Genomic DNA, 72,089 nt, shown 5'->3' with positions numbered 1-72,089 from the left:
AATTGTGTCAACCCCTAACTCCCAACATTTGTCCCTTAGACTCTCCACGATTGACCTCTCCAGGTTCCTAAGAGGCCAGTAAGGGGCGTACATAAGTGCACTGGTGTGCCTTTTGTCCCCTGTCCAATTGTCTTTCCTTTATCTCTGGAGTCTCTGGAGAGGGGCGGCATACAAATCCAATAAATAAATAAATAAATAAATAAATAAATAAATAAATAAATAAATAAATAAATAAATAAATAAATAAATAAATAAATAAATAAATAAATAAATAAATAAATAAATAAATAAATAAATAAATAAATAAATAAATAAATAAATAAATAAATAAATAAATAAATAAATAAATAAATAAATAAATAAATAAATAAATAAATAAATAAATAAATAAATAAATAAATAAATAAATAAATAAATAAATAAATAAATAAATAAATAAATAAATATCATATATATTCTCTTCCTTTCATATATCCTCTCCTCTAAGTTCACTTTTACCCTTATATATATTACCACATATCTATTTTTCTCCCTATGTATTTGTGTATTGGATGGATAAATAAATAAATAAATAAATAAATAAATAAATAAATAAAATTTCAAAAAATCCTTTCTTAGTGAGCATCTAGAAGCCAAAAAGAACATACATGCCAAGTTTCAAGTTTGTAGGCTTTACAGTTCTTGAGATATCGTGATGATGCATGAGTGGCATTTCACATTTATATATAAATAGACTTTATGGCTTGTAATATCACCGTTTCATTTGCTCCCTTATGTTTTATTAAGCATTTGACTTGTTTGTAAGAAAGACAAAGTATGAACTTGGAAAACCCGAAGACAGGAAATTCCATCTCTAAAGCATAGTGTTGAATTCTAGAACTGCTACTTGTGTATATATTTGTTACACTAAACTGTAGCTTCTGGACAAGGCAGAGCCCCAAGAGAATGAGCAAGTATCCTTGTACTATTGTGCATTTGTGGTCTGACATAAACACTCTGGATATTTTTACAGTTTCATTGCGGAGAATAGAGAGTCACAGAGGCATTATTCATAGACTGGTTTTTTTATATATATATAACTAGTATTTCTGTAAACTTTCAGAAAGCTAGTTACACTAAATTAATACTGTGTTTCACATGGGAGAGAACAAAACTGTCCATGAATCCTTTGTAAGAATCATAATTCACTATTGCATCTAATTAACAATTGCTTGGTTTTGCTTATTTGCAGATATACTGTACGAATATTAACTAATATTAGTGTGTTATAAATTTATACAACTGTGGCAAATTTTTGAGGTGTGCAGGTTTTACTTATTCATTATCATACTCATTGCTCTGAACACAGGCTTGGGACATTAAAAATTATCATATTGACAAGTTCTGAACATAATGAGGAGTTGAAGATGCATTTACATGAATGTAAAACATAGCAAAAATCTGTATTTCACTTTAGACAGAGGGGTGGATAGGCAGTGAGGCCCAATCACATTTTAAAAGAAAACAAATGTTTACACAATTAGACTTTAGGGCACTTTTTGAGAGGATAATTTGCGTTTTTCCAACTCTGATGGACAGTTCTGTTGGGTGGATCTGGCATCAGGTATCCTTGACCTTTTGCAAATTGTCAGAGCTGGCTGTGTTGCAATCTAACAAATAAACAAAATACATATGACCTTCATGTCACTCAAATTCACTTCAAGACTGTAGTCATACCAGTTCTTCAACATTTTGTTCTATCCAAAAAAGAAGAAAAACAAACATCCATCCAACCAACCCAAAATGAGTTAGCTCCAGACTTTGAACAAAACAAGACCATAGTTGTACTGCTTCAGCTAAACTGTTAGAAAGTTACTCCAGATATTTTAAAAAACCCTTCAGGTACTTACAGTATATCTCAATTTGATCACTGGATGTGATTTCTTTTAAATATTTTTAAATAGTAATTTAGATTTGTTGTAAATTGTTTTCACTTTGTTGTGAGCCACCCCGAGTCTGCGGAGAGGGGCGACATACAAATCTAAATAATAAATAAATAAAATAAATTTCTGCTCTTCCCAAGTTTTTCAGCTTAATGAATATGAATATCATACAATGGTACCAGACATGTGTTCAGCTTCCTTGGCTCAGAAACCTGACTGCCGCACAAAATTTTTGAAATATACTTTGACCTGACAGACAGGTCCTAGATTGTTCTCTTGCCAGTGAAATTTCAACCCTGACTATTTTAGGCTTGTACAAGAGGAATTATATTCATGACATGGACACTGATGGAAAAAAACCCCATGAAGTTACTACAGGAAATTGCTTCTAAGGAATCTCTCTGTCCCTACCTGTAACTATATTTTTGTTCAGATTTATCTCACATCCATAGGAAGATAAAATATGATATGAAGTGAACGTGTAGATGGTCTATCCAAAGTTTGATTGGATTACCCCTTGAATGAATACTGTACAAGCATCCTGATTTTTTTTTGACCATCTTAGAATAGTTTCAATTTTTGACCACTTAAAAAAGGCTCATTTGAGTCTTTCTCTCCATCAGTTGCTGAAGTCACTCAACAGGAGTGGCAGAATTGGGCAATCAGTTCTTGACTTTAACTCCACACATTATAAGCAGTTCCTTATGCAGTCAGAGACCTTTTGGAAATATCTGAAGTCAAGTCTCCTTGCTTTCATAGGGTACAATACTGAGTTGGACTTGTAGGTATAACACCAGAAAATTTCTGATCTTTTTATGAGCTACAGTAAAAGTAGTTCTTCCAGGACGCTGGCTCTTTATATCATAGAAGCGTAGCCTCTGGGGTCTAGGACAACACTGTGGCCAATTCACCATAGTCAATTCGCTGTAGAACAATTAATCAAGGACAACTCTATGCTGTCTTAATCTTTTCATTCAGTTACTTTTAAAATTAACAATTAAGTTTTCATTGAAATTATTGTAACTCTTTTATTTCTGGATTTTCTTCCTTTCTTTTATTTTTATTGATCACGGTTCTATTGAAATCAATCTAATTTTTCTATTTGTTGAACTGTCTTCCAGCAAGTTGTTGTGTAGCAAGTTGGCCAGGATGGCCAGGATGAATTGTCCCATTGTGAAGCCATTGGTCTCCTAACATTTCTTCCCACTCAGTTGGGTTTCATAGACAGAAGAACCAGCCAACTAAGCCTTTTCAGGCGCTTCACATCAGACAAAGGCACAGTATATTCTTTGAACAGGTCTGTGTCTCCAGGACAACAGTAACTTTCAGAATACAAGGAGCATACTGACCTGCTCCAGAGAGAAATATTTATCAAGCAGCTATTGATTAATACTGCCTACTTCCTTCTTTTCCTTCTAAGAATTTCTAAAGTCTCTGCCTATCACCTATCACCAATCTTGAGAACAAGGCCTATGCAACAGACAGGTCATCAGTCTTTAATTCCGCACAGTATATCAGCTGGCTTCCCAACTTCCTTTATATCATCTAGATCAGTGTTTCCCAACCTTGGCAACTTGAAGATATATACTGGCTGGGGAATTCTGGGAGTTGAAGTCCAAAAATCTTCAAGTTGCCAAGGTTGGGAAACACTGATCTAGATAGACCCATCAAAAGACCCTCACTTGACACATCTTAACCTGACCCATTACAAGACCTACTGACCTTATAAACAGAGGAATACTGACACTGACATCTCCTAAACCAGCGATGGAGAACCTTTTTTCCCTCAGGTGCCGAAACAGCATGCGTGTGTGCTATTGTACATGCATGAGTATCCACACCCCATAATGCCTGGGGAGGGTGAAAAGAGCTTCCCCCATCCCCTGGAGATCCTCTGGAGGACTGGAAATGGCTTGTTTCCCAATACCTGGTGGACCCAGTAGGCTCGTGTTTCACCTCCCCGGGCTCCAAAGGCTTCCCTGGAGCCAGAGGTGGGTAAAAACACACTCCCCCATCCCTCCAGAGGCTCTCTGGAAGCCAAAAATGCTCTCCCAGAGCCTCTGTGTAGCCAAAAATCAGCTGGCCAGCACATACATGCCTGCTGGAGCTAAACTGGGGCAACGGCTCACATGCCAGCAGATATGGCTCTGCGTGCCATCTGTGGCACCTGTGCCAGTGGTTGGCCATCACTGCCCTAAACTCTACTGAAGATGTTACCTAGCCTGGTAACATTCGGAAAACAACCACAAGATCAGATAATGAACCTTCTCTGCCTGTCTTCCTTTTCCTTCCTTGTCCCACTGAATTCCTTATTCCCAAAGTGAAGGCACACGTGCTAGTAGCAAAGCCCCTCCCTAGTCCCAAACTCATTTTTTATCATGAAGAGTGGTATTTGTGCAGTATATATACTAGATTTACTTTCTTCTTTGAAACTGCAGTATATATGTTGTTCCGTCAGAAGCCTCCAGGGATTTCTCCCTTCAGTAGCTTGAATGGTATTTCCCCACTGAATGCTAGTTCTCAATGATTGCTATTTTCCCTTTCATTACATTTCCCATTAACTGTTACCTCTACCCTTGAATGTTTTATGAATGTTTTTCATCTTTTCATTGGTATTCCCACAGCACAGCTGAATGAATATGTTTTTGGTTTGATGAATCCTGACCCTGAAAATCAAGGCGGAACCCCAAGGATGTACAAAACTTCACATTCTACAATACCTGGTCAGCTTACTTTTTCACAAATCTATCTTGGTTTATCTTATCTGTGATGCATTTTGGAAAGATACAATGCACAGTTTATTTTATGGGATCTCATGAGACATTCATATGACGTTCATTGTTATCCAGCAATTTTTTTTTGCCAGACACAATTACATTCAAAATTAAAAAAAGTAGGAAAGACTCATAGATCTAAAAATCCTGACCTCTGGAACTACCTAGAGCATCAAATCTATTCCATTTCCCCCCAAATCATCTTTGCCTGGTAACTGCAAATCAATTACTGTTTGCTGAAAGAATATGATGAATACTGTATTTTTCAGCATATAAGATGCACCTTAGTTTTTTGGGACGGAAATAGGGAAAAGAATCTGCTTACCAGGTATTCATCTGGCTAGCATCCTTAGTCTGGTCAGCTTCAGCACATTATTTTATGCCCTGGTTACTTTTAGGCTTAATTTTTTTTATTCTGAGAGAGTAACAATAAAAGATCTTGCAAGCCAGTAAGAGCTGGGAACATCATTGGCACCTGGAAAGAAACAGTCTGAGAAAGTAGAGCAATGGAAAAAACCCTGCAAAGACTTAGAGCTTGGAAAACATTCTTTTTTGCAGAGAGTAACAGTGAAAGAACTTGCAAGCAGGTAAGAGTTGGGAACATTGTTAGCACCTGGTTGGAGCTGAAAAGAAAAATCTGGAGCAAGTAAAACAATGAAAAAAAATCAAAACAGGGTTTGGAATACATTCTTGGTGGATATTAACAATGAAAGAACTTGCAAGCAGGTAAAAGCTGGGAACATCGTTAACATCTGGTTAGGGTTGAAAAGAAACATTTAGAGCAAAGAGAAAATGAAAAAAAATTAAAACAGGGTTTGGAATATATTCTTGGCAGAGATTAACAATGAAAACGCTTGCAAACTGGTAAGAGCTGGGAACATCATTAGCACCTGGTTGGGGCTAGAAAGAAACTTACTCAAAGCAAGTTAGAATAATGAAAAAAAACCCCTGCAAAGACTTGGGGCTTGGAAAACATTCTTCAGAGAGAAAAACAATGAAAGAGCCTGCAAGGTAAGAGCCGGAAAGATCGTTAGCAGCTCATTAGGGCTGGGGGGAAAAAAAGCTACATTCAGAGTATAAGACACAGCCTAATTATCAGCCTATTTTAGGGAAGAAAAAGGTGTGTCTTATACACCGAAAAATATGGTAGTTACAATAGCTCTATTGTGAAAAGCAATATTACTTTCCACTGGAAGAGAGTATATGAAGCGCAGGGTTGAACCTTTACAATTCTTGGTGCTTGGTTGTAGGTGCATTATCCATCAGTATGAGACCATTGCACTGAGGAGATTACCCAGTTGGGTAATGAAACATCCAAGTTCAGAGATGCAAGAATTCCATAGTATTACTTTCTTTTGCAAAACAAAAATGACATCCTCCCCCAAAACATAATTTGCGTTAAGTCCTGTAATGAATAATACGGAATCCCATTCTTCATCTTTATCACAGCATTGTGGGTCCAATAGGGTTTGTTTTGCTGCTTAAATTTAAGCGACAAAGGTCACACAAAGCATGTGTGACTAGATCCCATGGTGGGGCCAGTTTCAGGTTGCTTAGGGACTTAAGGAGCTTCCTTCCCCATTTTTCTTTAAGGCTTCATTTCACATAATTTGCTTTAGGAACTTGGCTCTTTGTATTAATTTTTGGTCAGCCAGCATGTCTGGAATGGTATGAGCAGTTTTGTAAAATCTGAAGAGTTTATGTTATCATATTTTTCAGAGTATAAGATACACCTTGGTTTTGGGGAATGGAAATAGGGGGAAAAAATCTAGCTATCAGGCATTCATCTGGCTAACATCCTTAGTCTGTTCAGCTTCAGCACATTATTTTAACCCCTGAAGGGCTGAAAAAGCCTTTTTCAGAGGGAGTAAGAATGAAAACAAGTCTGCAGAGAGTTAGGGCTGGAAAAAACTTTCTTATGAGGGAGTGGGAAGCTGGGAAGATGGTTAGCACCTAGCTCGGGCTGTGGAAAAAAGCTTAGGAAAAAGCTAGAGAGTACAAGACACACCCACGCCTCTTTTAGGGAGGAAAATGTGCGTCTTATACTCTGAAAAATACGGTAATTTTTTTTTAATAAGCAGAAAAGGAAACCTCTTTTGGGGGAAGGATTTGTATTTTCATCTATTGCATGGCTTTCTAAACAGCTATTTGTGATTTTTCTGAAAGGTCTAGATGAGAATTTGTCCTCATTGGCTTAGCTAGTGAGAACTCTTAAATGTGTTGATGATATAAATTGTCTTTAAAATGAAAAGGAGTTGTAGTGGGAAGCCTAGTGCCATTAAGGTTGCAAGTAAAGCATGACAACATATTTGAGTCCCTTGGTGCCCTCCCCCCATCTTCATAATAGAAAAGTATTCTAATCCCCCAGAAGCTTATGCATTTTAACTAAAAGCAGCTGATTCCCCAAGTGCCTGAAAATAGCTTGTAACTTTCTCCCTCTGTACTCTTTTTGTATTCCTTGAATGGCAGATGATAAAAGATACACCATCATTGGCAATTTTCCTCTCAAATTGCTTACATTTCAACTCTACCGGAAGTATTTTGTTTTGAAATTACTATATTTTTCCAATTGCTGTGATGCTTGTTATACTAACACAGGGCCCTAGGCCAATTTCATTTACTTTGCTAACAATAGAATGCTCAGTTGTGCCCCTGTTTTTCTATTCATTCTCCTCCTCTTCCTATTTTTCATTTCCATGGAAGAGAAGCATTGTTCTGCAGACTGCATTGTTCTCTTTTGTCCTCTTGGAATTTCATACTCTTAGAGCTAATTCTGGCAATATACATGTGGGACAGAAAACTAAACAAAGCAATATATACCCACCCACAGTTATTACTTATGTAATTTCAAACCTATGTAGGAAAGTACTAGCAATCTCTGTCCAGATGTTCTTCCATTTCACTCTCCGCCAATGTTCCCTCTAATTTTTTTTCGGTATAGTGTCTGAGAGGCAGTCCCTTTGGGACTGGGCGGCATAGAAGTATAAACAAACCAGCAAACAAACAAACAAACAAACAAACAAACAAACAAACAAATAAGAAAAAAATCCCTTCTTTTTTATTAAAAGAAATTAATAATAAAACAAAACCAAAATCTATTACTATTATTACTATCTTCTCCTCTTTTTCCATCCCTGTCTCCTCCCCCCTTGTGTGTGTGTGTGTGAGAGAGAGAACTCTTGAACCATTTCCAATACAAGTGAACTATTGGAAATAGTTAAAGAGTTCACACACACACACACACACACACAAACGGCTGGGGTTTTTTTCTTTGTTATTATTTGGGTGTTTTTTTACCATATGCTTTAAATCAAGAGTCATTTCTCTCTCTTTCTCATTCTCTCTCCCCCTCTTGCTCTCTCTCTCTTTTTCTCACTTTCTCTGTCCCTCTCTTTCTATCTCTCTCCCCCTCTTTCTCTCTCTTTCTCTGTTTTCTATCTCTCTCTATTGCTTTCTTTCTCTCTCTCTCTTTCTCTCTCTCTTGCTTTCTTTCTCTTCTCTCTCTTGCTATCTCTCTCCCCCCCTCTTTCTCTCTCTCTCTCTCACTTCTCCCACGGCAGTGACTGCAGTTTCTCCTCCTCCTCCACTTCTGCGCTCCCAGCCGGGGGCTGCGAGAGAGGGTTTTCTCTGCGCGCTTCAGGAATGCCCGCCCCACCCCTCTCGCAGCCCCTTCGCTGGGAGCGCTTTCCTCCTGAGCTTTCAGCAAGGGGGCTGCAGTAGAGGCAGGGCAGGCGTTCCTGAAGAACTCAGAGAAAGCGCTCTCACAGCCCCCTCGCTGAAAGAGAGAGAGGGAGAAGGGCTGGCAGGGGGATGGGGAGCGCTCACCCGTGGAAAAGGGCGCGTGCGTGGGTATTTGGGGGTGCGCGCCTGCTCACAGGCGCAGCTTACGGGAACGGTGCTCTCCACCACTTGGATCCCTTGAACCCTTGGTTGTTCCAGTTTTGTAAGTCAATATCCCAGTGGTAATGCTTGCTGGCTGCCAACCTGAAGTTGTCTTTTGTCTTATCCAGTCTTGTTTTTATAAAAGACAATTCTTTAAAGACTGTATTGTTGGAAAAAGCCCTCAACCAAACTAGGCCACAGACAATTAGTCCAGATTCCTAGATTGCATGCTTGCCTGAATGAAAATAGCACAATGTTTGCATTTTGGAAAATAATATATATGTGGGTGGGTATTCCAAGGAGATGTAAAAACTGCAATAAGTAGCTGATAGTGAATCTTTTTAGCAGTTAAACGAAAATGATTCTATCCAGGGACAATTATGGAGGTAGGCAGAGAGAGAAAAATTGCAGCAATCTGTTGTGGTTCAGCCTGAGGCTGCTCAGGGACCGGCTGTGTCTCTGCTGACTCCATGCCCAGAGGAGGATGACAGCGCAGAGGAGGGGGCTGAACAGTCGGACGGGGGAGAGGAAAATCAGGAATGGGATGAAGGAGAACAGCATGAGAGCCCCGGGGGGGGGGGGGCTCTCCCCAGCCAGTAGCTTGGAGTCATTAGGTGATGACGCACAAGCTGTCATTGACATGAGACAGAGACGTTCAGAGCAACGAAAGGAGCAGTTAAAGAAATATTATCACCATTGAATTAGAAACAGCTGGATTTGGGTGTGGTCCTCATCAGCAGGGTTTAAAAGGCAGGCAAGCCCTTGAAGCCATGTGGAGTGTTATCAGTTTGGCGTGGCGTTATCCTGTCTTGTTTCTCGGCGTCTCTGTTCCTGGCTTGTGGCCCAGCAGCTTTGGAAGATCCATGGGAGGTGTAGGTCTGCTATCTACAGCCTTGGCTTGGCAGCAAGAATTCTGTATTGCTGCATGGACTTTTGGCCTTCGTGGATATAACTGAAGATACAGCATTTTCCTGTTTGTAAGGACATTTTCTGTTACCTGTGTTTTTCTTGAATTTTATAAAACTGCCTTTGCCTTTTACCAGTGTGTCTGGCTTCTCTTTTTGGGTTGGTATTGGCTTCTGGAGTGACCCAGACAGAACACAATCAAAGCCTCTTGGTATGAAGTCAGTTTGCATCTTTTAGCCCCTGAAATGCCTTAAGAGGATTTGAAAGTATTTAATAGGGCTAAGTAATTTGGAACAGTGAATAGTAAGAGTTGTATAACAAACTTGCTTGAGTCAAGATTTCTATTGCTTTTTTGTTAGTGCTGTTATTTATGAAGACCAAAACTGAAGGTCAGAGTAAATCAGAATCAGTGATTTAACTACCATTGACCCAGGTGAGTCACAGCTGCTCAAACTGAATTGTACGAAATGGTGTCTCCTGGATGATATACAAAACTTTCATGTATTAATTATACCCGTCTGTGAAATATAGCGCATAGCCAGAAGTAACAAATGGTGCTATCTGGCACTGCAATACAAAACCTTATCAACAATTCACACAATGCACGATTCTTGGACATCAGAGAGTTCATGCAGGAAAAATGTCTGGCTGCATAAAGCTCGATAGTGTGTAAGAATTGGTAATTAGCATCACATAGCTCTGAATCCAGACAGGAGAGAGAACAAATGAAATATAACAATGTGGTAGTCTCACATATCCATTCCCAGGTTCATTGCTGTTCACCATGAATGCTTGTGAATGTTCCATGGAGGCCTGCTGATACTGTAGCCACCAGCAGACTGCTCAATAATAATTACACATTTTTGGCCTATGGAATATGAAGGGAATATGCCAGGGGTTGGCAACCTGCGGCTATGGAGCCTCATGTGGCTGTTTGGGTCCTCTGCTGTGGCTTTCTGTCCTATCACTAGTTGGCCCCACCTCTCGCTGCTTTTAATTGTTTGGATATTTTTGGAAATCTGGGCTGAAGAACGATCACCAGCCACAGCAGATGCATTCCTTCGGCGATCCTCTTCCTCCCCCTCCTCCCTTCATGAACCTCTGGCTGGAGTGTGCACAAGTGCAGGGAGAATCTCCTGTGGCTCCTGGCTCAGCCACAGCCAGCTATGGCATCATGAGAGGGGGTGGAGGAGGGGCAGAGCCACCGGAGAGTGCAGGAGCGAAGCGCCCCACCTTCACTGCATGTAAGGCAGCCTATTATTATTATTATTATTATTATTATTATTATTATTATTATTATTATTATTTAGATATGTATGCTGCCCCTCTCCGAGGACTCGGAGCGGCTCACGACAAGAAAACAGTACAAATCCAATATTTAAAACAGTTTAAAACCCTTAACATAAAAACAATCATACGTCTCACACTGTTAAGTCTGTATAAAAAAATACTGTAGAAAAAGCTGTCTCCGGGCAGAAAATGTAAATATAATAAGGTCGCGTCTGATTGGTTCAGACGCATGACAGTTCCTTTTAGGCGCGAGCCTCAAAGAGTATAAATAGAGCTGTATTTCCCACTGACAGCTCAGACGAGTTCCCCGCTGAGTCACTTCCAAAAAGAGCTAATAAAGGAACCGTCTACCAAGTGCTTGTCTGGTCTCCTTCACTTCACTGGCGACGAGAGAACCGAAGAATCCACGTTTTCAAGAATGAGCAACTTGCAGATCGGCCGGGCTCCCGACTACTTTGATCCCGAGAAATCATCATGGGACGCCTACATGGCAAAATTCGAAATCTTACGTAAATTGCGCAAATACAAAAAAAGGGAGCAAAATTGTTATCTCCTTGCTCCTAAATGGCAAACCTTGTAATCTGGAATTGGACACAGGGTCAAAATATTCTATTATGCCTTGGGACAAATTTAAAATGTATATGCCTAACTTTCTTAAATCTGATTTAGCACAAACAACTTTGGTAATTAGAGATGTTCAGGGAAATGTTATACCTGTCTTAGGGAAAGTGGATGTGCCTGTCCAATTTAAAAAATGTAAATGTTCTCTTCCATTAATTGTGGTTGAGGGAGCTAAACACTCCCTCCTTGGGTTAACTTGGATGTCTCCTTTGGGTATCGAAATTTCAGGAATTTGTAACATTAATTCTGATAATGATATTCCTAACTTTGTGCAAGAATTTCCAGAGGTTTTCAGCCCCACATTGGGCACTTATAATGGGGCCCCTATCTCTTTTTCTATAGACCCCAAGGTTTCCCCGGTCAGACTCAAGCCACGCAGAGTACCTTTACCGCTCCTGCCCAAACTGGACAACCAACTTGATAAACTCATAGCTCAGGGCATTCTAGTCCCAGTGGAGCAAGGACCATGGGAAACTCCCATAGTCACACCGCTTAAACCAGATGGTTCTTTGAGGGTCTGTGCAGACTACAAAGCAACGCTAAACAAAGCCCTCCAACACCACCCATATCCAATCCCGGTAGTCCAACAACTCCTGCATTCCCTAGGGGAGGGGAGGGTCTTTTCAAAAATCGACCTCGCACAAGCATACCAACAGCTTCCGGTCGATGAACCCACATCTCTGGCACAAACCATAGTGACCCACAGGGGTGCCTTCAGATGCACCCGGTTACAATTTGGGGTCAGCATAGCCCCAGGCATTTTCCAGAGCCTAATGGAGCGTTTATTGGCAGGCATCAAGGGAACTACCCCCTACTTTGATGATATACTTATTTCAGGGGAAACCCAGTCACAATTGAATCAAAGAATCAGGGAAGTGTTGTCCAGGTTACAATCCAAGGGATTGAGAGTCAAGCCAGAAAAATGTGTATGGGGAGTCAAAAGCATAGAATTCCTAGGTTACAGGATAGATGGTAATGGAATCCACCCCACCACAGACAAATTAAAAGCCATAACAGAAGCACCCGAACCACTCAATAAGATAGAATTACAAGCATTTCTGGGCCTTCTTAATTTTTATTGTATTTTTTTAAAACAGAAGGCAACGGCAGCAGAACCCCTACACCGGCTGCTGCAGAAGGGAATTCCCTGGACCTGGGGCACACCTGAGCACGAAGCTTTTTGTAAAATAAAACAATTATTGACCTCTAAAAGCGTAGTGGTTCAATATAGCTCAGTATTGCCCTTAAGGCTTACGTGTGACGCTTCGGCTTATGGGGTAGGTGGGGTATTGGCTCATATAATGCCTAACAAGACAGAAGCCCCAATCGCTTTTTTCTCAAGGACATTGTCCATGGCAGAAAGAAATTATAGCCAACTGGACAAAGAAGCATTAGCTCTAGTAACTAGCGTAAAGAAATTTCATAACTACCTGTGTGGGAGGAGTTTTGAATTAATCACAGATCACAAACCCTTATTAGGTCTGCTGGCTTCTAACAAGCCAACTCCTCCTTTCATGTCCCCCAGATTAATTAGATGGGCATTATTCCTATCGGGATATCAATATGAATTAATCCACAAGGGGGGAAAGTCAATAAACCATGCAGATGGCCTAAGCAGGTGCCCCATGACAGAATTAGTTAAAGACCCAACCCCATCAGAGGATGTATTGCTATTGGATTTTGAAGAAAACCCTCTGACCACAGCCAAGGAGGTAGCAGAGCACACTAAGAAGGATCCAATCTTGCTAAAAGTTATTAATTGTATACAAAAGGGTTGGTTGGGAGACCCTGAGGAAGCAGGGCTAACAGACTTTAAGTCAAAGAGGTTAGAATTGTCCTACATGAAGGGATGTGTCTTATGGGGTGACAGGGTGGTCATTCCTAACAGCCTAAAACAGAAGGTGCTCCTTATGTTGCATGTGGGCCATCCCGGCATCGTCAGAATGAAGGGTTTGGCCAGGGGACACTTGTGGTGGCCAGGTCTAGACACCGACATCGAACAGTGAGTAGCGAATTGTGACCCCTGCCAGGAGTCACGTCCCAAGCCCCCTAAAACTACACCAGTAGAATGGGAGAAACCCACTGGGCCATGGTCACGAATACACATCGATTTCGCAGGCCCTATTGGGTCTCAGAACTTCTTAATTGTGGTAGACGCTTTCTCTAGATGGGTGGAAATAATAGCTATGCAAAACATCACCACTTGTGCCACTATAAAAGCTTTGTACCATTTATTTGCTACTCATGGGTGTCCGGATATTCTGGTCTCTGATAACGGGCCACAATTGACTGCCAGACAATTTGAATGTTTTTTAAGCAATTTGGGAGTCAGACACCCCCTCACATCCCCTTACTCGCCATGGGTTAACGGTCTGGCAGAACGTTATGTTCGTGTAGCCAAGGAAGCACTGCGCAGGGCAGGCCCAGGGGAAATACAACACAATTTAAATCAGTTTCTACTGATGCAACATATCACCCCCAATTCCATCACAAATAAAAGCCCTGCAGAAATTCTAATGGGTCGGAAAATAAGGTCCCCCCTGGACAGGTTACACCCTCGCTATTGTACAAAAAAATATAATGATGTAATATGTATAACACCAGAAAGAAGTTTGTACCTTGGACAAAATGTTTTCGCTAAAAATTTTGATGGAGGTTTAAATTGGATCAAGGGAAAAATAATACAACAGACCGCTCCAAAAACATATGTTATACAACTGGAGGATGGCCGCACATGGAAACGGCACATTGATCATTTGAGGGGGCGTATAGCATCTAACAACGAACCGACCGCTAACGAAACTTCTTCCCCCCAAGCAGACTCTCACACACAGCCTGATTTTTTGGAGTTACAAATGGACTCACCAGGGCTGGAAGGATCCTCCGGCGACGCCGAGCCGTCTTCCTCTTCTGAGGTCGGTGCGGCACCAACATATTCTTCTCAGCAGGCCGGAGCCCCAACTCGGGCCCAGCCGCACTCAGGAAACAACAGCGAACCGACCTCCACTGTGGAAATCCCAGACTCAAATGATCTGCGCAGGTCTGAGCGAGCCTCACGCAGGCCAAGCAGATTGGAGGATTATATCACATGGCTCACTGATTGACATTTGTTACAAGACTAAGGAGGGAGGGGTGTTAAGTCTGTATAAAAAAATACTGTAGAAAAAGCTGTCTCCGGGCAGAAAATGTAAATATAATAAGGTCGCGTCTGATTGGTTCAGACGCATGACAGTTCCTTTTAGGCGCGAGCCTCAAAGAGTATAAATAGAGCTGTATTTCCCACTGACAGCTCAGACGAGTTCCCCGCTGAGTCACTTCCAAAAAGAGCTAATAAAGGAACCGTCTACCAAGTGCTTGTCTGGTCTCCTTCACTTCACATACAGACCATACATAAAGTGGAAACGGGCCAGGGGAATCAATTTCCCCATGCCTGACGGCGAGGTGGGTTTTGAGGAGTTTGAAAAAGGCAAGGAGGGTGGGGGCAGTCCTAATCTTCAGAAGGAGTAGATTCCAGAGGGTTGAGGCCACCACAGAGAAGGATCTTCACCTGGGTCCCACCAGAAGACATTGTTTGTCACCGGGACCCAGAGAAGGCCAACTCTGTGGGACCTAACCGGTCGCTGGGATTCATGCAGCAGAAGGCGGTCCTGGAGATATTCTGGTCCGATGCCATGAAGGGCTTTATAGGTCATAACCAACACTTTGAATTGTGACTGGAAACTGATTGGCAACCAATGCAGACTGTGGAGTGTTGGTGTAACATGGGCATATTTAGGGAAGCCCATGATTGCTCTCGCAGCTGCATTCTGCACGATCTGAAGTTACCGAACACTCTTCAGAGGTAGCCCCATGTAGAGAGCATTACAGTAGTCAAACCTCGAGGTGATGAGGGCATGAGTGACTTCCTGGCACTTTGGGCTAGAGTTCATGTCTCCACACATGGCTGAAAAGCTGCTGGGGGCAGGGTATGAGACAGCAAGGCGATGTCCGGAGCATTTGTGCATGAGAGAAGGTGCGACCTGTTTAGCACCTTTTCCCACAAGGGGATCTCCTCATTCCTGGCTTAACAGACATCAGGAGAGCAGAAAGAGGAATGGGAGGTAAGCTGGACTCCCAGTCCCCTTTCCTGCCTCCTGTTGTGAGGTTCTAGGTTGCAAGAGGAGAAGGTTCTAGGTTGCAAGAGGACATCAGGAGAACAGAAAGAGGAATGGGAGGTAAGCTGGACTCCCAGTCCCCTTTCCTGCCTCCTGTTGTGAGGTTCTAGGTTGCAAGAGGAGAAGCAGGGGACTAGGCCGAAGGGAAGCTGCTGCTGGTGATCGTTCCTCTGCCAGCCCAGATTTCCAAAAAGAAGAAATAAAAGTTGTAGTGAAGTGCCCCCCAAAAGAGCTTGCTGGCTTTTCCAGCTCTGGCAGAGAGAGTGACTAGGGGAGACATAGAAAAACACATACAGAATAATACACAGTGGTAAGAGATATTGAAGAGACACACACAGTGATACACAGATAGAAGAGGAGGTGGGGAGAGAGAGATACAGAGGGAGGGAGAGATATTGTCTCTCTCTCTCTCTCTCTCTCTCTCTTTCTGCCTCTTATCACTGTCGGAAACCCCTGCTGCCTTGCCTGCTCTTTCAGGTTTTCGCTAACTAGTTTTTTTCTTCCTTTTGGAAAGCTGGGCTGGCAGAGCAATGAGTGCAATCTTTTCTTCCCCCTCCTTCTCTTGTGCACACCCTCCCAGCCCGGCCCCACTACAGCTGGTCAGGGGAGCAGGAGAGGGGGAGTGAGACCTCCACCACAGGTTGCACTCATTGCTCTGCTAGCCCAGCTTTCCAAAAGGAAAAGCCTGAAAGGGAGCAGACAGAGTGGCAAGGCTTTCCGACAATGAGGGGAGGCAGGAAGTGAGACACACACACACACACACACACACACACACAGACAGACATAGAGAGACACAGAAAAAGGAGGCAGGAAGAGAGAGAGAGAAAGAAAGACAAAGAAAGACAAAGACAGAGAAATGAGTGGGAGTGTTGTGGTTCCCTGAGCAGCCTATGCAGCCAGGGCCTTTGGAATCTCAACAACCTCTTGGCAGTGTTGGGAAAGGAGGGGCTGCTCCTTTCCTGAATGTAAGAGCACATAGGGCTGCCAAGAGGCAAGAAGGTTTACTAGGGAGGAGGTCTCCTTGAGAGTAGAGCTGCAGGCTAATTGGCCATGCCCTTAGACTACTTTAAGTCCTAACCATACTGAGCCTAGTTTCAGAGACAAACGTTACTCCTGAATCTTGAATTAGGTGTTTCCAGTTTGCATCATCATTAGTGTTGGGCAAACCGAACCTGCACAATTCGGGTCCATACCGAATTTTGTGGTGTTCAGCATACTGAACCCAAACCCGAATTTTTTAAAAAATTCATGCTCCGGTTCGGCATTCGTTCGGAACACCGCGAAAGCCACCGCTCGGCTGTCATCTGCTGAGAAGAGGAGGAGGAGCCAGGCGCCAGTGGCGACAGAGTAAGGCGAACACCGGGGAGCTGTCAGCCAGTCAGGAGGCACAAAAGGAGCTGGGGAATCCCACAAAGAGATTCCAGGTGCGGAGCTTTGACATCACATATACCGGCAGGTTGCTAAGGACGCCAAGGTGATCACTTCCTGGATTCCATCCTCCCTCCATTATTCTAGTGTCGCCCCCGGAATCCAGGAAGTGATCACCTTGGCGTCCTTAGCAACCTGCTGGTATACGTGACGTCAAAGCTCCGTCCCCAGAATCCCATTGTTTTTATTTGAACGGATTTTTAATTTTTATTTATTTTTATTTTTACGAAAAAGGATGCCGCAGCGGTGCTGCAAGCAAAGGCAGGTCCTTTCACGTAAAAATAAAAATGTTTGTGTGTGCATAATTATTTGGGGATTCAATTCTGGGCCAGAACAGAGAGATAGAGTGGGAGCTAGAGAAAAAAAAAGAGATGAGAGAGAAAGATAGAGAGAGAGGAGAAAGAGATGAGAGGGAGAGAAGCAGAGAGGAAGTTACCTATTTCTCATAGAAAACATGGAGCCACAAAACTTGGTTAGGCATGGCTGGGTGGGTGGTGGTGGTGGTTCATGTGACTGGGGGGGAGTGAGTGATGTTGAGTTGGCCCCACCCACTCAGGTTTTGTGGCTCTGGATATTTTGTTTTCTCTGGGAAATAAGCCCAAGCGTCTCTTTGAGTTTTTAAGGTTGCCAACTCCTGGCATTTACAGATCCTCCACCAACTTCCTGATTCCAAAATGCTGAAAGCATCACAGGCATAACTCCTCTTTGTTTCTGCAAACCAGGCACAACCTGTGCTACTGTTGGGATGTTAAGGGAGACTTGATTGCCACTAGAGATATCTTGCAGGGTTGCTTTACATTCTGTTGTGATTCAGCCTGAGGCTCCTCAGGGACCGGCTGCGTCTCTGCTGGATCCAGGCCCGGAAGAGGAGGACAGTGAACAGGAGGGGGAGGACCAGGCAGACGGGGGAGAGGAAAGTCAGGAAGAGGATGAGGGGGAGCAGCCTGAGAGCCCCGGGGGAGGGGGGGGCTCTCTCCAGCCAGTAGCCTGGCCTCATTGGATGAGGAAGCACAGGCTATAATTGACATGAGACAGAGACCTGCAGCTCAGAGACGGGACCAATTAGAAAGGTATTGGCATCATTGAATTGGCAACAGCTGGGTTTGGGTGTGGTTCTCCTCAGCAGGGTTTAAAAGGCAGGCAAGCCCTTTTAGCCATGTGGAGAGTTATCACCTGGGAGTTCTGTGAACCTGCTTTGCTTCTCGGCGTCTCTGATCTTGGCTTGTGGCCTAGAAGACTGGAAGACTTGGGGGAGGCGTATGTTTGTTATCTCCAGCATTGTTTTTGACAGCAAGAATCCTGGTTTACTTCATGGCCTTCGTGAAACATCTTTGAAGTTTCAGCGTGTTCCTGTTTGTAAGGACATTTTCTGTTACCTGTGTTTGCTTTGAATTCTATAAACTGCCTTTGATTTTTACCAGTGTGTCTGGATTCTCTTTTTGGGTTGGTGTTTGCTGGAGGGACCCAGACAGAACACATTCCAAGGAATAGTGAATATTTTGAGTCTTCCATCTCATTGGGAATAGACACTGAGAATCTGCATTTTCTTTGGGAAGGGGTTGGAGTACAGAATTTAAATGCATGAAAAAGATGAATTATTTAATTTAGAAATCATCACAGTCACAGGAACATTAAAGTTTTTTCTGCCTCCTCTAATACACAAATTCATGTGAAGTGAAAATGGTTGGAAGACGGCCAAAGATTTAGGCTAGAAGTTAAAACTTTCTCTTCAGAGCAATGAATTATTTGTTTTTGCAGCATGGAAAAGAACCCAGTTATTTATTTTCTCAGTAAAGAATTTTCTAGTAAGTAAGAAGTATGTTTTAAATATTCATTTCACTTTGAGGCTTATAGCACTTAATACCTGCTGATGGGATTAAAATCCATGTGCAGTACTGCAAAGCAGAGTAAAGGGACAATATGTGAAAGAGGAGGGAAAGTTGCATTAATGTTAAAGGACTTCACATTGAAATTATAGTAACAATATGCTAAATTTATTAGAAAGAGAGAGGAAATTAAACAGAAGATTGAATCAACACACAATCATTGTTCTGAAAGTCTAGACTTTTCTGTTTGTTGATAAAAATTGAAGCTAGCAATTGACATGCAATGTATATGTTACCGGCAATGTATGAAAAGCTAGCATTATGTAGAATGCCTAGGAAATCTATAGAATGTATGATTGGTTTTATAATAAGGGTTTTTAGCTGTTTTAGTATTAGATTGTCGCATGTTGTTTTTACCACTGTTGTTAGCCGCCCCGAGTCTACGGAGAGGGGCGGCATACAAATCCAATAAATAAATAAAATAAATAAATAAATGTGGGATTTATATGCTGTTTTTCATAGATATTATATATAATATCTAAGCAATATGCAGAATGACAAGAACATTTTAGGTAAAGTATGAATAGTATTAATATTAGAATTAGGATTAGCCTAAGGTTAAAACTAAGACTAAACCTAAGACTAACTGTTGGTATGTCTCGGTATTGCTAGGCTATGAGACCTTCGACATACAATGAGCAGAGATTAAGAAAAGTGTGGATGTTTGTGTGTGTTATAGCCAATAGTGACACAGACTTAGTTATGCTGATTAAGTACTATTTACATATACAGAAACAATCCATAAACGGCACATAGCAAGCACTAAGCAATACGATATAAACTGCACATAGCAAGCACTAAGCAATACGCACACCCCGCTCAAGGTAAAGACAAAAGCGAATGAGCAATTCAGCATCATTGTAGGAGAGAGTACTGGCGCCCTCTTATGGCGAACCAGCCAAAACTCTTAAAGTGATATTACTACTTAAATACAAGAAACTACAATAGGCAGTTTAACATGGCAATCCCAAACAACCATGTACCATGTACTAACCCTAACCCTAACCCAAACCCAAACCCAAACCCAAACCCTAAGCCTAAGCCTAAACCTAAACCTAAACCCAAACCCAAGCCTAAACCCAAGCCCAAGCCCAAGCCTAAACCTAAACCTAAGCCTAACCCAAACCCAAGCCTAAACCCTAAACCTAAACCTAAACCTAACCCTAACCCTAACCCAAACCCAAACCCTAAGCCTAAGCCTAAACCTAAACCTAAACCTAAACCCAAACCCAAGCCTAAACCCAAGCCCAAGCCCAAGCCTAAACCTAAACCTAAACCTAAACCTAAGCCTAAGCCTAAAATTAAGCCTAAACCTAAATCTAAGCATAAGCATCAACCTAATTCTTTAGTGAAAAGATGTATTTGAAAATGAAAGAAGAAATGCAAAATAAAGGGCAGGAATTTCTTACAAAAGAAAAAAGAGACACACACACACACACAAACACACAGATAGATAGATAGAGATAGATAGATAGATAGACAGACAGATAATGACACAGAGAGAGAGAGAGAGAGAGCAAGAGAGAGAGAGAGAGAGAGAGAGAGAGAGAGAGAGAGAGAGAGAGAGAGAGAGAGAGAGAGAGAGAGAGAGCGCAATATTGATCTGCATGTTTCAACAAGGAAGGCTAGAATGGCATTTTATGTGGAGTATTTTATACTTTGCTGGTTTGCCTTTTGACATTACATAGAATGCCTAGGAAATACTGTTTCATACTTTGAGGTCTCATTTGGGGCATTCTATAGATTTCCTATGTATTCCACAAAATGCTTAATTTCACACATTGACAGTAACATATATATTATTAAATTTCATGATCATTATTCCAGTGGCATGTAGTGAGAAAGGGAATCAGTCAAAGAAAGGGTCTTACATGAAAGAGATTGACAGCCCTTAAGTTAAACAATCAGAAGCTCATTGATTTATGTGTGGATGGTTTTTATTCTTGCAGAATTTGAAGCTAGATAATGAGCAAGTCATTAGGACATTAATCTTTCTGATTATGTAACTCTTGGCATTTCAATGTATACCCCTTTACTACAGTATTTATAGGGTAACTAGTGAAACCAAATAATGCTTATATTATTTGCTCATCATGTATCAACTGATCTAGGATATTATTTTAGCCCTGATCACTCTCTCCCTCTCTCTCTCTCTTCCTCTCCCTCCCTCCCTCTCTCTCTTTCTGTCTCATTATTAATAAGAAAGTAATGTGGTGGATTATTTCCTTGCTTTAGAAAAATGAGGTGGAAGATATGGCATCCATCCCAAAAAAATTCTAGTTATATGCTTTTCTGTTTTTCTTTGCATATCTGGTTGGTGATTGTTTAGTTTTTGAGGGCAGTGCAGAGAATGTTTGTGAAGTGGGGGCTATCCAGAATTTCTACTTGTGATCTTCACTTTTCTGTACTTGTATTTTGGCTAAATTTCCGATATAGTGCTTAATAATGGGATTAGGTTGTTCATTATAATAGATGTGGCCACATTTATCCTTTGTTTTGGCTGTGTTTTGTTTACCCTTTCTACACTGCCTACACTGTTGATCTGCTTAATGCAAATCAGCTTGTTCCATCTGTTGCAATCCTTCCAGCGAGTTGTTATACAGCTTTTCACTATCTTGATTAGATCTGTTTTTTTTGCAATCCATTATTGGATTTACTATTTGTCTTTCTTCACTACTGTCTTTCCTTTGGGAAGAGAAATTGCTACTGGGCAAATGATTCATGTAGTCACTGCATCCCTTGACTACTGCCAGCGGAAAGTTAGAATTTTGCAATGTAGTAGGAACTATGAGAGTTGCTAAGTGAACTCTGAACTTAATGATTACATTAACAGCCAAGGCAGGTGGAGGCTCTGAAACAAGGCTGGAACAGGGGAATGGTGTGCTCCCTGGCTGGTTGAAGTGAATGGTGAAACAAGCCAGGCAAGCTCTGGGGACAGTATGTGTGTGTGTGAGAGAGAGCTAGCTAGGCTGCAGTGCTGCATGGGATACAGCCATAGTGGGAAGCAAGCCAGCAAGCTGGAGGCTGGAGATGATGGGAGGGCAGCTAGCTATGCTGCGACTAGCAGACTTTCCAGGCAGGCAGATCAGCACCACTCAATTGAGCTGCAGGCACTGTGTAGGAAAGCAGGCAAGTTGCAGAGATTGTGTGATCAATGCAAGCGAGGAGGCACACAGTCTGCTATGCCAAGGAGGCAAGATGAGGAGTGATTGAGCAGGGTGGGATGGGGTGAGTGGGTATGTGGGGCAAGGTGGGGTGAGTGGTGAGCAGGTGAGTGGGTGGGCAGAGGTGGGGCAGTCAGAGGTGGGGCCAGCCAGACATGGTATTTGCCAGTTCTCCAAACTAATCAAAAATTCCACTACTGGTTTACCCAAACCAGTCGGAACCATCAAATACCACCTCTGGTCCTACTTAGGGATCAAACCAGGGGTGGGCTACTGTCCAGATTTGGGGGGGGGATCCAGTGGGGTAGCGAAAAAGATCTCCACCCCAGAGCACCCAATTTGCACTGAAAGATTTTGAAAGAAAATGCAGGGTGCCCTGCATACACCACGCCCACAGTGTGGTAGTAAAAATGTTGGTAGCCTTTCACTGGATCAAACCCACAGTAAAACCTTCAGAAGAAGATAACTGCATACCCATTTAATCAGCATCAAAATATAACAGACATAATAAGAACCTGAATCCAAGGCTGTAGACCAAAGATCAAAATACTCAGGCCCAATTGTGAATACAAAAAAATCAATGAAATCACATTCAAAAATGATCAACCTAGAAACTTTAAAGTGTAAACATTCAATAGATTAGAACTATGCTATAAGATTGCTAGTTATTTCCACTTGAAAGCAGAAAATTAATGCTAACTCTCAGGCATTCCCCTTTCACACAAAAGTGTTACTAACTTGTAAGGTTGCAGAAGATTTGCTTGTCCTGAAACACGTCTGCCTCAAGCAACTAATACATGTCATAGTGAATAGCCATGTAGCTAATGGTTCCTTTCCAATGTTTACAATCCCTGGGTAGGAAGTTGTAAGCTGGCAGATTTCTCTGAGGTGCAGTCTTCTGCTGTTTCTTTAAACAAGGGGTCAATTTTGAGTCACTCATTTATTGTTTTGGGAGGGGGAAGCAAAATAAGCTGCAGGTTTTGCAACTAAGCCTTCATCTACGGCAGGGGTCACCAAACATCAAGGCTAGCTGAAGAGTTCTGGGAGTTGAAGTTCAAAAGTCTTAAAGTTGTCAAGTTTGGAGAACACTGATCTAGGGAACACTGCAAACTTCTGTCCCACCCTTCCATTGCTGTGATTACATTATAGACATTTTCTGTAGCTTTTTGCTACAGAAAAAAAAGGTAAGTAGAGAGGTGTGGTTTTAAATATATTGTCTGGCCTTGGCATAGAGGAGAACAAAGAATCTCCCAGTACTCATTAGCATAAGTGCTTTGGAACCAAGTTGTAACAGGATCAAGATTTAGAGGGAGTTAGCCATTTTATCAGGACAGAAACTACTGTAGCTAGCATACCTAAGCCCAATGAAAGTGGTTAAGGTATTGGTAACTATAATTTCTCTAACAATTTCAGGAGCCAAAAAAAGGAGGTCCCCTCTTTTCCTAATATATATCATAACAATCACGACAGTTTCAATTTCAAATCTTCATTGAACTACTGGTAGATCCAGATGATCAGTTTCAACCAAAATGTATGGCAACTATTGACCAAAACATCATATGTGATTGTTCAACTGTTGCATCTGTTCTTAAGCTGTAGGAAAGATTCTTTTTATCAGTAATGTTTTGATATTCAGCTTTTTTTCCTTATGAATCCAAGTCAAAACTGAGGAAAGAGCCAATTAGCAAACAAGCAGGTACTTCATTGTTATGGTTAATGAAATTCAAATAGGTAGGTAGGTAGGTGGGTAGAGGGATAGATAGATAGATAAAAAGATTATAATGCAGTACAGTACAATATTTGTTTGTTTTTTTGTTCAATTTGTATGTTGCCCAACTCAATAGGGACTCTGGGTGGCTCACAACTAATAAAAACAATGCATACAATATTAATATTAAAATATCCAGAAAGAGAACAATTAAAAAAACCCCAAAGTTTAAACCCAGAATAAAACGCTGGATCTTGATGAAGCATCATCTGATCAACAGCCCCAGGCCTGCCAGAAAAACCAGTCATTACAGCTTTCCGGAAGGCCAGTAGGGTGGGGCAGTATGGATCTCAGTAAGTAGCTGGTTCCAGAAAGCTGGAGCCACCACAGTGAAGGTGTTCCCCCATGGCCCCACTAGCCGACAATGTTTATCTGGGACCCAGAGAAGACCAGCCCTGTGGGCCCTTATCAGTCTCTGGGAGATATGTGGTAGAAGGCAGTCCTGAAGATAGTCTGACCCTAAGCCATGTAGGGCTTTATAAGCCATGTAGGGCTTTATAGTTGATAACCAATACCTTGAATTGTGTCCAGAGACCGATTGGGAGCCAGTGCAGCTCATGGAGAATTGGTGTGATGTGGGTGTACCTAGGTGCACCCACAACAGCTCACAGGACTGCATTCTGGACCAGCTGTAGTCTCCAAATGTTTTTCAGGGGTATCCCCATGTATAGTGTTGCAATAGTCTAACTATGAGGTGATAAGGGCATGAGTGACCATGATAAGAGCCTCCTGATCCAGATAGGGTTGCAATTGATGCACCAGACAAACCTGTGCAAAGGTCCCTCTAGCTACAGCTGACAGATGTTGATCCAATCTCAGCTCAGAATCTAGGAGGACACCCAAATTGCAAACCTATTCGGAGAGGGATAATTTTTTCCCCCTCCCAGAACCAAGGACAGACAGTTGGTATAGTCCTTCGAGGGCAATTTCCACAGCCACTCAGTCTTGCCGGGGTTACGTTTGATAACTGTTAACTCCCATGTAGACCCTCAAGGCATCGACACATCACATCTACTGCTTCACTGAACTGGCACGGGGTGAAGATGTACAGCTGGGTATCATCAGCATATTGTTGGTATCTCACCCTGTGACATCGGATGATCTCACAATACACTTTGCAGCCATGTTTGGACCTTCTAGCAAAAGGGTTGTCTAACTTGCAGCATGACGTTGTCATCACGGACATATCACAACTTTCCCCCTTTCACTCTTGTGACCCACCAGCTGCCAGGAGACTTGGATGATGAGGAGGTTGGGGAGCAACATGGGCCAGTTCTGGAGTCTGGGGAAGGCTCTGATGGATGGTCTGTGTCAGATGCAGAGATAGAGCCAGGGCCATCTGACATTTCTCAGCCATTGGAGAGGCAGCTGCCTTTTGAGGCTGAGATAAGTGAAACGAAAGAATAGTTGGGGGCTGTTTCAGATGCATGAATGTGCAGAGCAGTTAGGAGAGGAGAACAATGGAGGACAAGGAGTTGACTTGGGAAGCCAAGTACATATGGAAGCTGAATGGCCCCTCTCTGGCTGGGGAATAAATATAAGGAAAAGTGAGTGGTTGTCACAGCAGACAACAATTTGTATTTCTGAAGATTGTGGCTCATTGCATGTTGTCTCACAAAGATTGCTTGCTAGAACTTAATTTGCAGCCTTTCATCTGGGAGTTCACAACTTTCAAATTATGGCAAGGAACTGATAAGTTTTGTACTGCATTTAACTCCTTGAAGGACTTTTCGGTGGGTGAATGCAATTAATTCAAAATAGGTTTTTTTTTCTTGACAAGGAGTCTGTTTCTTGTTTCTGCTATGGCTGGGTCAGAATATTCACTAAACCGGGAGTGGGCATGGCCAGAGTGTAACACATCTGGCCTTCAGACTGAGAATTTGACACCTATATAATTTAGCAGTTTGTCTAACTGGGAGTGGCAATCCTATATGCAGGGGTGGGCTGCTGCCCGGATTGGGGGGGGGAATGCAGTGGGTTAGCAAAAATGGAGCTCCACCCCAGAACACCCATTTTGCACTGAAAGATATTGAAAGAAAATGCAGGGCATCCTGCATAAGCCACACCCACAGTGTGGCAGTAAAAATTTTGGTAGTCCTTCACTGCCTTTATGGAACTGAAGTTTATTTGTCCCAGTTCGCTTTGTATTTCACAATAATACGAAAGGAAAATCTTAGGCACCCACAGAGCAAAGCCTTTTTAAAAAAAAACAAAACTTTTTCTGTGTACAAATACATGTGTACAGAAAGATGAGATAATGATGACAATAGCAAATCGGTAGTTAGCAAATTTTATTTATTTATTTATTTATTTATTCATTCATTCATTCATTCATTCATTCATTTATTTATTTATTTGATTTGTATGCCGCCCCTTTCCGTAGACTCGGGGCGGCTCACAACACAATAAAAACAGTTCATGACAAATCTAATAATTTACAATTTAAAATATTTTAAAAACCCCATTATTAAGCAGACATACATACAAGCATACCATACATAAATTGTATAGGCCCGGGGGAGATATCTCAGTTCCCCCATGCCTGACGACAAAGGTGGGTTTTAAGGAGTTTACGAAAGGCAAGGAGGGTGGGGGCAGTTCTAATCTCTGGGGGGAGCAAATTCCAGAGAGTCAGAGCCGCCACAGAGAAGGCTCTTCCCCTGGGGCCCGCCAACCGACATTGTTTAGTTGTCGGGACCCGGAGAAGGCCCACTCTGTGGGACCTAATCGGTCGCTGGGATTCGTGCGGCAGAAGGCGGTCCCGGAGATATTCTGGTCCGATGCCGTGAAGGGCTTTATAAATATCACTGAAAAGTAAGTGAGTCAAAATTCTACAAGTTTTAAACTAGTGATACAAATTAAATTAGTTGCAGTCCTGCAGATTGTTACTTGAAGACTGGTTCAGCTATCACAAATAATAGAATTGCTATTTTCCAAATAATGAGTCTCTTGGTTCATTATCTTTATGTCTCAGGTTCACATTTCTCCAGAAACAATTCTACACATTGTTTTATCGCCCATTAAAAAATTTTCTCCCAGGCCTTTTATTTCCATATACAAACATATCTGCCTATCCTGCTACACCCTTTCACGATAAACAAAACTATGCATAATGCAGAAAAGGAGTAAAAAATGGTAAGGCAAAAAATTGAAGCCTGGGGTTAGAAATATATATCCTTATTCCATTGCAGCTTATGATTGCCAGTTCTATAAGCTTTCCATTTAACTTCATAATCTTTGATTACATTCTTTGAAACTTTTTTTCGTCTCCTGATAGGAGTGATATTTTTGCTTCCATGTTTAATGCTTATTTTATTTTCCCTTTTCTTTTTCTTTTTTCAATATTTTTTTCAAATGTCCACACTTGGCATTTTCAAAGATCAACAGATCTCTCAACATCTATATCCTGTATCCTCCATCATTTCCCTTAATTTTTGATTATAAAAAAAATCAGTCATGCTTTCATATTTGCATTCATTCCTGCATGCCTATAAATGTATGAAACTATGAACTTAATACAAACATTTTTCTAAGTTAAAAACCACCATGGCTTGGATCTGGGCTACCTAAAGCACCATCTTCTCCCAGTAATTTCTATTCATCAAGTTCAATATGGCAGGTTGGTCATGTGACAGGCTGCATCAAGCAAAGAAAAATGGCTGTTGCCTCTGAACTCTGGAACATTCTCCCTTCAGAGATTAGGATAACCCTAAAGTTCTAAGGCAGTGAAGATCTGGTTAGGTATGGGATCCTGAACTTGTCAAAGGCCCTTTTTGACAATTGTTTTATTTGGCAACAGAAGTGGGCTGCTGGTGGTTTGGACCAGTTCAGGTGAACCAATAGTTCTGATCACCAGCCCACTCACCCTGGTGCTATCCTGTCCTATATAATCACCGGTTTTTTTTTCAATGCCATGCACATGTTCACATTTTCACCTGTGCTCACGTTTTTGGTTTTGGCCGAACTGGTTGTTATAGTATGTGACTCCCACATTTGCTAGACAACCACATATATGTATATATTTAGTCTGGAATGCTACATAATCTCTCCATGACTGGTTTTCTTCATTACCTTCTGGGAGGAGGCTTCATGGTATCCAAAGCAGAACAATTAGATTCTGTAATAGCTTTTTACCATATAGCTAAAGTGACCAGATTTTTACTTTGTTAAAGAGGGACACCATTGATGGGGGTGGGGTGAGTGTGGGTATTGATTAAAAATTTGGTTTATATGGAGCAAAAAAAATGCTCTTTCTTTTTCTCTCTATTTCTATTCCTCTTCCCATTTCTCTCTATTTTTCTCTTTCTCTCTCTCCATCCCTCTTTGTTTCTCTTCCTTCCTCTCTTTCTTTTTCTCTCTCTCACTCCGTACCTCTTTCTCTCCTTTCTTTCCTCTTTTTTTCTATGAAGTGGCATATAAGTCTAAATGCTATTGCTATAAAAGAAAGAAAGAAAGAAAGAGGAAGGAAGGAAGGAAGGAAGGAAAGAGAGAGAGAAAAGAAGGAAGGGAGGGAGGGGGAGAGAGAGGAAGGGAGGTAGGAAAGAAGTTATTTTAAATATTAGATTTGTCATATGCTGTTTTTTATTATTGTTGTTAGCCGCCCTGAGTCTACGGAGAGCGACGGCATACAAATCTAATAAACAAACAAACAAACAAACAAACAAACAGACAGACAAATAAATAAATAAATGTCATAGTCTGGAGAGAAGAGGCTGGGAGGCGGTGGTGGGAGGTTATAGAGATTAGCTGGGGTTTTGTAGCCTAACTTTCCCCTGGGAATCAAGGATGTTCATGAAGGTGTCTGCAGGGTGGAGACTGAGTTTTTTTTGTCTATCTGTCTGTCTGTCTGTCTGTCTGTCCGTTCGTCCGTCCATCCATCCATCCCTCCATCCCATCCCTCCCTCCATCCATCCATCCATCCATCCATCCATCCATCCATCCATCCATCCATCTATCTATCTATCTATCTATCTATCTATCTATCTATCTATCTATCTATTCGATTTTTATGCCGTCCTTCTCCTTAGACTCAGGGCGGCTTACAACATGTTAGCAATAGCTCTTTTTAACATAGCCAGCATATTGTCGCCATAATTTGGGTCCTCGTTTTACCCATCTCATAAGGATGGAAGGATGAGTCAACCTTGAGCCAGTGATGAGATTTGAACCGCTGACCTACAGATCTACAGTCAGCAGGTTATCTTGCAATTGGACTGTATGCTGATTGGTTTATGTGAATGAGACTGTGGGAGAGGGAATGATGAAGTTTTACTCTTAATTGGGGGTGGGGGGCGGGGGGCGGGGACGGACACCGGCATCAATTTAGAACCAGTTTTCCACCAAGAAGTTACCAATTTAATATGTCCTAATAAAATGTTCTTTGAGGAACTTGCCTGCCTCTGAGTTCTTATTGAATTGGACCTATTATTTAGAATCCTGTCAATATGAGCTAGTCTACAGACTCTATGGCAAGCCAACATGCTATCGCCTGCATCTTACCAACATGCAGTGTATTGTACTTTAAAAAATTAAATTATATTGAACTTATTTTACTCTTGTATCTACTATCCTTTTGATATCTATTTTGCCCTTATCATGACAAGTATCAAATATGCAAATAAGGAAGGATGGAAATGACTAGATGAGAAAAGTTTATTAAATGAGCATCATCCATATAGAACAATCTTCACAGTCTCTCCAATGTTGTAGAATTTAAATTGCAATCATCACCAATCTATAGCATACTAGAACCATATACAACAACATCTGGGGGCCCACCATTGCTGACTTTGATGTGGTGCCTTAATTATACACTATTATTGTCATTAAAGAGTCTGCTTTAACTTGGAGATGGCAGATACATTTTAAAGATAATGAATTAAACATTTGAATCATGTTCTGAATTTACTCATTCTGAATCATGCTTGGAATTTACTAGGTTTGGGTCATTTAACTCATCTCTTTGAAAGTAAGAGGGAGATTATATCCTGTTTCATAGCAGCTGCAAATAACAACTCCATAGAGGCAGTATATAAGATTTTATTAAAATCTTAACTCTTTACTGTGCGGAATGTTAGGACTAAGTGGTTCAGTTGTTAATATATAAACAAGTCATCAATTTATGTTTGTATATATTTGAGTACTTTAACTTTAAATGTACTACTATATGGTGATTGGCTGTAGTGTTTTAAGTTTGCCATAAGAGGGAGCCAGAGATTGTAGTTGGAGGCTGATGTGTTCCAGAATGCTGATTCATTGGTGATTGACTGTGTGTTTGATAAGTTCTGTGTGAAACTCTGTTATGCTCTGAAAATATTGAAGTGTTTATTAGCTAAAATCTTTGATGTTTAAGACAAAGACAGACTGATAAGAAGATTATAGTACTTCTTGATATTGACTAACTAAACATGAATGATCTTGACTGTTTAATTGGACTGTGCTATTTATCTAAAAGTAAACTATTTAATTAATTAATTTATTTATTTATTAAATTTGTATGCCGCCCCTCTCCATAGACTCGGTGCGGCTCACAGCAGTGATAGAAACAATGTACAATACAAATCTAATAATACGAAGTTAAAAACCCATAATTTAAAAAACATGCAGACAACACACCATACATAAATTATATAGGCCTGGGGAAGATATTTCAATTCCCCCATGCCTGACGGCAGAGGTGGGTTTTGAGTAGTTTACAAAAGGCAAGGAGGATGGGGGCAATTCTGTTCTCTGGGGGAGTTGGTTCCAGAGGGCCGGGGCCACCACAGAGAAGGCTCTTCCCTTGGGTCCCACCAAATGACATTGTTTAGTCGACGGACCCGGAGAAGGCCAACTATGTGGGACCTAACCAGTCACTGGGATTCGTGTGGCATAAGGTGGTCCCGGAGATATTCTGGTCCGATGCCATGAAGGGCTTTATAGGTCATAACCAACACTTTAAATTGTGACCGGAAACTGATCGGCAACCTATTAATACATTTTAACAAATCTGTTTGTGACTGAATTATTACTCATCATTTACTGGATATCTACTGCAATCCCACATTCCTAAACACATGTCCCTGATAACTCAGGGGTAACTGATCACTTTTCCTTAACACACAATATGAAATAGCCAGTAAATTTAGGTTCATTTGCACCAGAGTATTTTGGCAATTGGACTTTCTATATTACTTAGATACTGTGAGAATGTAATTGGAGGGCAAGCAACCAATCTGTCTATCTTGAATGAAGCTGGAAGCAGTATTTGCACATTATACATGCTGCAAGAAGGCTATGTCCACCCTTGCATTAAAATACTGGTTTTCACCTGAAAAAGAAAATCATGGCTTTTATTTCAGAATTGAAATGTATAATTACAATAAATCATTAGGATACCCTAAAATAACCCCATTCTTAGTCTTGAACAGATTAGTTAAACATTTCCTGAATTTTTAAATTCTAAGGACCTTTTAAATGTTTAATACTGTGGCATAATTTTTTTTAAAAAAGCTTTGTATAGTGAAATTGGAAAACGTCTATATGACTCTTAACTAGGATATTGTTAATTTCAGGAGCATAAAATTTTAACATTTTCCTGAACATGTATTTTCAATATACTTATAAATGCAATATAATTCCCTTGTCTCTTTATGAAATACTGTACCATCTGTATGGTACTAAATTGAAAAGCACAAAAAATAAATTTCAAATCAATCTATTAAGTCTTTGGTAGATCCTAAAGTATTTGAATTGGGAAGTGAAAAATTAATCAGATAAAGTTTCTCAAGCCAAGGAATTTAACACTTCTCCAAAAGATTCTTAAAAGTTTGAATAATTTAATATTTTATAATATTTCTAATATTTTGAGACTGGATGGTCATGATTGCTTATCCAAAATTAACTGTTTATATTATTAATTGTAATTAGAAGGATTAATTCCTAATTGAAAACAGTTTAAACAATTCTTATTCTATTTAAATTGATATATAGCTGTCAATTTAAGCTGTCAAGTGATCATTAGTGTTCTATTTCTAAAGACAAATTGAATAATATTATTTAGAGATTAGTTAATGTTAGCAATTAACACACAGTTTCATTTGTATCCTAGTTGCAGGTAACATAGTTGTACATGCCATGCCATAATGTTTTGACTTATTTTGTTACATACCATCTTGGGTCATTTACCAACAATGCATTTTCATCCTTTTCTGTATTTCACAGATGACATATTCTGTTCTTTCAACCTTATCTTGCTAACCAAGCTCACTCTTGCAGTATCCCTTAAACACAGGTGAAGATTTTTGCATATTCTGTATTAAAATTGGTATATTGCTTTACTCTACAGGATGTAATCTCACAATGTCTCCAAGTGTATTCATTACTGAATAGTTGCAACTGAAGCATGTTAACTGATATTCAAATGTTGGTAGTTACTGTTTTATTGCAAAAGGAGAATCCCACGTGTTCTGAAAGAGACATGGTATGACATTCTTATGAAAACTTTTTTAATGCAAATGGTTTTTAATAATCATGACCAAATTGATAATATTTAAGTTTCTGACACTAAAATCTTGAAAGTGGTGGTTGCTCATCTCTATCAGGAGAAATAGAATGATTAGATTTATCACTAGCTTAAAATAACTCACAAAATGTTATTTGTATTGATGTATCTCCTGAAAAGCAAGAAAACTGTTGTTTTTCCTTGATCAGTCACCATCTGCCTTGTCCACTTGTCCCTGCAGTTTATAGCACATGCATTAGATTCAAATGAGGAATCCCCAAGAGATCAGTCAGGCTCATATTTGATACCCTCCTGCTTAGAGATATACCATTGCCATCATTTTCAGATGTGGAGGATGAACTCCTAAATCACCACGACTCAAACTTTTACAAAAACATGGGACTGAAAAACAGGGAGATTTTTAAAATAGTCTAATCAGGTCTTCTGAGGATGATCCTGTCCTATTGGTCAGGTGAAGTACAGAAGACTAGTAGGCTTGAACTTGTTATAAACTTAGCATCTTTCAGTGGTCTAGGGTGGGGCCTAATTTTAGCAAGACTCACTTTCTAATCTTCTCCCTATTTTTCATCAGTCGGGGGATTCATCTTCTTTTGCTTGCTTGAATATCCTATTACCTGCACCTAAGATTTACCCTTTTGTTTTGTGCTCTGTCTTTCTTCATATATTACAGCAGTGTTTCTCAACCTTGGCAATTTAAAGATGTGTGGACTTCAACTCCCAGAGTTCCCTAATCAACATGTTGGCTGGGGAATTGTGGGAGCTTAAGTCCACGTATCATAATGTTGCCAAAGTTGAGAAACATGGCAGGACACTCTAAGTATACACTTATTGTGAAGCCAGTCCAGTATAAAATTTTATACAAATGTGAATAGTTGCTTGAATTAAAACTCTTAAGTGAAGACCACTATGTTCAAAAGAATATAGAACTAGAAAATAAAATCCAATTAAGAAAAAAAATTAAGTTTCTTCTATAATTGTAAAGCATGTATTGTATAGTTTAACATCTCTCCTTTCCATTGTTAATTATTTTTTTTCTACTTGATTCCTCTTCTGAACAAAATATCATTTGAACATTATATGCTGCAAGAATCAAAATCCTCAAAAAACATTTTTATATGATATTCCTTACTGAGAGCATTAGCAAGACTCAGAAGCTTGCGGACTCTGGGGGAAAAGTTTTAGCTTTCTTGATGCTTTTATGTATTTTTTTTTAAAAAAAAACGTATATGGAAGTCTTTTCACAAAATAACTTTATTCTGCCTAACAAATTTTTTTGTGACTATTAAATCTAAATGATACCACAGGAAAGTAATTACCTTTAATTTAATAGGCACTCAAGTTGAGGATAGAGATCAGTTTGCAAATTGTTAATCAGATTCTTCTCTGCTGCCTTCATTTGGTATTAAAATAACTATTGGTTTCTACTTACTGCTATTTTTTTAAGGCTCACTGAAATCCAACTATAGTGGTAAAATAGGCAGTCCACATATATCAGTGTTGGTGAATCTTTTCGGCACCAAGTGTCAAAATGGGAATACAGTGATACCTTGTCTTACAAACTTAATTGGTTCCGGGACGAGGTTCTTAAGGTGAAAAGTTTGTAAGATGAAACAATGTTTCCCATAGGAATCAATGGAAAAGCGATTAATGCGTGCAAGCCCAAAATTCACCCCTTTTGCCAGCCAAAGCGCCCATTTTTGCACTGCTGGGATTCCCCTGAGGCTCCCCTCCATGGGAAACCCCACCTCCGGACTTCTGTGTTTTTGCAATGCTGCAGGGGAATCCCAGCATCGCAAAAACGAGCACTTCGCTGGCAACGGAAATCCAGAGGTGGGGTTTCCCAGCGAAGGGAGCATCAGTGAAATCGCAGCATTGCAAAAACACTGAAGTCCTCGAAACCCCACCTCCGGACCTCTGTGTTTTTGCGATGCTGAGATTTCACTGAGGTTCCCCTCACTGGGAAATCCCACCTCCGGACTTCTGTTGCCAGCGAAGCACCCATTTTTGCACTGCTGGGATTTCCCTGCAGCATCACAAAAACATGGAAGTCCAGAGGTGGGGTTTCCCATGGAGGGAGCCTCAGGGAAATCCCAGCAGCATAAAAACGGGCGCTTCGCTGGCAACGAAAGTCCGAAGGCGGGGTATTCCAGCGGCGATGGTGGGTTTGTAAGGTGAAAATAGTTTGTAAGAAGAGGCAAAAAATCTTAAATCCCGGGTTTGTATCTCAAAAAGTTTGTATGACGAGGCGTTTGTAAGAGGAGGTATCACTGTATGTGTTGGGAAGATTATCTTCCTTTTTCTGGTGTGCACATGTGCACCGACCACCTGGTCTTCTGGTTTCTGGTACAAATGCATGTGTGAAAACCAGCTGTCCAATGTGCATGAATACACTGGAAATCGGAAGATCATCTTCCTGGCACACACATGCACACCAGATGGTTGCTCTTCAGTTTCTGGTGCTCCCGTGCATGTGAAGACTAGCTGGCCAGCACACCGGAACCCAGAAGAGCAACATGCTTGGAGAGATGCCACTTCTGGAACGCATGCCATAGGTTCGCCATCACAGATATATATCCATATATTTCTTAGTTGCAGTTAATAGAAAATTCAACCACAGCTTTCTGCTTGCTGTATGCCTCTTAACAAATCTATTTCCCTCATCACTTCACTGAATATAAGGAGTTTCTATTATTGTTGTCTCCCAAATATTTTGCCGGGATTGTCATGTAAAACAGAGTTTTTAAGGTTGTGCTTTGCAGAACCCTACAATTGATCAGACTCCAAGAGAAATAAAGAGAAAAAAGTGCCCAAATTTAGCCAGAGCCATCTATAAGTATTTTTCAAAGGAAACAAACCCCCCCAATCACATCTCAGTCATCAAGCACTGATTTAATTAAAGCATTATTCTCCCAAATAATTGTGAAATTTAAGTGTTGATTTTGTACAGTAAACGGATTACTTTATAGTTACCATCAGTAAAGGAAATTCCTGGTCAAAAACAGAAAAAACTATGAAATTCAAATAACTTCAGTATATAAATTTGCATGCATAAATTGCAATGAGCATAGATTTGGTTTTAATGACAATTATAGAATAGTATATAATTTTATTGGCCAAGTGTAATTGGACACACAAGGAATTTGTCTTGGTGCATATGCTCTCAGTATACATAAATATCATTTTTAAGCAAGAAGGAATTATGTTGTCTGGGTCTGGAGCTTTTCCTAGCTGCTATCTGTGAAATAGATCTTGCCCTTCCTTTTCTGTGATCACTAGGGGTTGTGAACCCAATGATATGGGTTCAATTGTAGGAAGCTTGGTTGTTGTTGGTGTGTCTGAAATGAAGGCTGTGGAAATAGGTGACTGTAGTTTCCTTTCAAACTGCAGTAAAACACATTCAGGTCATCTACCAGTTGTTGATTTCCTTCAGCCTGGGAAAGTGGTTTGCCATAACCAGTGCTATTTTTAAGAGTTCTCCACATGTTTGCTGTTCATTTGTTGAGAACTGATCCTTTAGCTTTTCAGAGTAGCTTCTTTTTGCTGCTCTGATCTCCCTTGTTAGTACATTTCTGGCCTAATTGTACAGCATTTTATCACCTTTTCTAAAGGCTTCCCCTTTGGAACAACATAGCTACTTAAGTTTAGCTGTGAACTAAGTTTTGTTATCTATCACTAGAGCTTAACCTCTCATGAGGCCTTCTGGGAATCTTTTACTGTGGCATGAAAAACATCTGAACACAGTTGATCTAGAGCACCTGAAAACAAGGTTTTTGAAAAAGGAGCCATTTGTTCTATTCTTCCTTCCAAATATGAACTCAGTATAAATAATGTAATATAATTAATATAGGTTTACACACACACAGACAGACACAGACACACACACTTCAATTACACAGTACAGGAGAGATGTTCCTCTGTGATTATCGGCTATTTGCTATGAAATGGAAAGGGGCTAATAAATTAACTCTTCTAGCATAAAAATGGATTTTTTTGTCTTTAAAAAATGAAGGAAAGTCTTAAATTGACCGAATAGGCAAAATCTTTACAATATGTACTATAAAGCTATTGAGATAGAAACCAGTATCTTGTAAATCATTTAACTTCATTTTGAAGAACTTTTGTTGCTGCTAAGAAATTTTTTTACCTCCCCCTGAGTATTGGTTAAAAAATGTAAATGCTATACTGAATTTAATCCCATGCACTCCCTATAATAGTCATGATTGGAAGTTAAAGTTCAAAACTATATTCAGAAACTATTAGTGTTATTTGCAAATCATTCTCATATGAAGAAATGCAGAGATGAAAGCTGTATTAGTAAAAATACTTACATTTTTATTTTATTTTATTTATTTATTTTGTCCAATACACAATGAGGGTTTTAGTGGGTATATATCTATATACACATAGTAAAATACATGATGAAGGTTATAGGGGAGATACTCATAGTAAAATATATCTAAGAAATAATAGAAAAGAAGAAATAGTAATAGAACATATCAATCAAAGAATAGAAGAAGAGATATAGGAATAGAAGAAAGGTATAGGAGATATAGGAGAGCAATAGGACAGGGGACGGAAGGCACTCTAGTGCACTTGTAGTCGCCCCTTACTGACTTCTTAGGAATCTGGATAGGTCAACTGTAGATAATCTAAGGGTAAAGTGTTGGGGGTTTGGGGATGACACTATGGAGTCCGGTAATGAGTTCCACGCTTCGACAACTTGGTTACTGAAGTCATATTTTTTACAGTCAAGTTTGGAGCGGTTAATATTAAGTTTAAATCTGTTGTGTGCTCTTGTGTTGTTGTGGTTGAAGCTGAAGTAGTTGCCGACAGGCAGGACGTTGCAACATATGATCTTGTGGGCAATACTTAGATCTTGTTTAAGGTGTCTTAGTTCTAATGTGGTAGTTTTAATTCTAAAACTGATTTTTGAGAGACTATACATATGTATGGATTCTTAATCTGGAAACATATAATCAACTAATATGATTCTGTTCTGGGGCATAATGTTGAAGTCCACAAAGAATCAGATTTAACCCAAGCCATTTGAGTAGTACAATAGTCAAACCAGACTCAATGTTCAGTTCAGGAATAGGATTCTGCAATTATAATCCATACTTTTTGATTGCTGAGGACAGAGAAAGAACACATGACTATAATTATTTTGTTTTTTTAACAGAATGGATATAGATTTGGGATGAATATTCAGCTTACATACAGGATATACAATTACAGTATGTAGAAATAAATGGAAGAACTTTAAAAATAGAACAACCACAACAGTAGCAACAATAATATTTGTCATCTATACCTTATAATCAGTAGTGGGTTCTAAAACCCATTGCTACTGGGTTGCACGTGTGCACATGTGACCCTTCTATGCCTCTATGATGTTTCTGCGCATGTGCCGAAGGGTCCCAGGTGGGTTGGTGGGGCGTCCTGCTGCCACTGTTGCCAGTTCGCAGAACCAGGGCAAACCAGGAGCAATCCACCACTGGTTATAATCAAGAATGGGATTAAATGTTTTGTCCCACTAGTTCTTATTTTGAGAAAAAAAACAATGAATGCAAATTTCAAACTTAAGGTCAGTTTGTGACTATGTACACTATTATTTAACATAAATAATTATATTGAAAGAAAGAAGACTATATCTTCTTTTCAGATCTGACATCCAAATATTTAAGAAAAGGGAGACATGTTTGTAGATTTTTAAAAAAGAAAGCTTCCGCTCAACCTAGATCACTCACAGTGAAATCCTGTGAGATATACTATAGTTGCAATTCCACCAAAAACCTCATATTTACCATCTGAGATCATGAACAAAATTCATAGTGAATAAACCATTCTGTGCTTCCTGCCTTAATTTGTATGCCTTTTGTTCAGGAGCTCAAGGTGGCTTATGCAGTACTCCCACCTCCCAGCTTATTCATTTATTTATTTTGCTGCACAGCAAAATCACTATGAAGAAAATTGGGCTGAGAGAAAGGGGCTGGTCCAAAGTCATCAAGTGGTTGTGGGTGAACATCACCCTAGGTTTTCCGGATGTTTTAACCTCTACCGTATTGGTTTTCTTCTTCCTGTTGAGACTGCTGCTCTTAAGGGCCAAATATTTAACAGTAAAGCCATCCAGAACCTTCAACCACATTGAAGATTAGTTGAATCAGGTGTGTGGTAGGTCAACCTTTTGATTATTTATCCAAACATAAAATGGTTGAAAGACATACTTTCTAAATAATCCCTCTTCAATGCATTTCATTCCTCTCTTTTATGTGAAAAGACAAAAACCATGGCTAGTTGCATCACAACAAAGAAAATTCCTTAAAAATCCTGAGAACCATAAAAACACTGGCTAAAGTGACAGCATCAGACACAATTACTGTACATTTGGAATAGTGTGTCATGAGAAAATGGTTTCCAAATAGCTAGCAATTTAAAAGATACAAATTGTGGTTTGAGATGTATAATTGACAGCTATGGATATCACAATGATGTTAAACTAAAGTAAATGAAGGGTAAAATTGATCAGTTTCTTTCCTTTATGAAACATAATTTTCTATGGTTTTAAATTTTTCTTTAAAAAAATAGATGTAAAAAATGATTACACTTCTGAATCTTTGTCCTAATCTTTTATCACTTGATTACAGCTGTTCAAAGATAACTTATATTTGGAACCATAGTTCCCTCTAAGCTGAGCAGTGAGCAATCGCTCACTTAAAAATCATCATCAACTCAGAGTTTTCCAAACCTGCCCAGAAGCTGAGAGGGAAAGAGTGAGAGGGAAGGAGAGAGAGAGGAAGAGAGAGAAACAGATAGAAAAAAGAGAGGAAGGAAAAGAGAAAGAAAAAGAATGGGAGTAAGGAAGAGAGAAAGAAAATCAAAATCTAGTTTGAAACTAGCTCAACTATTTAAGTGGCATTTTGATATTGATAGAGTTGCCCTATTATGATCTCACTGTTATAGACACACAGTACAGTATTTTATTTTGAAATTCTTTGAGGCAAAACAGGGTGGGTTTTTTGTTTGTTTGTTTGTTTGTTTGTTTGTTTGTTTGTTTATTTATTTATTTATTTATTTTTTCTGTGCCACCCAGTCCCGAAGGGACTGCCGCTCAGACACTATACTTTTCCGCCCACCCCACCAAAAAATTAGAGGGAACACTGTTTGGAACAATGTGACTGCTGGTAGCTTTTGCCAAACCATGCCATAACCTTATGGGATAGGTCAAGATAAGGTCCAGGAGGGAAGTGTTTTTAATAGGAAAGTGAACACAAGAACAAGGGGACACAATCTGAAGTTAGTTGGGGGAAAGATCAGAAGCAACATGAGAAAATATTATTTTACTGAAAGAGTAGTAGATCCTTGGAACAAACTTCCAGCAGACGTGGTAGATAAATCCACAGTAACTGAATTTAAACATGCCTGGGATAAACATATATCCATCCTAAGATAAAATACAGAAAATAGTATAAGGGCAGACTAGATGGACCATGAGGTCTTTTTCTGCCATCAGACTTCTATGTTTCTATGTTTCTATAAATATTTGACAATAGTGTAATATTCCCTTTTATTCATATCTATTTCACCTATTTGTTATGCTTGACAAAATAAATAAATACAAGGACATACTAAATGAAATTGTGAAAGGACCAAAGGCATATATTACACTTCTATTTGTGAAATATTTTTTTTATTTTCTCTTATTTATAGCCCCATAGCATGCCACCTGAACTTTTTCCAGAGGGAGTCTTAATTCATCGGTTCTGAATTATGTAATACTTACTGGTTGTTGTAAGAAGAAATTTGATCTGCTCACAGTGTTCTTTCTACTGGCAGAATAAAGGATTGGACATCCTCTTTGAATATAAAAAATGGAAACAATCCTCTGTAGCCCTAAGACTAAAAGAGAACAACTTTCCTAAAATCACTTAATGAATTTTTGGTAGAAATGAAATTAGGAAAGGAGACTTATTTATTTATTTATTTATTAGATTTGTATGCTGCTCCTCTCTGTAGACTCGGGGCGGCTAACAACAGTAATAAACAGCATGTAACAAATCTAATGTTTAAAATAATTAAAAAACCCTTAAAAAAACTTTATTAAAACTTCCCATTTCATAGTTTCTAAGTCTCATGTTTATTGTTTATATATTACTATCATGACTGCAATTCACAAAATCTGGTAGGATAAATTTTTGACAGACATAATATCACCCTTTTCATAGTTTCTTCTCTCCCAATTGAGTCAATCCTATATTTCTGCAGAATCTTTGAAGTATAGCTATGACGATGCCTCTATCAAATGTTACTGGAATGAATTTACAATTTATGAATGCAGATTGGCAGTTGTTATTGCTAATGGAGACTTGAGCCCCAGAGCAGGGGTGGGTTCTGCATTTTCTCGCTGCTGGTTCGCTCAGTGGTGTGCTGTGAGGGCATGCACATACATGTGCAATACTTTAAAAAGCCTATAGTGCCGCCAAAAGAACCAGTTTAGGGGGGTGGCAGGCCTGGGTTGCTTCCGGTTCCAGTGACCCAGGCCGCCAAGTTACTACCAGTTCTATAGAATTGGTCTGAACTACGAGGAACCCACTTCTGCCCCAGAGTGAACTTGTTCAAAGGGATTGGGCTGCATCCAGGTCAAGCCATTTTTAATAGATTCACTGAAATCAATGGGCTTAGATTAATCAAGTTGTATAAATTTCAATAGAGTCTGCTCTATAGAGAACTTAAATTGGTATATAGCCCATTATATTAAAGGCCAATAAAGCAGTGATTTTTCTTCACATTATGACAGTTACAGTATCCATATAAGCTCTTGGCTAATCAGTGAATCTTGCAAATGGAATAAGCAATAAATTTTTTCTTATATTTTAACCAGTGCCCACTGCTGCATTTAATTTTCACCATTCCCCGATATGAGAACAAACTCATCAAACATTGCAATCAGGTGAAACAATATTGACCGCTAACATTGGAATTTCTTCCCAAATAACTATTACAGATAACGAATCCTGCTCCAGATAATTATTTCTTTTGCAAAACCCTTTTTCTATGCCATTATTGAATTACTAAGCTAAACAATGATGTTTATTTTTTTCTTTTCTCCAATAGAAACATTGATTTTTCTCGAATAAAACAATCAATCATTCTTCACTTTGCACCGAGGCAGAGAAACAATTATTCCCAGTGAAACATGAGGTTCAAAATTGCACAGTTGGTTTCCATTTCTAAAGGTATGAATTAGGGAAGAAGATTCATATTTGCTTCATTTCCACTATTGATTTTCATACATATAATTCATACCTTATTAATACTTAGGATTAATTTTCTTAACTAAATGGTATTTGACCAGCTGAGATCTTTTATTACATGCTACAATATAGTTTCAAAAGCTGTTTAAGCGGCTGGACTAAAAAACCCTAAAGATTATAAATTATAATCCTCCCTTAGGCCTGAAAGTTGACTTTGAATTAGTCATTCTCAGCCCAACCCACTTCACAGGACTATCATTGGAGGTAAATATTACAATAATCTACAAAAACATATGCTCCCCAGAGGTTTGTACTCAGAAGTGGGCTGCTGCCAGAACGCCTAATTGCGTGCAGCTCCAGGGCTCTGGAACACGAGTGTGGGATTGAGCACAATTATGCTTTCTGCACCTGTGCATGTTGTGGTTAGCTCTGGCCCAGCTCCTGCCCCAAGGAATGTGGAGGTGGATGTGGGGGAGACATCCACATGCTGCAGGCCTGTTTTGCTCCCAGTAGAATCTGCCGACGAAGTCTCCTCTGACCAAGGAAGTGTGAGTGACAGGGAAGAGGGGAGTTTGGCAGACAGCCCAGGAGGAGATCAGTCATCTGTATCATCCCTGGATTCTGAACAAGAATTAATGACACATCCATGCATGTGTAGAGTGATGCATAGGAGACAACAACTGAAGGATTATTACAAGAGAAAATGAGGCCACCTGTGGTTGGGTGGGGCTGCTGTAATTAGTGCTACAGATAAAAGTGCAGCCTGGTGTTTTAGCCTCATGGCAGTTTATCTGATTCATTGTTTTGTTGAGATCGTGGTTTTTGCTGTTCAAGATTGTGTGTGTGGACTTTCTGGACTTTAGAATTGGACTCAATTTCCCAGTTATTGGGTGAGCAATTGGACTGCATTTAACCTGTGCCTTGTGTGTACCAGAAAGTCCCTTTGACATTTAAAAAGGGAGCTATTTCTGTTTTTTCTGTTTATAAAAACTTTTGGTTTTTCCTGTTATCATATGGTGTGTGTCTTCCTGGACTAATTACCCTGTAATTATGGGCGGTTGAGGCACTCTGGCAGAACAGTGCAGGTAGCAAAATCATGCACAGAGATGTGCATGCATGTGCATTTTGGTGAGGTGCAGGAAGTTTAATTGCGCTCGATCCCGCACTTGCGTTCCAGAACTGCGCACAATTAGGCATTCTGGAAGCAGCCCACCACTGCTTGTACTTGAAGAACAAGAGAAGAACATGAGGAAAAGAGAACTGTGCTACAATAGTATGCATGGTCAATCTGATGCAAGCTATGATGTCTTCACTGGGATATAATTATTTAAAAAATGCTCATGTGTTTATAGTTTTGATTAGTTTTCGCTAGCACCTCACATGTGCATTCGTAACAGACAGGTTCCAAGAAAACAAAAGTTATCTTTCTTCTTTTAATGGATCTGCTTTCCAAATAATAGTAATTGGAAATGTTTTCAGTTATCAAAACCAGTTTTAATTGAATATTTATAAACCCAATTGATTGTTCTTTTAAATGGATGCAACCCATTTATGTGAAAAATAAAGTAACATATCATCAAAGTGGATCATTCAGTCCTTCTCGTTCTGCTGTATACTTATATTTCTGCTCTTTCTCATCAGTTTCCATTCAACCTTTGGACCCACTTCTGGAAAGATGCGCTTATAAATTATTTTACTCCAGGAGAAGATTTTATCTGAATTCCGAACAAGCGCATCCTTTTCACTTCTTTTGCCCACTCTGTTCATTTCTCAACTTGATGTTTTCTCCAAATAACAGAATAAATGTTGTCCTTGACAAAGCAGCCCTGAAATATTTCTTGAGTTACTGGATTCCCAAATGGTTCGCCATGTAGCACAGGACAGAAGCGGCTTAATCATTAACTGTAAATGTGCCCAATACCTTGCACATTCTGACTGAAAATATTAAACAAACCTCTATCGGAACGTTAACCTTCATTTCCCCCCCTCCCATGCAGCATGCACATAACACATCCAAATCTCTGTTTTTAGTATCAATATTTTTTTCTAACAATAGCCAGTCTCTAGCCAGTCACATCCACTGAACCACTAGAGCGGGGCAAGCAAGGAATGTTGTGGGTTGTCTGCCATAAGGATATATATATATGGCAAGACTCAGAAGAAGGGCCTTCTACATGGTGGCTCCCTCCCTCTGGAACACCATTTATTTGGAAATTATATTGCCCTCACTCTGATACTCTTTCAGAAGGCCCTGAAGATGTGGTTCTGCCAGTGGGCCTGGGAAACCCTGAGTGGGATGGGGCCCATTAAATGACTGGTATAAGTGTCACTAGGGTGGGGTGTGTGTTGAGGATTATTATTTTATTATTTATTATTTATTATTTCTATTATTTTGTCTTTTTACCTTGAGTTGCTGTCAGCAAGTAGGCAGCAATATGAATTTTCCAAATAACTAAAATAAATAACAGCTTTTAGTAGTACTTAGTTTCTTACTTTTAATTTTGCATCTTTAAATTCATTTGGGAGGGAGGGAGGGGGGAGGCAGAGAGAGAGAGAGAGAAAGAGAGATGGATCTATATCGATAGTGCTGGTGTGGCCTAGAGTGGAACACTTATGGCCTAGAGGTGGAGTGAGGACACCCAGAGGATCGTTAGTTTATGGAAATCACTTTCCGAAGAGGTCGTGACAGCTGTCAGCCTGGATAGTTTCAAGGGAGGATTAGACAGATTCATGGATGCAAAGTATATCGGTGGTTATTGAAATGGATGCCCATGTGCCGCCTCTATGTTGGTTGAGGCAGACAGGATTCCCTTGAGTACCATTTATTGGGGGTCGAGGGAAAGGGAGAGTTTTGCCTTCTCTTTCTGCTCAAGATTCCCATGGACAATTGGTGGGCCACTGTGTGACACAGAATGCTGGACTCGATGGGCTTTGGCCTGACTCAGCATGGTTCTTCTTATGTTCTTATGTTCTCTTGCCTCACAATCAGGAGGTTGTGACTAGATAGCCTACTAGGTCCCTTCCAAATCTGTTATCTGTTAATATTTATTTCTTTGACTGTCGAGCTAGTTTGTCTAATTGACGGAACCTGGAGAAGGCCGACTCTGTGGGACCTAACCAGTCGCTGGGACTCATGGAGCAGAAGGGGGTCCTGGAAGTAATTTGTTCTGATGCCATGTTTATAGGTCATAAAACCAGCAAATGCTTGGGTGTGAGCCACCCTGAGTCCCAGGAGAAGGCGGCATAGAAATCTAATGAACAAACAAACAAACATACAAAAATGTATACTTCATTGGAACATTGTACAGGTTTGATTCAATCCGTTCATTGGTACCAGCTAACAACATATATTTCTCAGCCCTTAGTGTTACCTTTTGAACTTGTATGAATAGTTGCACTCATGCAAAAGAATGACCAAGAACATTGCATAGTCCTGTAAAGAAAAAGGCTATGTAAGATGCTACAATTTGTTTCACATGCACGTTACCATATATCACCCATGCTTTGTTAGTTGAATTGTTTAATAAGCCATCAGTTTGTTTGATACAATACCTAAGTAGGGCATGCTGCTTGTGCATTGATAAACCTGGCATTCTGGTATTCCAGTAAATACTGAATTCTAGTATAAAATGTGATATATTCCTTGAAAATACTTATCTGAGCAGCCTTCTTTTCATCAGTGTCATTCTGTAAGGCTGCCTTTAATGGATTTATTTATTGGCTGTTGTCTTTAATGGGTTTGTTTATTTGTTAAGATTGTAAATGTTTATTTCAGATTCTGTGAACCTCTTTGGAAGTCTTTTAATCTGAAGATGGAGGGGGAGATGAATGAATTGTGAAGAAGAGTTATAATTAAAAGAAACAGCACCATTAACAAATGCTGAAAAAATCAAAGTACTTTTTAGCTTAGTGCATTAAGTTGTCATATTAAAAAAAATCTGATTTGCATACAATTTTGAAGTTGTCATCCTTTAAGAACCACTGCTGTCAGAATAAAGCTTTGTTTTTAATTTATTCTCATTTTATTTTGGGGAATGCCATTGAGTTGTTATAACTTGCTTTGAGGACCTATACCAGCATAAAACCTATGGACACCAATATATCTATGAAAATCTTCTTGGCTATTTTGAAGGCTTCCTGCCCAACTGAAGGAAATTCTTTATAGGCTAAAATATTATTTTTAATTAAAAATAACGCCCCTTCTCCTAGAAACTGGAATATTTGAAGGAAGTGTCAGTCTTCAATTCAAAGAGCAGATATCATTAGTATATACTTTTGCTACTCTGCAGAGCTGTACATCATTAATAACAGTTCAACAAAGAGAGTTTTTTGGTTTTGGTTTGTTGTTCACCACTACATTTTAAAATTGCCAGGCATGGTTGCTTATATAAAAACTAACTTTCTGATTGTGAAACTCTACAAATATTCAGCTAAGACAACTAGACATAAGAACAGTTTTTTTCCGAACGCCATCACTCTACTAAACAAATAATTCCCTCAACACTGTCAGACTTTCTACTAAATCTGTACTTCTATTCTACTAGTTTTTCTCATCATTCCTTTCACCCATTTCCTCCCATGTTGACTGTATGACTGTAACTTGTTGCTTATATCCTAAGATTTTTATTAATATTGCTTCTTCATTGCTTATTTGACCCCTATGACAATCATTAAGTGTTGTACCATATGAGTCTTGACAAATGTATATTTTATTTTATGTACCCTGAGAGCATATGCACCAAGACAAATTCCTTGTGTGTCCAATCACACTTGGCCAATAAAAAGTCTATTCTATCTATTCTAATTCAGTTTAATGGTATTCAGCTATGTACAAGTACCAAACCATTTAGGTTTTCACCTCTTGTGTTCTTGATGTATTGAGAATGAAAGCTGTCTCAGATACAAGTAAATCTTGGAACAATAAAAAAAATAAGCAATTGCCCTTCTGTAGCTTTATAGTAATAATATCTGTTTTAGTCTACCCTTGCTTTACATCAGACTTGGGCAAGGGGTGGCCCGCGAGCTGCATCCGGCCCACCCGCTATCTGTGGCTGGACCGCGGAAGTTGGGGTCCGCTCAAGTGCAAGGATGAAAGAACTCACTGCATCTGCCGGGACTCCTCCGGTTCCTGCTTTCCTGATGAATCAGACCCCGACCTCCTACTGAGAGCAGTCGAGCACAGAAACCACACAAACACTCCAGTGCAGTGACTGTGGTGCACCATGTTGCCATAAAGCAAACAATTAGGGGTCTGTAGAGTGGGTCTAGGTGTTTAGGTCAGGCCAGGGTCTGGGTCTTTGCAGTATTAGGTAGAACTGAGTTAATTATATTAGTCCAGCCCTCTAAAACCATCCCAATTTCTCATGCGGCCCCATGGCAAAATTAATTGCCCACCCCTGCTTTAAATACTTGTTAGTAATACTTAAAGAAAATGTGCCTTGCTTATATAAGTAAATATAGATTTTACTCTTCAAATCCAATTTTTCATTTCATTGTCCTAACATTTGTATTCTTGCGTATTATGGATTATGGCTTTAACTGCTTACTTTAATTCTTTCTCTCTTCTCCTGACAACAAATATTAATTTTATCCTTCTTTAACTTTCTCAAAATGTATTGTTGTTTTTTTTCCAGTGACTCCACAGAGAACACTAACAGCCACGGGGAATTTATCTTTAACTGCACTCTGAAGTCAATGGAATGCTGTTTCCCATTGAAGTCCCTTGTACAGTGCCTGCTTTAGTCTGCCTTTTGTTTCTCAGTAACCACATCCGAACTGGTGCTGAGTGACTACTCCAAGAACTAGAAGCCTAATAAGAAAAAAATACCGACTGGTGAAGAACTGATATATGGAAATCACTTCTGTGGGTTCCGGAAAGCTTCAGGCAAGCTAACATCTGACACATTCCTTCCCTGATCTTGGGACAGACTGCTTCTGTTCAAAGGCAGTTCTGGACATCATTGATCCTGTGCCGGTGGTCGTGTTAAAAAAGATGAGCCTCTCTCTTTGGAGTTCAGCTGTAGGATATTTGAAATTGCACTAAAAGCAGTGTTTTCTTTGAAAGTCTATGTCTCGGTGGGGCTTGTTTTGGAATCCATTTCCTCTTTTTCACACTGCGGCCTGGTTCTGAGTGTTCACCTGCCTTTCTATATCTTTCAACTAGTTTGATGTTTTGCTCCTGTTGGAAACTTCCTATATTTGTTTTCCTTTGTATACTACCACCATGCAGATAGACATGAAGACAGGATGCCTGGGGCAGGAAGAGTGTTGCAAAGCATGGGGATAGGGGAATCTTTATTTTTCAGGAGAAAAATTGTTGGAGGAAAATAGTGCTTGTTTTGTTTTTCTTAGTTTTGCAGAGGTGCTGGAAGAAAACAATCGGAGATTAACTTCAAATTGCTTTTGCAGGATTTGGGAAGTAGAAATAGTAATGGCATAAAGGGGACCTTGCTAATAAAGTAGTACCTCGTGATATGAACCCCTCGTCTTACAAACTTTTCGAGATACGAACCCGGGGTTTGGGATTTTTGTGCCTCTTCTTATGAACTTTTTTCACCTTGCAAACCCATCGGCGCTTCTCAGCGGCCTCCCGAACACGAACGTTTGCCGAACTTTTCAGGTTTGGCGTTCAGGAGAACGCCGAGAAGCGCCCGACTGTTTCAAAAGGTGACAGCCGGACAGCGGCACCCAGCGGAGCGCTGTTTTTGTGATTTTTTTTTTGCTTGCACACATTAATCGGTTTTACATTGTTTCCTATGGGAAACATTGTTTCATCTTACGAACTTTTCACCTTACAAACCTTCTCCCGGAACCAATTAAGTTTGTAAGATGAGGTATCACTGTATATAGCAAGAATGTCTATAGTATGATGGACAAGCTTATATTTGCATTAGAAGCAACCCATGACATACTCTGGAATATAACCCTAAACCCAACCCTGTCCACAGGCCTGAAGGTTGCTGAATTTTAAAAAGAATTAAGGCAGATTTGCGTTTTCTGTTTGGTCCATTGTCAGCATCCCCAAGGAGCCCGAGTGGTCAGGCAAGGAGTGGCTGGGAGGGGAGACATGAGTAGAGGCCAGTAAGGCACCCCTCGATGTGAGTGACATCAAGTTGTCCATGCCCACCCGGTCACATGACCATCTAGCCATGCCCACCCAGCCAGTCATTAGGCAGCTGATATTAATTGTCTGAAAGATTTAAAATTATGAATTTAGTGAACCCTGAGGTCCAAAAGGTTGGGGACCCCTGCTGTAAAGTAATGCTTGTGTCCCTTATTGTCACCAGGTTCTTGAAGGCAGCTTAATACAATGTTTGTTGTGGGCCAGTTTTGTGTTGATCTGTTCTGTACTTTGGCCAGAGTAGATCCTAAAGGGCCATTCTCCCTGCTTCTTGCCCTTTCCATCTTGCCAAGCAGGCAAGTTAAGTTTGCTCTCCCAAGTCCTGCCTTCTACTTTCAGGCACTGTTTTCTTCTCACTTTCCAGATGGAAAGCAAATCAACTGAGCTTATAGATGCAATCATATCTTAATATCCACATTGGCTCTAATGCAGTTCATTTCTTTTTATTCCCAATTATAATATAATACTGTTGTCTTAATGCTGAAATGTTTTTTTTTTAAAGGTACAGATTGTTTCTTCATTCCATTTTGGAGCCATAGAAACTTCCCAGCAACAGCAACAAAAGAACCTGATTATTTAGTTTAGAAATAATATTAATTAGAACTTTGTAGCTTTGTTCCAGCATGGCTACATTAAAATTTAAAGGTTTCTTCTTCCTCTTCACATTATAGTACTTTGCTATAGTATAATTATTAATATTTCATGGTCTAATCCATGGATTCCCAACTTCCGGTCTGTGGACTGGCATCGGTCCATGGCATGTCAGAAACCAGTCCATACAATCAAGCAAAGCCCCATGCATGGGATGCAAGCAGCACACGAAACTACACCCTCTCCAGTCCATGGAAAATCCTCTCTCCCCAGAACTAGTCCCTGCTACCCAAAAGGTTGTTGGCTGGTGCTCTAACCCATGTTTATTATTCTCAGAAACTTCAAGATGTGATCATTCTGTCTGGGGAAATCTGGGGATTGAAATCACATTGTGAAGTTGCCTATGGCAACTCTTGGTATCTTTCAAAGCATTGACCTTCTTCATCCACGTGTAACATTAACTGAAACACATTTATCTAGAGTGTGAAGAATATTTATCTATTTATTTAAATATTTATTCATTAAAATTTATTTGCGTCTTCTTTAATTTATCTCTTTTAATTCTTTCTCCTTCAATTCATCCTCCCTTATATCAGATCCTTCCATCCTTCCAAAGGTATATTGTTTATGTACTAAATTATTTATCTTTCTAATGTGCTAAAATTTTATCTTCTGCTTGGATCTGTTCCAAATCCCAGTACAGATGCCATATATCAGAATTTGAAAAAAAGGGGTCAGGAACTTTTCAGAAACACAGACTGCTCTACTACAAACTACAGTGTTATTTATTTTTGCAGTGATTTTCAAATAAATAATTTCTTTTTATTGGCGATACAAACAGCTCAACCTAAACTAAATCCCTATACAGAAAAGACATTTATATATGAAGGTATTGAAGGTTTTGAAGTTCCCAAATTTAGTGATGGGCGAACACAACGGTGTTCGGGTTCGGCAAGTTCGGACGAACTTTACGCAAAATTTGGTCAAACCCGAACCGAGCCCAAACCCGAACCCGAACAGGGAATCCCACCAAGAGATTCCGGGAGCGGAGCTTTGACGTCACGTATACCGGCAGGTTGCTAAGGATGCCAAGATGATCACTTCTTGGATTCCATGGAATCCAGGAAGTGATCACCTTGGCATCCTTAGCAACCTGCCGGTGACATCAAAGTTCTGAATGCCGAATGCGACCGCAAACTCTGCCCGAAGTTTCAAAAAATTTCGGGTTTGGGTTCGGCATACTGAACACCGCAAAATTCGGTATGGACCCGAATTGTGCGGGTTCGGTTCACCCATCACTACCCAAACTGTCTTCCTCCCTCCATGATTCATATAGATGTTGATTTTCAGAATTTTTTTATCTTTACTCTCTGTTAAACAGTTTGAGTAACTTTTATTTTTAGCCTACAAAAAGGGAGGCAGCCTTATTTCAAGAAAGGGTTGCATGAGAGAATGGTGTATGTGTCCTGACTGAGACTGAATTGTAAATAGAATAGAACAGAATGGAACATTTAGAAATGACAGAATTTAAAAAAATGATAAGTAAGATTGTAAGTGAGATTGAGGTAAGGGAAGAGTACGGCCTAAAATTAAGAAGTACAAGAGATAACAAATATGTCTGGAAGATAAGCTATATTGGTTGATTTGGAAGAAAATTGAAAATTAAAGGTGGTAGACCTAGGTGACAAAAATAGGAGGTAAGGTGGCAGCATTAGAATAACAGTAGATATACCTAGAAGAATATAAATACGGATAAGGGAAAAGATATAAGTTTAAGAATAGAACCAATGTTGGTAGAAGTTATGGTTTTGAATTGCTCATCTGATTATTATTATTATTATTATTATTATTATTATTATTATTATTATTATTATTATTATTATTATTATTATTATTTAGTAGATTTGTATGGCGCCCCTCTCCGTAGACTCGGGGCAGCTTACAGCAATGATCAAAACAATATATAATGACAAATCTAATAGTTAGACTCTAAAATAACAATAATATATAAAACTATAAAATGGATCAGAGGTACTCAGGGAAAGGTAAGAGGGCGAAAGAGGAAGTAGAAAGGAAGAGGAGAGAGGGAGGAGGGAAAGAGGGAGAGAGGGAGAAAGAAGGTAGAGGGAAGACAGTAAGAGAGAGGGAGGTGAATAGCATGAAATATAGAAGGAAAATAGATGGGAGATAAAAGTATAAAAGGTGCAAAGTTAGGATATTCGTTTATGACATTTTGGACAGAAATATATAATTACCCCCTTTCCCTGAAAAATAAGACAGCGTCTTATATTAATTTTTGCTCCCAAAGATGTGCTATGTCTTATTTTCAGAGGATGTCTTATTTTTTTTTCAATTAAGAAGAATTCACATTTATTGCTGAACAAAAAAATGAACATTTATTATATACTGTACTGTAGTTTTCATCACGAACCAGCATAACCAGACAAACTGTGAATTCTATCAAGAATTTCTTACTACTACCATACTATTATTTCCATGTACAACAATTATACTTTCTTCAAATATATGTTATATATGTTCTGTTCGGGAATGCTGTGAAATGAAACATCTCCTACGTCTTACTTTTGGGGGATGCCTTATATTAGGTAATTCTACAAAACGTCTCCTATGTCTTACTTTCGGAGGTGACTTATTTTCAGAGAAATAGGGCATGCATGTTTTAATATTATGGTATATGTATGGATGTTTATGTAAAGATAGTGAAAAAATAAAAAATTCTTTTAAAAAAAAAGAGAGAGAACATGTGAATTGTATACCTAACTTCTTTTATCAAGCACCAGGCAAGAAAAAAAACAAGGAATACTGCCATAATTTGAGTGGGTGCAGGGAAAATGAGATGACAGTTGACTTCATTGGACTTATCTTTCAGTTTATATTTTATTGTTGTACACTTTAATGATTGGATTGTGGCACATTTGTCTTATTCTTATGTTCTATTGTTTTGGATGAGTGTTTGAAGCATAAAGATTTGATTTGAACCTGTCCCTAACACATTGTGGCAAAATTCTGAATGTTAAACAGCATGACAGCACACATTAAGTAAGTACTTCATTTTAAGTATGAAGTATGAGGGGCTGAAGCATAGGGACTAATTATTTTTATTATTATTATTTATTAGATTTGTATGCCGCCCCTCTCCGTAGACTCGGGCGGCTCACAGCATACAATAAAACAATTCATGTCAAATCTAATAGATTAAAAAAAACATTTAAAAACCCCATTATTAAACCAGACATACACACAGACTATACCATACATAAATTGTATAGGCCTGGGGGAGAGGGGGGGAATGCCTCAATTCCCCCATGCCTGACGGCAGAGGTGAGTTTTAAGGAGTTTACAGAAGGCAAGGAGGGTGGGGGCAGTTCTAATCTCCGGGGGGAGCTGGTTCCAGAGAGTCAGGGCCATCACAGAGAAGGCTCTTCCCCTGGGACCCGCCAGATGACATTGTTTAGTCGATGGGACCCGGAGAAGGCCAACTCTGTGGGAACTAATTGGTCGTTGGGATTCGTGCGGCAGAAGGCGGTCCCGGAGATATTCTGGTCTGATGCCATGAAGGGCTTTATAGTCATAATCAACACTTTGAATTGTGACCGGAAATTGATCGACAACCAATGCAGACTGCGGAGTGTTGGTGAAACATGGGCATATTTAGGGAAGCCCATGATTGCTCTCGCAGCTGCATTCTGCACGATCTGAAGTTTCCGAACACTTTTCAAAGGTAGCCCCATGTAGAGAGCATTACAGTAGTCGAATCTCGAGGTGATGAGGGCATGATGAGGGCATAATACACCTCCATACCCCCACACCATTTTATATGTTCTCATTATCAGAGAACTGATCATACTCCCCACCCTGATTGGCTTATTCCCTCCATATGTGGAGGGAAAGCTGCAATGGGATTTAAGATTCCAGACAGGCAGAAAATCCCTTGAATCTCTGAATTCCCTTCTAATCTCTTAGAAGCAATTCAAAAGCACCTGATTAGTTTACATGCCTTAAACTGATTCTTTAAAAAACCAAATCTCAAAGGGGTGATTTAGTCAAATGTTATTTCAATTAAATTACTTGTCTGAATATGTAAGCAGCCTTATTTTTTACCTTCTGAGTTGGAGTGCTGAAATGAGGGGGGGGGGCAGAATGAAATCTTGGGGGGGGGGGGAGACAATAAGACATGTTTCTTGATTGATCATAATATTTATTATATTGCCCAGAATTAAAACGTGGAGAAACCAATGAGGATAGTGAAATTCCTCTTAACAACGAATATAACTGTGTTAGAAAAGAAACTTTATTTAGTGTGCCCATCTTATACGTGATTGTATAATGAATGTCATATCTTCTATATCTTTTCTTTTATATCTTTTTTATTGACTAGCCTATAATATGTTTTCCAAAAAGAATACATAATAAATGCAAAAATAGAGTTACTATACAATAAAATACACCATTGAAATACCAAGCAAATTGAAACAAATAAGAAAAAAAACCCCAACCAACAAAAGTGAAGCAACATTAAAAATTATTTAATTTAAAGCCCTACATGGCATTGGACCAGATTACCTCCGGAACCGCCTGCTACCGCACGAATCCCAGCGACCGATAAGGTCCCACAGAGTTGGCCTTCTCCGGGTCCCGTCAACGAAACAATGTCATTTGGCGGGCCCCAGGGGAAGAGCCTTCTCTGTGGCAGCCCCGGCCCTCTGGAACCAACTCCCCCCGGAGATCAGAACTGCCCCCACCCTCCCTGTCTTTCATAAACTACTCAAGACTCACTTATGCCACCAGGCATGGGGGAGTTGAGATATTCCTTCCCCCTAGGCCATTACAATTTATGCATGGCATATTTGTGTGTATGTTTGGTTTTATAATAAGGGTTTTTAGTTGTTTTCGTATTGGATTGTTACATGCTGTTTTTATCATTGTTGTTAGCCGTCCCGAGTCTGTGGAGAGGGGCAGCATACAAATCCAATAAATAAATAAAATAATAAATAAATATTTCAAAGAGGGGGGGAAAAACACCTTACCTGTCTGTCTATGGAGATTCCCAGTTATTCAGGTCATGATTGTTTCAAAGGTGCTTTTTCAACTTTCTGGTTTCCTCTTTAACTGGACTTGGTCCATTTACCTTTGGCACAGCCTGACCTGTGAAGAAAAAAAATTAGCCATGTACTTCTATACACAACTACTCTGCTGTTCAGTGCCATGGAAAATAAAAGTTGATGAATATTACTGGAAGAATCCTTTTACTTATAATCATAAGTTTCTTCACACTTGGCTTCAGGTTAAAAAATGATGCTCTAAGTCAGGGGTGTCAAACACATAGTATCACGTTATCATCACGTGACGTATCATTATTTCCCTCCTTTGCTAAATCAGAGGTGGGAGTGGGCAGCACGATACGCATCCATCCTGCAGGCCATGAGTTTGACACCCCAGGTCTAGGTTGAGATATTATTTTATTTATTTATTTGGTTTTTTTTATGTTGCCCTTCTCCTTAGACTCAGGGAGGCTTAAACATGTCCAAATGTAAAATAATGCACTTGGGGAAAATGAATCCTCAATCTGAGTATTGCATTGGCAGTTCTGTGTTAGCAAAAACCTCAGAAGAGAAGGATTTAGGGGTAGTGAGTGGTGGGTGAGCAGTGTGGTCGGGCAGTAGGAAAAGCAAGTAGGATGCTTGGCTGCATAGCTAGAGGTATAACAAGCAGGAAGAGGGAGATTGTGATCCCCTTATATAGAACGCTGGTGAGACCACATTTGGAAGACTGTGTTCAGTTCTGGAGACCTCACCTACAAAAAGATATTGACAAAATTGAACGGGTCCAAAGACGGGCTACAAGAATGGTGGAAGGTCTTAAGCATAAAACGTATCAGGAAAGATTTAATGAACTCAATCTGTATAGTCTGGAGGACAGAAGGAAAAGGGGAGACATGATCAAAACATTTAAATATGTTAAAGGGTTAAATAAGGTTCAGGAGGGAAGTGTTTTTAATAGGAAAGTGAACACAAGAACAAGGGGACACAATCTGAAGTTAGTTGGGGGAAAGATCAAAAGCAACATGAAAAAATATTATTTCACTGAAAGAGTAGTAGATCCTTGGAACAAAGTTCCAGCAGACGTGGTTGGTAAATCCACAGTAACTGAATTTAAACATGCCTGGGATAAACATATATCCATTGTAAGATAAAATACAGGAAATAGTATAAGGGCAGACTAGATGGACCATGAGGTCTTTTTCTGTCGTCAGTCTTCTATGTTTCTATGTCAGCAATAGCACTTTTTAACAGAGCCAGCATATTGCCCCCACAATCCGGGTCCTCATTTTACCCACCTCTGAAGGATGGAAAGATGAGTCAACCTTGAGCAGGTGATGAGATTTGAACTGCTGACCTGCAGATCTAGCAGTCAGCTTTAGTGGTCTGCAGTACTGCACTCTACCTGCTGGGCCACTTCGGCTCTTATGTGGGAAGATCGTCAAAAGTCAAAATCAATGAGACGGAATAACAATGAGAAAATACTGACATATTTTAATTCCCTGTCCTACCACTGGTGGAAGTTTCCACATTGTTTTCGATAGCACTCTTACATTAAATATTAGTTTAGATTGGATTACTACAGTTAGCCAAATGAAGATTACGAAGCATTAATTTCAGGCTGCTGGTGATCTCACAAGAGATATATCATTCTTAAGTTGGATAAAGAAAAAATTACCAGAGATGTGTGCAAAATTACTGGAGGTGTGCTTTCTTTTCAGAACAGTTATTTTTATATGGCATTTGGGCCCACTTTATATAAATTTGTTAACAAGGAACTATTTTAGTTGAGAGGTTTCACCTTTATTTTCTAATAATTCCTTTTTTCCTAAATGATCAACAGCTACAGTGATGACAATTAGTGTTAAGTCTAATACCACTAGGAATGTTTCCGTGAGAAACATTATTAACTAATTTGCTTTATAGGCCTCTCAGTTTGGTCACCATCTCATTAATTTAATTTCAGTAGTTAAAATTACAAGAGAAACCGAGTAAACTATTCTGAAGAGAATGTGGACGGTAATATTTTTTTGGGAGTAGGAAAATATTTTTCTTGAGTCTCGGGGCTGTGAAAGACACGCTCTAGCCACAGTAATGTTCTTAATACTGACACCCAAAATTCTTATTTTTGAATATGCTTACATATGTCTCCCTAGATAACCCTGAGTTATACTTTTCGTACAGTGTGAGTTTCAATAGCACATAGGCAAATAATTTGATATGGATGAAACTTCTCTTCATAGCCATGAAATGACACAACTTTGAAATTTAGACGTGGTTGCTCTGAAGCCCTCCTGAAATCTTCTAGATATACATGTATGTGAATTTACCTAACACCCCCCCCCCATCTTTTATGGGTTATCTCTCAGAAAAATTCAGGAGGACCTCAAAGGTGCAAAATCAGTCTTTTAAGAAGCTGTGGTTTTGAGAAGTAGGTTCTAGATAATTTGTACAAAGGCCTAGTAACAGCATCATTAAGAAAAATATTTGCAAGTTTATAGATTACATTATAGCTATAGGTCTGTTTCTTATCATAGCCTTTATTCCCTATTCTGTGCAATTACATGTCTAAAAATAACTATAACAAAACCTTACTTTAATAGTCTCTACTGGTGAAGTGGAGGAGCGTCCATTATTCTTGAATGTCTATTTAGTAGGTTATCTTGTCAATGTATGCCATTTACACAATGATGTCATGTAAAGCATATAATTTGCATCATGTGCATAATGAAGTCATTATACAAATGACTTAAATTATAGTGGAAATCTGTTGCATATGAAATTTGTTACAATGAGATCTAGTAAACTAATGTTTTCCTGTACAAAAAACATTCACAGCTATGTTTTTACATATTCATATTCTGAAAAGTAGGAAACAGCATGACCTGGAACTCTTCACTTTTGTACTGTGCTGAGGGGAATTGCAATTGTTTTAGAGCAATTTATCATCTAGCACTATATTTCTGCAGAAATAACATGTTTGATTTGCACTGCGTGGCAGTGGTAGATTTATGTGAAGCAAGCAAAACAGAGGATATAAACAAAAACAAAAGGTATGATAAACTATTCACTATTGTTCTAGCATTTAGTGTCCCCTCCTCCTTCTCCATATCCTCCTCATATCCTTTTTTTGTCACTTCTAGCAGCTGGCTGTCAAGGAAGGATAAACGTTCTTGCAAGAGGTCTGACTGGATCATCTGCAAAAGATTTTTGAAATTAGGTAAAAAATCACATATTGCTTTAGAGTTTCAGTTTTCCTGCGTTCTAATTTAGAAATATATAATCCCTTGGAAAAGTCAGCTTTTTCCCTTTGGATGGTAGATATGTTGTGCCATATTACGAATTGTGTTTGTAATTTATTTTTGTTGCAATGACCTTTGTCATCTATGTGTTGGAAAATTACACATATAAAGCTCTTTCTCGTATATTGAGACAGTAGCATAAAACCAGGCTTCAGGATTTTTGCCAGCCAGCCTTTTAATTAGGCAGCAGCTGCTTCTGCATTTAAGCCATCTTCTTTTCCATTGAGTTCTGAAGATGATTGTCCCATGTGGGGCAATGCTACTGACATCTAGGTCCGATTGTATGCTACACGCTTTTGCCATTAGAGATGTAAGTAACTGGTCCCTTGGCATGACAGTATAAGCAATTCATAGTTTTCCTTCAGACCGATACTCAGTTGTGCTATGAATCGCAACAAAGGCAGGAGACTTCATGTCAGTTTGGTTATGTTTGAATCTTTCCTGAAGTGCCTCAGAAATTGTCTGGAAAGATTAGTAATGGCTGAGTTTATTTGACAAGGCTGACCCAGTTAGCTGTTATTCTGTAGAAAATACTTGTATTGGCAATATGTTGCCTAGAAGCTCCAGTGAAATCACAATCTTGGACAGCTTCCCAACCATCACAAAACTTGTTGGGAAGATGTTTCTTTATACTCCCTTTTCATTTATACAGCTTTAAAAAAAAAATCTTTGGAGGCCCAATTGTGATTGGTTTACTGTGGAATTGGGGAGGAGCTTATTCTTTTCTTCTGCCTGTGGTTGTGCAATACTTCAGAACTGGAGGCCCATGGGCCAGATGATCATGTGCAAACCACACCCATCCCAGTTCCACAAAGGCAAAAAATGTCACAATATATCATGTGACTCAATTCGAGTTTGACACCTGTGCTTTAGATAATCCTAAACCCATTTAGTCCTTTGCCTTTACTTTACAAAGACAAAAACAAAATCTAGAGGGAAGTGCCTCCTGAGATCCTTTACCTACCCCCATTCCTGTTGTGGGTCATCAGTGGCCCATGCAGCTGATGGTGGATCCCATTTAAGAGGAGAGTGACTTGGTGATGTGGCAGTGGCCTGTGCAGCTGGCAGGGCCGCCGATAGGGCAGTATTGCTGAAGAGACGGAGTAACGACTCGGACACCAGAGCTGGATTTAAACTTGGGTCATTTTTATTATAATAAATTTGCATAATTTATTAATTAAATTAGCATGGATTAGCATAAATTTGCATAAATCAACATACTCAACTATGACCCGGAACCAAATGGACCTGCAGGGTCAAACAAATACTTCCGGGGCGGAAATGACGTAAAAGGTCAACATTCCTGGGCAACTATGGGCGTAGTCGATGCTGGTCCAGGTGAGGGACCTCTCCCTCACCTGAGACCCTGCCATGCCCTCGCATGAGGGGGGTCCCGCCGGCTCACCCCTACCCTGGGACTTCAATAGCGGGACCCAAAGACAGGTTCCCCCCAAGTGCGCAGGTAGCACCCACCATGGGCTTGGAGAGAACCTGTCAATCATCCCCAAAGATGCCCAAGGGAGAACGCGCAGTTGCTGAAACCACCCAGATTTCCGCCCCTAACCTGCCTACCCAATGACCAGAGGTAAGCCAATTAACCTAATTAAACACAAACACCCCTTAACCGCACATCCATCTCCCCAGTGTGGAATGGGCGAAAAAACAGCCTGGCCTAATGGGCGAGGCTGCAAAAAATTCCCATTCGGCCCCCGAAGGCGACCCATTAGGCACACTGCAAAATAGGGAAGGGCGGGTGGGTGTCTGCTCTTAGCATCAGGTCCGGGCGAACAGGCTTTCTTCCCGGCCTGCAGTCCCTTAAATAGGGCCAGCAGGCCACGCCCGGACCCGACGTCATGCCCGACCACGTGGGAAGGGCATTCTCGGCCGAAATCTCGCCTCGCGAGATTTCGGCCGAAAACAAGATGGCGGCCGCCATCAGGAGGGCCCGAGTCTGCCGGCCCTCCAGCAAAAGCGCCGGGAAGCCGGTGAGTCGGCCGGCGATATTGCTGAAGAGACGGAGTAACGACTCGGACACCAGAGCTGGATTTAAACTTGGGTCATTTTTATTATAATAAATTTGCATAATTTATTAATTAAATTAGCATGGATTAGCATAAATTTGCATAAATCAACATACTCAACTATGACCCGGAACCAAATGGACCTGCAGGGTCAAACAAATACTTCCGGGGCGGAAATGACGTAAAAGGTCAACATTCCTGGGCAACTATGGGCGTAGTCGATGCTGGTCCAGGTGAGGGACCTCTCCCTCACCTGAGACCCTGCCATGCCCTCGCATGAGGGGGGTCCCGCCGGCTCACCCCTACCCTGGGACTTCAATAGCGGGACCCAAAGACAGGTTCCCCCCAAGTGCGCAGGTAGCACCCACCATGGGCTTGGAGAGAACCTGTCAATCATCCCCAAAGATGCCCAAGGGAGAACGCGCAGTTGCTGAAACCACCCAGATTTCCGCCCCTAACCTGCCACGGAGCGGGGGTCAGATCTCTATCTTGGCCCCCCGACTCCCCCCCTCTATCCGCGCCAGCTCACGCAGAGACACTGCAGGTCCTGTAAGAAAGTGGTGTTCCTCAGTTCTGACAGAGGAAGACCGGCAGCCAGGTAAAGCCACAGCTGATCTATGGTGATGCGGGGATGGGCCACAACCACCCCGCCTAACTTTCTGACTACCGTACCCCAGGCCTTAACTCCCCGTCTAACCCGGTGAAGGGCCCTAAGGGAAATGGCGTCCCACCAAGCGATCCCCAAGAGGATCTCGACCACACCACTTGCGCGGAGGGCCGCACAGTGCGAAGCCACCGCAGGCTTCGCGAACCTGGCAGATCGAAAACGACCCCCAGGCCCACACAGGTCCTTGCCACCACAGGGCAAGACCCATCACCTGGGCGCCGCAATGGGATGCGGCCCTCCCAGTACCATCTGGGCGCAGCAATAGGATGCCGCCCTCCCAGCACCAACTGGGCGCAGCAATGGGATGCCGCCCTCCCAGCACCAACTGGGCGCAGCAATGGGATGCCGCCCTCCCAGCACACATCCAGGCGCAGCAATGGGATGCCGCCCCCGGCACTAACTGGGCGCAGCAATGGGATGCCGCCCTCCCAGCACCAACTGGGCGCAGCAATGGAATGCCGCCCTCCCAGCACACATCCAGGCGCAGCAACGGGATGCCGACCCCCGGCACCGACTGGGCGCAGCAATGGGATGCCGCCCTCCCAGTCCCAACTGGGCGCAGCAATGGGATGCCGCCCTCCCAGCACCAACTGGGCGCAGCAATGGGATGCCGCCCTCCCAGCACACCTCTGAGCGCAACGATGGGATGCCGCCCCTGGCCACCGACTGGGCGCAGCAATGGGATGCCGCCCTCCCAGCCCCCTGGGCGCAGCAATGGGATGCCGCCCCCCCGACACCACCTGGGCGCAGCAATGGGATGCTGTCCTCCCAGGATAAACTGGGCACAGCAACGTGATGTCACCCTCCCAGCACCTCCTGGGCGCAGCAATGGGATGCCGCCCTCCCAGGACCACCTGGGCGCAGCAATGGGATGCCGCCCTCCCAGCAAAAGCGGTGGAAACGCCCGTCCCACCGCACACCCCGTCTTCCCAGCCAGGCAGCCAGGACCCAGCCGCCACGACGGCAGGGTCCCCACCCCGATGGTAACTTGTTGCTGAGTGGTCTCGGAGCGCTCTGACCCCAAGCAACACCGTCGGTCGCGTCCTGGCGGGGTTAAAGAGAAGGGGACCAAAGGAGGAACCTGGCCTAAGATCTTACCCGGACCCTCAACAGGCCGTTCGTACCCTAAAACAGGCCGTTGACCGCCGGCGGGCGACTTCCCGAATCCTCCGTATCGAGAGGCCGTTACCGCACTAGTGGCAGCGCCTCTCGAGAACGAGCGTTCCCGAATGGCGGGATCCATACGTGGCCTGGCCAAACCCTACATCCTCGCACCCACCTACTGAAATAATGAGATGGAAGGCACCAAATTGACCCGGCGGCCCGCGATGCGGCCCCGGCCCAACTTCCCCGCACAGTCACACTGCGGAAGACGCCATAAAACCAATAACCCCGCCCCCGCCTTAAACAAGGCAAAGCCGGTCAACCTGGACCAAAGAGTCCCAACCGAAAGGCCACGCTGCCTAAGCTGGACACCAATATGGCCAGGTACACAACTGGGGCAGGCCAGCTATAGGGGTAGCCCGCATACTGCCTGCCATCCCAAACAGTTCACCTGCCCGCTGCGAAGCCCCCCCCCCCCGGGTGCCAGACACTCCCAAGAGTGCCGCAGCCCAGGAAGCCTCGCCTCTTTACTGCACAGTAGCCCCCCGGCCCCTAGGTGGACAGGAAAAGCCGCTGGCGATATCCGTGCCCGCAGGGCCAGGTCCGAAACCAGGACAACTGACCATGGGCCGGGGCGTCACAACCCCGTTATCTAACCCGGGGACATGCCTAGCTAAAAACAGTGTGGTCAGGGACAAGGACCTGTGCCCAAAATTAATTGGCGGACAAGCCGCATGACCCTGTCCCTTTTGGAGGACAGGGCGTTCATAACACGGACAACCACTAGGCTGTCACACCAAAATGCACAGTCCTGCCCCCCAAACCGCTCACCCCAAAGCTCTAGAGCCACTATCAAGGGGGAGAGCTACCAAAAGGGGTCAAATCCCTAACCGAAGGAGAGGCCCTCATAAGGAGGCCACGCAGACCAGCCCACTGGTCACCCAACACAACCCAAAGCGCGAGTACATGCCGTACCAGAGCACAACTGCAAATCAGCTTCCAAAAGAAGCTCTTGCTTCCCAAAAAGACAACCCATTAAAACGTTTTAAGAACTCCGCCAAACGCAGAGGTCAGCCCTGACCCCTGCACATAAGCGGGTGCGATAATGGGGCACACAGAGCCCCGTCATCGCAGTACATAACCACCTAGAAAAAACCCTGCCCGGCACCACGACCCGGCGGGCAAAATGAAGTATCCCAGCTAGGTCCCGGAGCTGCCGAAGAGTGACCTTCCCGCAGCCCCAGAACCATACCAAGGTGATCCCTGATTCGTGGCAACTTGACCAGGGGCAAACTAGAAGATTGCACCTCTGAGTCCAATTCAATACTGAGGAAGGTAATCCCGGTGGCGGGGCCCTCGGTCCCCGGAGAGGCTAAAGGCACCCCCAACGGAACGCAAAGGGCTTTGAAGACCCGCATTGGAGCAAAGCAGTGCTCTGCACGCGCAGTCCCCGCCATCGAGAAACCCTCAAGGTAGTGAACGCCGAGCCCGGGCCGCTGCGCCCCCCGAGCGCCCACTCCAAGAAGGTGCTCGAGCTCTCCCAAAAGAGAGCATGAGAGGGAGCCACCCGTGGGTAAAACCCCCGATCACTTAAAAACACCCCTGAAATGGAAGCCCAACAGCGCGAAGCCGTCCGGGTGCATAGGGAAGAGCCGGGATGCTGACTTAATGTCGCATTTATCCATAAGGGCTCCATCCCCACCCTGCATTACCATGGCCACGACCGCCTCCAAGGATGCGAAGCCGGCCAAACAAAGTTCGTCAGGAACGAACCTTCACTGACTCCCTTTTAAGAAAAAACGAGTGGTGAATCAACCTAGATTCATCACCCACCTATCAGGGGACCCCCCTGAATGGGGAGACCCCAAGATTCGTGAAGGGCGGCTCCGGGAAGGGCCCAAGGCCCCTCCCCATGGCCACCTCTCACGCTGTCCCGGACCGAACAAGCCGTTATGTCCCACAACCCACCGGAGGTTGTTGAACCGAAAGGCCTGCTCGAACCCCCCATGTAAGGGATCCCAAATCCCTTAGAGAAACCTAGCCAGAGAGCGCTGCTCTCGAGCAGGGGTGGTCGTCCCTCAACCAACCCCATTGTTGTTGTTGTAGTTGTTGTTATAATTAAATGGGCTGGGCCCAGTTTTCCCCCCCCCCCCGTAGGTGGGGCTTGCCCTTTCAGGGCAGGGGTACATTGCAGCGGCATGGGAGCCCCGCCTTCCCGCACGCATGGCTATACATACAAAAAGGGGGGAAACAAGTCCCTCTGCCGCAAGCCCAGGACAATGCAGCGAAAGGGTCCCACCCTGTGGTGGCCCCCTTGCCCAATCTCCCTGGCCCCGACGGGTAAGCCGTCAAAAAGGGGCGGAGGCCCTCTGGCCAGGGTTGGCGGTCAAACCCCCTGCCCCCAAAGCACCAGGCCCCGGCAAAAGCTGCCCCAGGGGCCTGTGCTCTCGCACTAGGAGCCAGGGGGGGGGAAGGGGGGCAAACCTGGTTAGGAGTCCCCCACCCCCCCGAAAAACGCCAAAGAAAGAATTTTCTTGGCCAAGTGTGATTGAACACACAAGGAATTTGTCTAGGTGCATATGCTCTCAAGGTACATAATGAAATATACATTTGTCAAGAATGATGTGGTACAACACTTAATGATTGTCATAGGGGCCAAATAAGCAATGAAGAAGCAATATTAATAAAATCTTAGGATATATTCAGAGTAGTTCCTGTTTGCTGCTCTGACCTCCCTTGTTAATATTTATCTGGCCTGATTAAGTGAAATAATAGCTGTAATGAAGTTTGTCCATGATTCACTGAAATAGTAAAGGCCTGGAACAAACTTCCCGCAGACCCAGTAGCTGAATCCACAGCAACAGCGTTCAAACATGCCTGGGACAAACATACAGCCATCCCAAGACAAAATACAGAAACAGGACAAGGGCAGACTAGAGGGACCAATAGGTCTTTTCCTGCCTATGTCCATGCTTGCCTACAAATATATGACATCGTTCTACCCATCATCAGTCTCATTGGAGTATGATTAATATGTGCCATGGTTCTTAATTTACACCTGAGGGAACTGGGGCCCCCCAGGCCCCAAGAGGGCAGCAAAAGGCCTCTACCCAAACAGGCAGCGCAGCAGCATGAAGCTGCCACCGAGGGCCCAACCGTCCTCCTTTTTTATTTTATGTTGTGTTTATGTCGTGTTTTATTTTTATTGTTTTTTGGGGGGCCACGAACCGGGAGGGGCCGCACCCGCAAGCCCCCACCCTAGCCCCCCACGTCCCCAAGGGGGCTACCACAAGGATCCCCCCCCAAAATAGGGGGGGGGGGGGGCAACAGCCAAACGGCCTTCCCGCCGGACCCGAAGCCCCCAAACCGTTCCCCGAGCCTCCGATGAGGCTTCCAAAATGGCGACCGCAACACGCGGCCGCCTGTTACGTGGGGTGGGGGTGGGGGCCTCACGCGGGACTCCTGCCACCAGCCCGTTGCTGCCCAAGACTCCTTGAAATATGTGCAGACCGGCAGCCTCGGATGGGCGAAGCGAGCGACGAGCAGTGCCCCAAGCCTCTAACGAGGCCCGAAATGACGGCCGCCTCACGCGGCCGCCGAAAGGCTCCAAGAGCAGACAGCCGAGTGTCTGCTCTTAGCATCAGGTCCGGGCGAACAGGCTTTCTTCCCGGCCTGCAGTCCCTTAAATAGGGCCAGCAGGCCACGCCCGGACCCGACGTCATGCCCGACCACGTGGGAAGGGCATTCTCGGCCGAAATCTCGCCTCGCGAGATTTCGGCCGAAAACAAGATGGCGGCCGCCATCAGGAGGGCCCGAGTCTGCCGGCCCTCCAGCAAAAGCGCCGGGAAGCCGGTGAGTCGGCCGGCGATATTACCGGGATTGGTGTCAGGGGCCCGGGCAAATTGAAAAATGAGGGGGGGGATTGAAGAGGACCGGTAACTTCTGCGTCGGAGTGCTAAGGAAGCTAATTGAATTCAGTTACAAAATTGTTACAATCGAGACCAGGCAAAGGGAACAGATCAGCTAAAATGCCTAATTTTTCTCTATTCTGCCTAAAGAGCTTCATAGCTGCTAAACATGAAGTTTGGATCAGAGCCAATTTGGTATACATTTTGGTTATGGTGTTAGATTTTTTTCAAAATTGTGCCCTTCTAAGTGTGAGGAAAAGATGTGTTGCTTTGGAGTTGACATGTGTTTTGGAGCCGTCTCGCCATTTTAGATTTGGGAGGCAAACACCATCCTGGATTCCAGAAGCAAGCATTGTGGGAAGTGGGAAGATTTGAATATGCAAAGGAGAAGCTGGGTACAGCTACTAAGGACTTCAAAAAAAACAAACTACATCATATTTTGAGACTTGTACAGAGAAGATCTGAAGCAGGAGTTTGTTATTTTAAATTTCACATTCTAAATTATATTAAATGCATACAAAGTAATATCTCACCGTATGTTTAATAGATATGATAACATCCTAGGAAAAGAAGAAGAAAGAATAAAGAGAAAGAAAAGGTGTTGCTCTTAGAGCCACGAACATGCTATTTGTTAAGAGACATTATACATTACACATTTAAAAGCTTAAGTATATTAAGTTATGGAACTCAATAGCAGGTACATGTATGAGAAAAAATCTTGGATTTTTTGCATATTTGCTTCATAATATGGATTTGATGATACATGAGGGTATGTTCTTTTTTATAAAGTACTGTAATTTTAAAATTTTGCAAACTTTGGAAAATGCTATAAGGAGATAGGTGGAGAGGTTAATGAGAAGAAGAGGGAACGTTTTTTTGCTCTTCCCTCCTCTTTCTCTTCTTTTTTCTTGCACTGTGCTTTTTACACCTATGGTGGAGTTTACGTATAGTTTTAAACATTATTGTGTATAATTTATCTTCTGGTTACCTGTTATTTATTGGTATTATTGTGAAAACCAATATTTTTCTAGTGTGATGCAGGAGTATTTTGTCTTTATCCTTTGTGCCATCTTATTGCTGCTTTTAATATTGTTGATGGCAAAATTAATAATATTTTGTTAATTTGGTGTATTTGCACTGTTCTTGTTATTTATTTATTTATATGTATGTAATACGTTGATGTCACTTGAATATATTTTCTGCGTTATTAACATATTATTAATCTGTCAAACAAGTGTACCTTGTTGTAGTGGCAGGGTTTATTTTTTATTTTTTGAAAGGTAAATTTAATACATAATTGGTATGTCGCAAAATAAAGTAGTTTTAAAATGGCGGGGGGGGGCAGACACTTAGGCTGTATGGGGCCCCAAAATTCCTGATGGCGGCCCTGGCAGCTGGCACCCAAGTCGGACAGTGAGGAGACTGGCGAGGACTTGGTGCCAGAAGCAGAGGTTCAGCCAGGGCCGATGGAAGCTACAGCACCTCTTGACAGTGATGAGGCAGAAGAGGCTTCTCCTCTTCTTGATGCAAGAGCCCACAGAGCTGCCGAGAGACAGGAGTGGTTACTCCAGAGGAGGTCTCCTCAGGAATAAGAGTGGGAGCTAATTGGCCACTCCCCTAGTCTACTTAAGAACAGTAGAGACAGCTGAAAGGCTGCAGGATACAACAGTTTAGGCTTGTGTATCTATCATGATTGTCTTGTGAATTCCCTATTTCTCTGTTTAGGATTTCTTATCAAGGAAGACTCTTGGACATTTTGCCAAGTCCTTAGACATTACGTGAGATAACAAGAACTAATTGCATTGTTTTGAGTTAAGACTGTCTGATCTTATGCCAGTTGCTTGTGAAGATTAATTAGTAGCTGACCTTTTGCAAGAAATGATTCATTCCAATGATGTGCTTTGATACTTTCATAACTGGTGGCAGAACAATCTTTTCCTTTGGACTCAGATTTCTCTTATTGGACCATTGTCCAGGCTGCAGCTTTTCTTCCTGTGTCCTAAGATTATTTTCACAGCCCATTACGAGCAGCAAGAACAATGGGTTAACTCTCTGTAAACTCTCTTTTCCCAGGCCAAAAAGCGAGATGAATGGAGATGGCTAATTAAGCTTGAAAAAACCCCACCCTTGATTTTTGGGTTAAAACTGAGCCTCTCTATCTCAACTATATATTAGATTTCGATTTTTAGATGACATTGAATTATGCACATGACACAGTTCAATCTGTGTGAACAGAATTTCAGTGTACAAAATATTTTAAAAATCAAGAATAAAATGTGTATGGCCTCTACTTTCCAAGTACAGTGGTACCTCTATTTAAGAACTTAATTTGTTCCGTGGCCATGTTCTTAAGTAGAAAAGTTTGTAAATAGAAGCAATTTTTCCCATAGGAATCAATGTAAAAGCAAATAATGCATGCAAACCCATTAGGAAAGAAATAAAAGCTTGGAATTTGGGTGGGAGGAGGAGGAAGAGGAGGAGGACATTCGCTGCCCAGAAAATGGTTCTTAAGAAGAGGCAAAAAAATCTTGTACACCAAGTTCTTATCTAGAAAAGTTCTTAAGTAGAGGCATTCTTAAGTAGAGGTATTCCACAAATCTCTTAGAAGTGAGTATATTCCCAAGCCTAGAATTTTTATAATTAAAACACAGTTATATATTTTAAAGTTTGCAAATACTTAAAGTAGAGGCCTTCAAATCTGGCAACTTTAAGACTTGTGGATTTAACTCCCAGAATTCTCCAGACAGTGCTGTCTGGAGAATTCTGGGAGTTGAAGTTCAGAAGCCTTAAAGTTGTCAAGTTTGGGGACCCCTGTCTTAAAGGCTTCCCACAAAGGAGACACATAACTTTCCGAGACCCTGTATCTCCCTGCCAAACTATGTACTATTATTACATATCTTCTGAGGCTAAACTAAAAATCTGGTTCCCTGCAGCTTCTATTCATTTGTCCTATTCCTTCTCTCTAAAACAACAGAAAATTTTGTTGTGCAGCTATGTGAAGACTGCTATCATAAACCCTGTTAGTCATGTCTTTCCCTGACTCCTACAAAAATAACACCCAACCTACAATCAAAGGATGTAGTGTGCAAGATCTAAGATCATGCTAATTTTATTTTGCATTCCATATCAGTTTAGATGACAGCTCCGACTCCAGCAGAGAATGACAAAGCAAAGATCTTAGTTTTATTTCCCCCTGAAGTTTAAAGCTTTAAAAAAAACCCACAAAGAAACAAACATAACATCTGCAGGCAAGATAGGGGAACACAAACCAACATGGCAGGAAGCTCCTATGGTGCCTTTTCTTTAAATATCAAGAATTACACAAAAGGAAATAGTAAGTTTGCAAAACTGATCCGGGCAAATATCATTTCCCAAAATGAAATATGTTTCTACAGCTTTTCTGTGACAAGAACAATACTGACAATACTAACAATCGGTAAGGCAGTATTCTCAGAGAACCATGAATGAGAAAATTAACCCAGGAAAACTTTGTAGACTGACAGGGTTCCTTCCCCCTGCCCCTGTTCTGTTCTTGCTTTGTGTTAGGTACACATTGTCAGGCTGTGTTATGGCATGTCCTATTATATTTGATATGATGTGACAGGACACTGAAATGAAATGCAAAGAATATTAACATAGCGTTGAGGCAAAGCAATCTCGTCAGATCACTTTCTTATTGTTTCAAGAAAACTCATAATGCCAATTCTGGGGAATGTGATGCATTGATAATTTAAAACGAAATAGCCTCTTGGTGATATCTGTCAAGACCAGCCACTGCCTTAAAAATTCACAATGGCACGCTGCTTTCCTTATAAAGAACGGATTCTGCACAGTTTGTTTAATACTGATGACTCAAAATGTTTTCAGAGATGTTTCCAAGTGTTAACTCAGAAGTTGTAAGTGAGACTGGTTGCCAGCCATTTAATTTTTCTCTCTTCTTTCTCCTAAAATAGAATTTTTTCACCGATTGGTTAGAATGGCGGCTGAATAGCATTCAAGGGCTTTATAGTTCCTTTAAAAATGAGAAAGCTTGTCTTCTTCCAAGGATAATTAACATAATGTATCTGTTCAAGGACAGCAGATAGAAGAGGGTGATTGTAGAGTCTCAAATTGAGGATTCTATCAAGTGATCTATTTGGTTAGCCGACTGTCATTGCGGCGCAGGCGGAGTAACAGTCGGACACAAAGGTATGGGTATAATGGGGTCACTTTTATTAAACCAAACTCAAATTAACTATTTAACCAATTAAAACCATGTGACCTGCAGGGGTGCATAAATCAAATGGGGGTGGAGTTAACTTTCAAACAACCTCAACTGAGCAACTCTCGGGCGAAAGCTCCTTGCCTGGGTGCAGGGTCATGGTAAAATTACACCTGCCCCCTGCCCCATTACCACGCCCCCATGGCATGTGGGATGGCTCGCTACTGGTCTCTGGTAAGCCCTAGCCAGCGAGCCTCAGGAGCGACCCCCTCTCCGAACCCAAGCCAGTCGAGCCCTGTAATCCAAGAAGGAGATCGCCCCTCACCTCACTAGAGGTGCCCCTAAAGGAGATCACACAGTTGCTGCTTACGCCCATTTCCACCCCCTATCGGCCACAGCAGGGGGTGAAATTATAATTTATTCCCCCTGCTCCCCCCCTGCACATGAATGTGCAGGCACCTCTGCAGGTCCGCTATGAATTTGTCGTTCCCCTTGTCTGTCAAATGTACCCCGTCCTGTCTATATAACTCTATCTGGGATGCTCTGATGTCGGGGTGGTCTATCACTCCACCCCCCGCCTGGAGTACCCACTTCTTAACTGCTCTGTTGACTCTCTTCCTGGCCCCATCTACCGCCTTAGGGTTTATGGCATGCCTCAAGCACCTTCGTGGCAAAATATTGGACCACAACACGCGTGTGTCCGGCCACCGTTCCCAAATCACCTGTAAGCCATCCCAAATGTGCCACAACAAGTCGACACCCGTCATTGAACCCAGGTCGTTACCTCCCACATGTAAAACCAACCATCCCGGCACCCCCTGCACCTTCCCGCTGTTGAATAACAGGGGAAGCAAATCAAACCACCGTAGTCCTCTACGGCCGAACCATTGGACAATCACATGCTGGTCCAGCTCCAACTGCGTGCTGGGCATCGTCTCCTGGGCCCTCCTCTTGGCCCAGTATACCATGCTGTGGCCACAGATCAGAATCCTGTGGTGCGCACCCTGTATGTTATCTAAAGGAAGGGAGGAAACAAAGCAGCGTCAGAAGTGGCGGCGCAGACCGCACCCTTTCCCGCCCTACTAACCTAAGGGCGGATGTATGTCTGGAAGGCCGCAGATCTCCATCGGCCCACTGCACGTATGTCCGGTGTGCTGAAACCCTCTTCAGCTACAAAGGAAGCTGCACCAATCCTAAAAGAGTGAGTCCCATAACGCCTGGGGTCCAAGCCCAGCCGGGACAAGGCCTTAGTCGTTACTGCCCAAAACTGGTACCTGGTGAGAGGTTCCCCAGAGGAATGACAGAAAAGCGGGCCAGGCTCTCCGCCCCTAAGGGCCCAGTATGCTGAGATTGCCCCCACGGGGCACACCGTCTTGTTGTTAGTCCGAGAAAGCTTGACCGTAACGCCCCGTCCCCTTTGATCGGTCTTGGATCGTCTCAGCCGCAGGAAAACTGAGCCCCGCCTAAATCTAATATCCCTTGCCGTCAAGGCACGGCTGGAGCTATCGGACCTAGATGCCGCAAGAACCTCACTGATACGAAAAGCCCCAAAAAACAAGGTAACCGCAGCCGCGTGGTAAAGTGCTGCCTCGTAATCAGAGCGGCAAAGCCCGTCCCACAAGTCACACAGCCCCATCAGGTGAGCTAACTTAAGGGGACGCCTGCTGTCACCCTGGACCTGACCCTTCTCCCTGATCCAGCCCTCCAGTGTTTTCCTAACCCTGAAGTCCCCCGTGGTGTCTGAGAAACCCCTTGACTTGGCTATAAAGGCCAAGCCTGCCAGTTTGCCCCGTATTGTTCGGGCTGTCAACCCCCGGTGTTTGCTAAGTGCACAAAACTCAAGCAGGTGCTCCACCGGGGCCGGCCATAGCTGTTTGTATCTCCTGAGGTGACGAAAAGCCCCAAATTCCCTACCTGCCCGCTGGTATGACCTCCTGGTGCTTGCGGCTATAGACATATCCATTGCCCTGTTTACGTCGGCCCTCCAATCAGCCACAGGTGATGGGGGGCTGCCTCCGGGTGCTCCTCGGCCTGTGGGGCAAGCAGCCGGAACCTAGCCAACTGCCCCCTTGATAATGCGTCAGCCACCCCATTTCTAATCCCAGGGACATGGTGTGCTCGAAAGAGCATGTTATGGGCCAGGCACTTCACTACCATATGCCGAACCAATCCCATCACCCATTCATTCTTGGAGGAGAGTGTGTTGACCACATGTACCACTGCCATGTTATCGCACCAGAAGTGTACCGTCTTCCCGGTGAAACTAGGGGACCAAAGCTCAATGGCCACGACAATCGGGAATAGTTCCAGGAATGTCAAATCCCTGCAAACCGTGGTACCCCGCCACTCCTGCGGCCAGTCCGCCCGAAACCATCTATCCTTCCATATGACGCCAAAACCAGCCGTCCCGGCCACGTCGGACTTCACCTGCAAGTCCCCTTTTAGCAGCATGTCTTGTCTCCAAAAAGATACCCCATTGTATGTGTCTAAAAATTGTTGCCACACCCCTAGATCCTTCCTAAGGCTCGCCGTCAGGCGAATCCTGTGGTGCGGCTTGCTCAGGCCA

General features: G+C 41.8%; 1 long non-coding RNA gene across 1 annotated transcript; it reads left to right on the top strand.

Annotated features, from left to right (window-relative positions):
• Positions 1–23,024: 23,024 nt before the first annotated feature.
• On the top strand, positions 23,025–48,086 carry LOC139158952 (uncharacterized). The gene is made up of 3 exons (XR_011557775.1): positions 23,025–23,211; positions 31,998–32,067; positions 47,183–48,086. It is a non-coding gene; the product is annotated as an uncharacterized lncRNA (long non-coding RNA).
• Positions 48,087–72,089: the final 24,003 nt, after the last annotated feature.

The sequence above is a fragment of the Erythrolamprus reginae genome, chromosome 2, assembly GCF_031021105.1.
Source record: "Erythrolamprus reginae isolate rEryReg1 chromosome 2, rEryReg1.hap1, whole genome shotgun sequence".
Lineage (NCBI taxonomy): Eukaryota > Metazoa > Chordata > Lepidosauria > Squamata > Dipsadidae > Erythrolamprus > Erythrolamprus reginae.
Note: the sequence above shows the minus strand (reverse complement) of the source record. Positions and strands in the feature narration are given on the sequence as shown.